Source organism: Micropterus salmoides, unplaced genomic scaffold (assembly GCF_014851395.1).
Source record: "Micropterus salmoides isolate LMB-PRFRI ecotype aquatic unplaced genomic scaffold, ASM1485139v1 Ms_hic_scaffold_12, whole genome shotgun sequence".
In the NCBI taxonomy this organism is placed as follows: Eukaryota; Metazoa; Chordata; class Actinopteri; order Centrarchiformes; family Centrarchidae; genus Micropterus; species Micropterus salmoides.
Genome location: NW_024040263.1, coordinates 21,761,147 through 21,822,094, shown reverse-complemented (window position 1 = coordinate 21,822,094; position 60,948 = coordinate 21,761,147). Strand labels below are relative to the sequence as shown.

Sequence of the window (60,948 nt, the reverse complement as noted above, 5' to 3'; positions counted from 1 at the left end):
CAAATTAAGCAGAGAAGACAATTCTTTATATGCCTCACTTTTATTTGTAATGTATTATTATTATTATTATTATTATTATTATTATTATATTATTATTATTATTATTATTATAACTGAAACAAAACAAGCTATACATGTAAATAAAGCCAATGTTTATCCAGGAATATTTGATTGTGTTTCAAAGTCTCGTGATAACAGTGGTTAGGCGTGCGTATGACGCAGTTTGGTGGCAACGGAGGGAGGGGAGCAGAGCAGCAGTGTAGGAATAGAGGAGGAAGCAGCGAGGATGGCGGAGTCACACCTCTGAAGGTAAAACAGTTATATTATCACATTAACAGTGGACGTTTCACCCCACACAACACAGTTACGCATCACTCCACATATAAAACACTCGTCAGTCTCTTGTTGTGGCGTGTATAGCGTTAACATGTCATTTTGCGGTGGTGAGTACGAACGCACTCTTTTGTTCAGCTTCGGAATGGCCGCTGTTTTTCAGTGTTTTCCTTTTTTCCTCTCGACTAATATTCAATACGGGGACGGCGCTTGGATGCTGTGTTACAGTTAGTCCGCACCTTGTGTGCCTTCAGTGGCCGCTCTGCTGGGATATCCGCTGCCCTCCCCCCGGCTGTTCTCTCTGGGTGTCTGCTGCACGACTGCGCTCAGCTGGCTGCTGCAGAGGTTTCCCCTCGGTCGGACTCACGGAGGAATGGGTCGGTCCGACAGCCGCTCTGCTCGGGCCTACACACACACACACACACACACACAGTTAACGTTACCTCTGCTTCACATAAAGCTAGCAGCTGAATGTGAGTATATGTCAGGAGAAACGTCGACACCATTCGCGCCGTCTAATACACGCACCAGCAGACCCTCATTTTATTATTTAATCTGTGATGTTACTATTCCTCCTTTCACTCAAGAGGATCGCTCGCTAAAACAGTGCTAGCTGGTGGGCTAACTTGCTCGCTAGCTGATGATAGCAAGTTAGCAGCAGCCTGGCATAACTGACGTTTGCTATAGACGTTTAGCTTAGCTGCTTTTATTTCCTGCCTTGTTGTCAGACGTTTTGTAGGCTTTTCCAGTGTATTTTTTCTCCTTTTTGAAGATCTGTCGCTAGAGATGTGTATTGTAGCTGTGTTGTAAGGCTGGCTTTAGCTAACATTAGGGATTTTCAGCCTCCGTGAGTTGGCTAACGACAATTAGTTAGCTTGTTGATGTTAGGTTAACAGTCCAAATGTAACGCATTTTTACTGTCCGCGCCAAGGGATGACTGTCACACCAACGATCACACAGAGGCACACACCCTGGTATGATATCCCTAGGTGTTAATATTATGTAAATTCATCAACGTTAATCCCGAACGGCGACTTGACTTCCCGACCTGGTACCGTTTTGTCGGTAATCTGTTTTAAAGGATTTGTCATTGGAACACGTAACGTTAGCCATCTAGCTAGCCGTGTCCTATGGAATAGCTGATAGCTGCCACCTCACCCCTGTTTTGCTCCCACCTCCCCATTACATATAACGTTAACTACTCAAACTGTCAGGCTATTTATTGGACTTGGGTGGTAGCATAACGTTACTGTCAACACAGGAGAAGGGTTTTTAGATATTTCCTGACTCCGTAGTGCGTTTTGCCATATCGTAGCACTTCAGTTTGCTTTACACGCGTGATTTATTGTATGCTCTGATTAGCTGACATTGATGCATTTCTTTATTTGATCAAAGTGCATAAACAAGAACTGTTGACAGTTTTGCTAAGGCCTAAATGCACTGGCATTATCAGATGGGCCCAAGATATCCTTAATGGAAACTTCATTAGTCTATATGAGGGTTGCAAGTGCCATGAAGTCCAAGTGTGTTTATGGTGGTATTGGGTTAGTGTTGATGGAAATGCATTAGCTTTTCAACGAAGCTGTAGTTGAACCTCACTTCATCTACTTAATGAGTAGTCCTAACTTCATGGAAGTCACAAAGTGCTTACAAGTTTTTTCACAGATGGATCACTTTCCTGCTGAATTTACATCCAGTGATTTTGGCAAACTAGCCACCACCTGTATAGGCCAGTGTAAAGGCTGTAACAACAGATACAGAGCATCCATTAATATTGCAGTTTTCTGATCACAACACATTTAATTGTATGGCCACCAAGTGATTCTGTCGTTTTGGATACTGCTAAGGGTTGTAGCTGTTTTTCATTATTTTCTCGTCTTCTTTTCCATCTTTTGAAGTCAGAGTTTTAGTCATCTGAATGCTGTGCTGTTTTGCAGAAACCTCTGCATACATTTGAAAGATGCAACTAAGAGTATGTTTGGTTTGGTCAATATTTTTGTTTCATGACATTCATTACATGAATGACAGTATTGATATGATCAGTTGGATGTTAAACTTTTATTCTTGTCCCATTCAGTTTTTACACTGATAACGTTTACATGCAGTTTGTTATAAACAGAATGATGTACCAGGGCAGGGACATAGTGAGTACAAGTTACAACCATAAAAGGAAGTTGCTTGCACAGTTTAGTTTAGATGGCCCCAGCAATTGGTCTGGCCTGGCTGTTCTCATTATATGTTAATCATTATTTTGCACACAGGTATGCCCACCAATGTTAGATGTTCACCCCTTTGTTTATGACAGGCTGAAAGAGCAGTGGATACCTTTCTTTTTTATTTATTTATTTACAGAACACACTGTCAAGCATTCTGTCATGCAAGGGGTGCTGCTATTGACCCAACGTTTCTTTTACCCAAAAGGTCATATGACCTGTTGTTGTGGGGGCTTCGTGCTTTGAAGGCCGCTTCTAAAGATTACTCTCAGCAGTCCTAACCTTTTCACTTAGCTCTGATCCTGAGCCAAACCAGTCTCTCTTTTTGCCACGGCTTAGCTTGTAGTGCAGGAAAGCTTTACACAGCCACAGAGGTACAGCAGTTACAGAGACTAAACAGAGACAGGCCGCCAGAGACATTCTGGCTCAGTTTGTTATGTAAAAATCCAAAGGGTTGTCTGTAATGTCTGGATGTCTTTGAGACGTAAATATTCAATGTGATTGTTGCATTACAGACTTCATAGGGGATGTCTAAATAGCTGAATGCATGTTTAGGTGGGGCTGTAGGCTTACAGTAATGTCAATACCCATGGGGCGATGTTTGTTTAGTAGGAGTAAGTTTGTGTGAGGTATTGCTTAGTACTTTCAGCAGATTTCTGTGGTATGACACAACACACTCAATAATACCACATTTCAAATGGTACTGACAACCCACCAAACCTGTTGAAGTGTCTCATGTATAAGGTAGTTTTTAGTATTATGCATAATATCTATGGATAGAGGATTGTCAGTGTGGAGTTGGACAAGCCCTCTTGTAGGCTGTTTTTCTTTTCGGCATGAAAAAGTTTTCAACGACAGCAGTTCTTTAAAGGGTGTGGTTCACCTGCAAAATGTGAAATTGCTTGCTGCGGCAGGTTGTCAGTCTGAAGAATTTCAAACTGCTGATTGGAGTTGGATTTCACTCACTAATCGTAAAAAATGTGTGCTATCATTTTTTTTTAACAGAGTGAAGCAGGGAAGTTTTGAATGCTGCCCGCCTGAGCAAACACCGGATCGGAAATTACTTGGCTTAACGTAGCCAGTACTGTTCATCAAACAATGTTTAGATTCCGATTCCGATCCTGTGGACGAGCTTGTTAAGTCCCTTGTTATGATGATGGTAGATGGTCATGCTCATTGTCACTAGGTCACGTTATTCATATAATATTTCTGGCAGTGTCAAATCTATGCATTATAGATGCCACCTAAATAACAAAGACACAGGTGAATGTTTCCAAGACGATATGCATTCGATCTAGCAAAAAAAAATCAAATATTAACTAATCACCATCAAGTGCCCAAAACAAGGAGGAGGCTGGCACACTGTAAAAATATTTGTGCGGTTAACTGTTTACTACAAACACATTAAATGACATCATTGTCACAAAAAATCTCATCAATCTGAAGTTCGCGAATTTAAAGAAATCACAAATTACTTCCATTTGCTTAGTTGGTCAGATTGGTCCGAGTATGATGGCATTGGAGACCAAAATCAAAACATCTAGTTTATATAGGATTCAATATTTTCATACATTTCATTTTATTTTATTTTTCTTGTTTATTTAAGGGAATCGGTATGGATGGCTTATTCCTTTACTATCAAATTCCTCATCACTTTCAGTGGAAGTGGAAGCATATTCTGATCTGTGTTTGCCACTAGAAGTCTTATGTTTACTGTAAATTGTGGTGAGCAGTGTAGGAAACACAACATATTTTGGATGCAGGACATCCAGATGAAAATTAGTTTCGTTCCTTGTGTTCTTTTCGGCTCATCAGATCATTTTATTTCTTTCTGTAATTTGTGTCTAATACTATAGAAACAAGTGACAAATACAAAGACCAGAAACCTTTTCAGTAAGGCCACTCAACTGTTAAAATTCAAAATGATTACAATGTTTGGAAAGTGTCAAATGAAATTGTAAATGTGAACAAAACTAATTCTTCTTTTTCCCAACAGCAACACTTCAATGGATTAAAAACCTTGATGACCTTTGCAGCCTGAAAGAACTTGTATCCAAAGGTCCTGGGATTGTATGCAGTTCAGACACTTGAGCATGTGGCCCGTGGGTGCCACAATCCAGCTACTTCAAAGGATTTTTTCTCCCATGGCATTTTAACAAATTATCAAAAGTATCCAAAAAAAACTTTGGATCACAAGTCCTTTATTTCAAGGACAATCATAAATGTGTCCTGCACAGGGATGTTTTCTTTAAAAGCCTCCTTGGTTGTCTGTGTCCCTTTTTTCCCGAATAAGTAACCCGACAAGAGACTCCCATGAGCAACTCCGGAGGAGGAGACACGTTTACGTCAACATGAGTAGTACTTTAGGCAAAGAAAAAGATTCGAAAGAAAAGGACCCCAAAGGTGGTCCAGCGGGGAAAGAAAGGGAAAAGGAGGCCAAGGCTCTAGCCAGCTTAGTCAAAGATGGTGGCAAAGAAACAAAGACCAAAGGGAAAGATGCCAAAGAAGGAAAGAAGGACACCAGCAGCTCAACACCAGGTGTTGCCTTCTCTGTTGACAATACAATAAAGCGGCCAAACCCGGCACCAGGTACACGCAAGAAGTCCAGCAATGCCGAGGTGATCAAAGAGCTCAACAAGTGCCGAGAGGAAAACTCAATGAGACTGGACTTATCTAAACGGTCCATTCACATGCTGCCCACCTCGATTAAGGAGTTGACGCAGCTGGCTGAACTCTACTTATACAGCAACAAGCTGCAGAGTCTGCCAGCGGAGGTAGGTTGCCTATCAGGCCTGGTCACTTTGGCCCTGAGCGAGAACTCCCTGACTAGTTTGCCTGACTCCCTGGACTCCCTTAAGAAGCTTCGAATGCTCGACCTCCGGCACAACAAGCTGAGAGAGATACCTGCTGTTGTCTACCGGCTGACGTCTCTGACCACGCTGTACCTGCGGTTCAACCGTATCACAACAGTGGAGAAGGAAATCCGAAACCTATCCAAGCTCACTATGCTCAGCATTCGTGAGAACAAGATTAAACAGCTGCCTGCAGAGATAGGTGAGCAAATCCTTTGTATAAAGACAGGACCCTTTCCTCAAATTTAGACAGGGAAAGAAGCCAACCTTTTTGCCTAGTGGCCACAGTAAATCATAAAATTGTGGAAAGTATTAGTAGTTTCTATTGGGGTTGTAGCATTTAGCTAAGGTTAAATTTCCATTCAGAGAGCAGGTCATCTTGTGTGCGTATTAGGGCTGAAACGATTCAAGTTTTCACCCCATTGATTTAAAAAAAAATCAATTAATAAATACTTAGTATAATCCATATAACTATACAGCCCAGTGTTTCGCACAGACATTTATTATTGTCGCACATTGCGCTTACGCTATGAACATGACGTGATTATAATGGATCTGTTTGCAAAGTGGAGAAAGAGAAAGAACATGGCAAGGGACAAAGCAGAAAGTGTCCAAAGTATGGGATTATTTCAAGCTAAAGAAAACAACAAACCTGTAATGTTACCATACGTCCATCGTAAAACGGAAATCATGTCGCCTTGGCAACAGCACGACGGCACCTGAACAAAAAGCAGCCGGTGTTCTGCCAGCTGACCACAGACAAGGTAACAGTAACTTTCAGAGGTGTGGACTCGAGTCACATGACGTGGACTCGAGTCAGACTCGAGTCACAAAAATGATGACTTTAGACTCGACTTGACAAAATCAAAGAAGACTTGCGACTCGACTTTGACTTGAACAGCAATGACTCATGACTTCACTTTGCCTTTTGACTCGAGCTGACTTGACACTCCCCATGCCCGAATATAAATTATGATATAAAAAACTGCGCAGCGCATCAACATAGCGCCATGCTCAATTAGACTGGAGCGTGTGGCTTCCTCCAGCAAGAGGGAACATTCACCGACCGTCCGAAATGCACCCGGCCATTCTGCGATCTCCTGTTCCTGGCCCTGTACGCCCCAGCGACCCATTCCCTCTCCAGTACCTACACTGGGTTGTGTAGTAGGCCTACTACCAGCCCGCTGTGAACGGTTCGTGATTGTTCCCTCTGGCTGGAGGAATTTTACGCATAGGCTAATCCATGCACAACAGCTGGGGCCCTGACGGAGCACCACGCAATTTTCTGAATTCCTCCACTAAGAAAGGTCAGGTCGAAACAGTTTTAGAGAGACTGCTGCAGCTGTTGCATGAAGCTGCTTCCACCAATTATAAAAAAAAGTTAATTAAGATAAAACGATAATGGGGCCGGGGCCGGGTGTTTTGTTTTATAAATCCAGCGCACCCCTTTCCTTTACAGCTGAGGCTCTCGTCCCTCCCTAAGTGGTGTGTTCAGTGTTGGTTTACCTGATCGGTTCTTGTAAAATATCCACTGTGTCTGCGTCTTCTAACGTCATAGCGATTTATAGTTTTCTCACTGCTGGTTTCTGTCACTGCATCTCCCGTCACCTGCTCTGCTCTCGTCCGTGTACACACACACACACACAATCACACACACACAATCACACACACACACACGACCCATCCGTCACCCAAAGCTGTCAACTTGGGGGGAAACTGTGCTGCTGTCATCCTCTTGCACACTAGATGCTGCTTAAAGTTAATAATGTTGGATTATTGTTTTTTATTTTATGGGCTATTTGGGATTTTTGAGTAATGCATATATTGTACCCTAGTTTTTAAAAAGAAAGTATGACATTTCAATATTTATTGTTTCCTAAGGCAAAGGTAATCCTGTTAAATAATTATGATCTCAATATTGACCAAAATAATTAGAACATGAACATTTATTTAATTCATGAAATTATAGAACATTTGTTGTGTGAAACTGCACCTCTGCCTTCTTTCTGTACAGGCTAATGCTTCATTCAATACATTGTTTTATTTTTAACTTGGAAAAAACTTTTGAAATTATTTTTAGATTTGGTGAAGAGCGCATTAAGACTTGTTTAGGACTCGAAAACTCAATGATTAAGACTTGGACTTGACTTGGACTTGTTGGTCCTTGACTTGAAATTCATGATCGGTCTGGTACTCGACTTGGGACTTGAGTGCTAAGACTATAGACTTGACTCGGTGACTATAGACTTGACTAGACGATGACTTGGTCCCACCTCTGGTAACTTTAGCATTTAACTGAAATCATGATTGATTGTTGAGTTGAAGGCTAGCCAAAGTAAGCCGCAGTACTCGGATGAAAATGTGCACACGTGTGTTTGTTTTTCTCCTTTTTGGGCCGTGGGTTGTAACCTCACAGTCATGAGTTAACTGGGTGTCGGGAAGCTGCACCTTTTTACTCACCTCCAGTTCTTTCTGTAACTCAGACAATCCCTGCTACCTGCATGTAGCAGGTAATCCATCCTTTCACCCATAGTCTTTGTCTTTATAACTGTCATGTTTATAATAACAAACAGCTGTTTTGTGTACAGGATCGCTCATAACTTGACAAAACGTTTGGAGACCAGCGTTGGGTGACACAGCTGCTGTCAGCTCCTGTAGTGTGTGCGTGACCCCCTGTCACCGATCAGTCACATAGTGTGAACGCCACACCGCCGCCACCAAGCAAAAGTACTTCTTATACGAAGCATCGATGAATCGTTAAAATAATCTATAGAAGCTTTGAATACTAAAATCATCGTTAGCTGCAGCCCTAGTGCGCATAATGTATCTTGTGTGTCTTAATTTTACTGTAAAATAGAGATCTGGCTATAAAACTTGGTAAATTGTCCTGGGCTTTGCACCAATGCCCTTCTGATTCTTTAAGGAGGGAATGAGATAAATGAGTGGGTGTCTTCAGTGGTTGGGTTACTTAATGCACTTTCATTTTGAGTTAGCTAAATATCAGAATTGTGTGTGCATCTTTCTGCAGGGGAGCTATGCAACCTCATAACTCTGGATGTTGCCCATAACCAGCTGGAACACCTACCGAAGGAGATTGGGAATTGCACACAGATAACCAACCTTGACTTGCAGCACAATGAGCTCCTGGACCTCCCAGAGACTATAGGTAATTTAAGCATTAGGACTCAAAAGCAAAGTTTATTATGTCTTTGTTAATATTCAATATATGCTTTTTGTTTTATTTTACCAGTTGGCGATTTCATACATTTTGTAAAGGTGCAAAAACAAGTTTAATTTAGATGTGTTTTTCTTTTGTTGTTTTAGGCAATCTGGCTAGCATAAATCGCTTAGGTCTGAGATACAACCGATTGTCAGCCATCCCCAGGTCACTAGCCAGATGTCGAGAACTGGAGGAGCTAAACCTTGAAAACAACAACATTTCAGTGTTGCCAGAGGTAAGTTTATTGCCAAGTATTTTTACACATACAAGGAATATGCTTTGGTGACTTGAAGCAATAAGACCGTATAAAATTGACTGGATAATTTCAGTTACGGTAACAGTAAATTCATAATTTAGCCTCAAGCCCTCTGTATCTATTAGCGTTGTAGTACTCGAGACCAGTCTTAAGACCACTTTTTGAAGGTCTTGGTCTCGTCTCGGACTCGACCACATTTGTACTCAGTCTTTTCTCGGTCTCAGACGTTGAGACGTTTTATTTCAACATCCTGACTTTGATTGGATGTAAAACGTATTGCTTTAAATGCAACCAATAACCCTAATTAAAAATGTGTTGTTACTGTTAATGACTGTCCCCCCTACCTGTGATGGTAAGCATGGAAGAGGAGTGTTGAAAAAAAAAACGCTTACGTTGATTTCAGTGTTTGTATGTGGGTGTTTTAGGGAAAGTGGATCTTTCAGATCAGTTTGAGAAGTACCTATGATCTCGTTCCACATTTTATTGTGTCATGTAATGTGGGGAACTGGTCTTGGTCTTGACTCTGTCTCGCCCTCCCTCGGTCTTCGTCTTAACTTGGTCTCGGTTTGGGCGGTTTTGACTACAACACTAGTAGCTATGCTCTAAAATGAATACATGTCATTCATTCATTAATACTGTGGTTGACCAGGGCCTACTGTCGAGTTTGGTCAACCTGACCAGTCTAACACTGGCAAGGAACTGCTTCCAGTCGTATCCTGTGGGTGGACCATCCCAGTTCTCCACCATCTACTCCCTCAACATGGAGCACAACCGCATCAACAAGATCCCCTTTGGTATCTTCTCCAGGGCCAAAGTTTTAAGCAAGCTTAACATGAAGGTATGTATGTATGTATGTTTTCTGTGTGAGATAAACTGTAAGAAAAATTCTAACCAATGTGGAAATGATCATATCTACCATCTTAATTTAGTCTCGTTCATTAATAGGCCTGTTTAACAGACATTTTGACTTGTCACAATAGGAAAAGCACAGGTGTTACTAAAAACAGAAGCAATGACAATGTTCTATTCAAGTGTCCTAACAAACCGTGACTGTGATGCCGAATGCACAATACTAGGAACCTGAAGCTGAAGCAGCTTAATGGAAATCACAGCTGGGTATATACACATAAAAAGAACAAGGTCCATAGATGCATCTTTCATTATTTTAAAGAAGCTAAGTATCTATTCTTGAAGGTGAGCTGAATGTCCTTCATAGTGAGAAGTAGTAGTGAAGGAAATCCTGAAATAAAATCTTGAATTTACAGGGAGCACACAGGTAGCTGCATATCCTGGTGTTTGTTAAATGCCAGTGTGTCACTTTAGTTCACGTATTTCCTCATATTTATGTCAACTGTTGTTCAGAACTAAGGCGGTCGGAACGACACTCCTGTTGATTGTTTGTATTGGCCTTAAGCCAGGCATGCACAGGCATTAAACATCCTTAACTTGTTACTTGGTGTATGGCCGTACTGCATTAAGGGTGGGAATCTCTAGGCACCTCATGATTCGATTCTGATTCATAGGGTTTCCCCAACCCCATACTGGATGCAGTTTGGATTTAAATCGTCACAAACATTTTATCTGGTCGACAGGTAACAGAGCTGGCATAGTGCTCTCGTCTACTTGGCCTATTCAACAGCACTGTCCTTGTGTTGGCCCTCTGAATGGTCGCTTATTTTGCTAATGAAGGTGTGATTTTTGTCTTCCTTAGGACAACCAGTTAACGTCTCTGCCACTGGACTTTGGCACATGGACTAGCATGGTCGAGCTTAACCTTGCCACCAATCAGCTGACAAAGATCCCAGAGGACGTCTGCGGTTTAGTCTCTCTGGAGGTGAGTAGCTCACCTGGTAGATCGTGCACCACGTGTCCTTACCACAGTGTAGGGGTGGGAATCTGTAGGCACCTCACAATTCCACTCGATTATAATTCAGAGGTCTGCGATGCGATTATAAAACGATTATAGATGCATCTTTTTTTCTATTTGATTTCTGGATAATTACTATGCCATTAATTTGAACATTAATATCTAAAAAAAAATCTCGTGCTTAGCTTAAAAGGACCAACTTGCTAATTTACTTAAACTGAAATATTATTTAACTAGTATATAAGGATGTACAGTATATGTACAGGACAGAGCTGTAAAGCACTTTGACTTGTACCTGATGTTCTCAACCACGGACAAGTAAGTAGTAATGACCTACAGCTAACATTAACGTTTACTTTGTTTCTGATTTAGCTGGCGTTACATAGCAGCCAAAACACGTGCTGTCTAGCAGAGATGTTAGCTAGTGCTAACAACCTTCGCTTTCCAGCTGTTGTGAAATGACACACTTTAATTAACTGTCGCACTGTGAACTACACTGGATGTTTACTGCCAGACTGACAACTTTCTGCTAATATTTCTGCTAATATTTCTAATAACCAACTTTCACCGTCACTTTCTGCCACACACTCTCTCATACGCTCGCCCACTCATTCGCCACACACACAGAGCATTTTGCAGAGAAACACAGAGAGAGATGTTATCTGCTATTACGTTAACAGTCACGCAGGAAATGTTACACTATGGAGCAAGAGTGAATGCACGAGTACAGGTTTCACTCGCTAACGTTAGTTTCGTTTTCGACCCACATGCAGCGCACTCGAAAACTGAATCACAGCGACTTTATGAAACGTACTGCTGATGGAGAAAGTCAGCAGAGACCCATACAGGGAGAGAGACACAAAGAGGCGGAGCAAGCCGGCATGTTTGCAGTGAGAGACCAGAGGTGCGGGCTAGGTGTGTGTAAGCGTGGGGAGAAGAGAAGAGGAGCAGATTAAAGTAGTAAATAAACACAAAACTAAGGTGGAAAACTACCTACAATAACTTACTGTCAATACAAATACGATATACACTACTACTGAGCCCACCCCCCCACCAGCCGCCGACACCGGCACAGTTGCACTGTTTTAGGTTAATTAATGGTAAAGGCTCCGCTACACCAAGTGTTTCTGTTGCACGGAACAAAACTGTTGCAACTTGCACAAAACAAAGTTACACGAGTGGTACACCAGCTGAAAGGGCCGTGCTTATCAGAGACATGGAGGCTACTACTATACACTGGCTAAACTATGGCAGAGGGACCAAACTGTGAAGCTTTATTTTCACCAAAGAAACTGCTGAACTCGGCAGTGTGGGAGAATTTCGGGTACACCAAGACTGACCAGGGCGTTATTTAGGAGGTGACTGATAACCTGTTCAAAAACTTGCAGTTAAAAGGTTGCTGCTAAAGGAGCGCTGCAGTACCCGCGGTATCACCACCCAGCTTTGCACGCCCAAGTAAAGGTAATGCATAATAACTGAGTTAAATAAACTTGTCACTTAACAATCGATGCCATAGCGGTGAGAGTCGAGCTTTCAGTGCAACGCAAACAAACAAAGCAGGTGTAACCTTTCCGACGCACTACAACAACAGGACCGCTGCCATATGAGGCCCATTATTGTCAATGGCTTGTGCGATGCTACGGCGGTTTGTTGCTGCGTCGAGTAACATGCACCTCACGGTGAGCTCGTGCGCACGCCGCTGTCAAAGTAGTTGAACTTTTGCGCTGAACCCAGCTTCCAAAATCTTCTTTTCTCAAAGGGCCTTTGTGGAAGAACGTAGTCCTCCTTCAGTCACTGAACATTTAACGTTACATCCTGTTGCCTCCTTCTGTCTGTGTTGAGAAAATATTGCCAGGTGTAAAACAATAACATAACAACAGGAGCTGATAGACCTACAGGACTATACCAATAAACTGCATTTCAGTTATTAATAACACTGCATGAGCGATGTGTCAATTTCTTTCCATCATTTTCACTCAAACTTATACGTATGAATGAGAGTTGATGACAAAACAGTTCAGTTTATTCCCCTCCTTAATAACAATTTCTCCTGGGGGAAAATAATAATATCTCATATTAATAATACTTACATATTATATAAATCTAATTGTTTATGTAATTAAATATTAAAAATCAGGACGTCAGACACAGAAGGGCATAGAGAATCCGGTCGATTTTCAAAATAAAACACCTTTTCCAGACACCCTATCGTACATCAACAATAAACACCATTAAAACAGTCGAGACAATTTAACTATGTAGCTACTTAACAATAGTAGAAGCACAAAAATCAAGGACAACTGAACAAGTAAGCAAAATCTGAACAAGTCAACAACGTGTAGGCTACACGCTCAGCTGCTGAAACACTTAAGTGTGAGTTGACGCTGGACAAAACTACGGCACATCTGCTGCCTCTGTCCGTTCGGCTGCTCCATTATCCCACACGTTTCCTCTATATTTCGAGAATGATGTGATGATTCTTTGTCAGGGGTGATTGCATGTGTAATCATGCCAGACTGTTACATTAAATCCGATTGTTATTGTGGAAAAAAAAACCATTATTGTCTTCACTCCTCACAGGTGTTAATATTGTCAAATAATCTTCTCAAGAAGTTGCCACATGGTATTGGGAATTTGAGAAAGCTACGGGAGCTCGACTTGGAGGAAAACAAGTTGGAATGTCTACCTAATGAAATTGCTTATCTTAAAGACTTACAGGTACGTTTTCCAGAAATGCAGTTCTCTTATTTATACCCGAGGCTCTTTGTTATTGTTGGTTTACAGAAGTTTGTCGTATCTGGTTTGTATCTGTGCAATGGGAAACGGCAATTATTAGAAATACAGGAACATGTTCCATAATGGTTTTATCCACCTTTTGTTCTCACTTCCTCAATCGTAGCAGCTGTTTTTACTTTTAAAGGCATTTGAAAGGCAGTCCGTGGCTTAGGAGGCTTGTAAGTGGATTTCAAAAATAGACTTTAGCAACTCCTGTGGTAGGATAATAAAAGACACTGCAGCAGATGGCGATGCATTCCTTTAAAGTTGCTGTAAATAAATGTGGATTTTAATAACGGTGTGCTTTAATAAGTCTACTAATTAGAACAAGGAACTAATGAGAACCAGAGCCAAATCCTTTGTTATAAACAAATTATTTCAGTTTTAAGGAACAGGTTAGTAGACATGCTTTTAGCCATAATATGTAGCTAATCATCCACAGTTAGTCTCTTTTAGGAACAGACAGTGATATTGGATATAACTGGGTGATAAATGGTTAGATTGTATTGACAACCAAGAAGGATATTTTTATTTCCACATTAATGTTTGGTAACTTAATCTAAGGAGCCATTTTGATTGGGAAATGCAATTCTCATTTCAGCAAACCCATAGGGCACATAATAAACTTCCTGCGCTCCTGTTCTCTCATTAGAAATTGGTGCTGACAAATAATCAGCTGAGTACGTTACCCAGAGGCATCGGCCACCTCACCAACCTGACTCACCTTGGTTTGGGGGAGAACCTGCTGCAGCACCTTCCAGAGGAGATTGGTATGTATTCCCCTCAAACCTCCAACTTCTGAAATCAGTAACATGCTCCGTTAATCTGTTCAGGGATGTTTATAAACATGTACGTAGTCTTATAGTTAAGAGCACAAGTTGACTAACCTCGAATATCTACTATCATTTATTTTTATTTGTGCTATCAACAATATTGGAAGAGCTGGTTCCCCTTTTTGAATATCTCCTTTTACAAATGAGTTCTGTGTAACGTTGTTTTCTTGATAAAAGCCAAACTTAACCGTAAGGATTTAAGAGCTTAACAGTCCACAGTACGTCCCACCTCTGACCCTTCCTCCGAGTGATTGGTCCAACATGGCTAGGCTGGTTACTGCTGAGGTTAAGCTTGAGGCCCCAGATTAAATCGGATGGAGAAAGGAACTAAAGGAGGTTGTATTTTTAGATTATTCAGAGGAACAACTATAGTATGACAGTGTAAAATGTATAAACATTATCACTCATAGTTTGTCATGTTAAAAAAAAAAAAAAAGAGGAAAGGAAGGAAGACCATACCCAGTTTCTTCATCATCGCTTCGGGGCCATTAGTGATTTCCTGTGAGCTGGTGTCTTGGTTTGGCTTTTTATTTTGTATCGGTGCAACAATACATGTGCTGGGATTTAAATTAAAGGGCCACTAGAGTGTTTTTAACCATATCATGTCTTTTCAGGAGTGGTACATATAATTGAGACAGCAGTACAATATCATTAGAGCTTAAAACATTAGTACATCGACAGAGAACTTATCAGCTGTTTTGAACATTCATTAACCAAAATACCAAACATTTCTTTGTCATGCATGATAGTAAATTGAATACCTTTTTGGTTTTTGAACTTATGATCCCATAAACCAAGAACCATGGGGACATCACCTTGGATTTTAGAAATTGTGCTAGGCATTCCTGCATCTTTTTGACATTTCATAGAATAAAAATTGCAGAATAATAAAAATAATTGTTACTTGCAACCCTGTGTAACACGATTCAGTAAGTAAAACAAAAATCACATTTCATGGACACGTATTGCTCGGAGGCTGTTGATTTCCGTTGCTGTTTCCCTGGATGATGGCATCAGCTACAGTGCGTACCTCAGCTAACAGTAAGTGATGTCTGTCCTCAGGTACACTGGAGAACTTGGAGGAACTGTACCTCAACGACAACCCCAACCTGCACAGCCTCCCGTTCGAGCTGGCCCTCTGCAGCAAGCTGTCCATCATGAGCATCGAGAACTGTCCCCTCAGCCACCTGCCGCCCCAGATTGTCGCGGGAGGCCCCTCCTTCATCATCCAGTTCCTCAAGATGCAGGGACCATACCGTGCCATGGTCTGAGCCAAGAGCAGCTCTATTCCAGTCCAACTTGACTCCAAATCCTCCACTTGCTCTGCACTTTCTCGCTTGCCTGCCCCCCCCCCCACGTGTATCATACACTGTAAAGAAAACAGACTCGCCACAATCAGTGTCATGGGGCAAATACAAGGAAGAGGAAGAAACAACGGAACTCCAGAGTTTATCACAACCATTTTGGACCCCAGCCACCCCCGCTCATTTTTCATTCTGAATCATACAAGAGGAAAATGTTTCCATCTCTTTGCCAAAACTGAAGATATATAAAATTATATATATTGAGTAACTGTGAGCTAAGTGGCAAGTCTTTTAACCATATAAACCGTGCTCCCATTGCCAATATATTTACAGTAATTACAAGCATCTATTACGTGAGCAAGGATACAATTGTATGCAAAAACAAACAAAAACAGTCTTTGGAACTTCACACTGCTGCTGCCGTAACTTTGTCATTTTCTTTTGATACTCCCTTTTTTTTTTTATATATATACATCACCTTCACTCAAGATAACTTATGTTAATTGCTTCTTGACCACAGAGAACAAAGGTCTAATGATGGTGTGTTTATAATTTATTTCATTATAATTTTTATTAACCTTTTTTAATGTTTTGTTTGTTTTTTAAACTGTGCCTATGTTTAGAGTGATCCAGCGGTTCATTTCTAAACGCAATTGTCCGTGAGAATACAAAGAGATAAATTATTTCAATAATCCTTCTTTTATTACTGCCTTTTTCTTCTTTTTTTTTTTTTTTACTTTTGTTTTTTCCCTTTTTTTTTTTACTGTTCCTTTTGCTGTTGGATTAATCTGTTAAAGCAAGTGGTATCAGTAAAAGTCAGGTGATTTGAGATCTTTTTAACAAATAGCAGCAGTAGTTAAACATTAAGCTGGAAATGTATAACATATGAGAAATGCCAATCATACATGCTTGGTGGGGGGGGCAAGTTAGGACTTTTCTCCAAAACGGGTGGTGCTGTGACCCCCGCCTGTGACAAAAAGGTAAAAAGTCAAACATGCATAGGTGATGGGATAAATGATGGGAGATCTTGGGAGGCTTTATAAATGTATACAAGTCCTGGTTGTTGCCTTGAGTGCAATTTTTAGTTTTGTTTACTTATTGGAGGTTATCTTCAGTGTTGGGCTGCATCGCTGTAGTTCAACTGATCATTGACCAACATATCAAGCGTTTTTAAAAACACAGTCTCTGGAGCAAGTGGTAAGTGCAGGGACAAGAGTTTGATAATAAAACATTGACAGGTAACGCTTCCTTTTTTTGTTAATATCCTTACATTATCTGTAGTTTTTTTTTGTTTGTTTGTTTGTTTTACAAGGTCTCGTACGAATCTTACTTACGTGGTGGAAAATGTTCCCTTTATTAGATTTATAATGTAACTTTATTTAGAAAATATCGTCTTTTGTCCCACACTGTCCCAGCTATGCTGCTGCTCTTATGCACTTTTTTAAAACACATTCGGAATCCTCTATATTAAGAAAAAAACAACACACAGTAGCCTCTCATTGGTTATTTCCAATGGGGGCATTTTGTCTCATAAGTATCAAGTATTTTATCTGTTTCACAAACGGTTTATTGTGTAAATTTCTATCTGTTAAATATAAATGTTGAGTTTATTAGGCTCAGAATATACTAGTAACTTTCTTTGGGGAAGTTTTATCCTGTCAATCTCAAAAGGAACTTGCTCTGTTAAACTGTAAAAGGCTCTGAGTGGCTATAAGATGTTTTAAGATTCCCACATCCTGCTTTCTCAATTGCAAGCGTAAAATGGCTTATTGCAGTTCAGATCAGGATTGTTTATTTTATATCAATTTACATTGAGTGTTTTCTTTTTTCTAAATGATGAAATGTGTTAGCATTATTTCAAGTGACTATATATTAAAAATCCCAACTAAAGGTAATCACACCAAACTTTTTTTTTAATTTTTACTTTTGAAAATGTGTTGCATCCCAGCCCTATATTCAATCATGATTCTGTTTCTTATTGAAATGTGTGGGTCTGCTTTTTTGCAGCAGCTTGGTGTGTTTTAAGTGGGCTGTGGTTCGGGCTTCTACACAGGGAGGCCTGAGTGATGAGCACCACTGTTCACCTCGGGGTGGGGCCGGGTCGGGGTAACGATTTACCACTGCTTCTAATTTACCAGCACAACCTGCTGCTGCTTTCTGAGGACTGAAACAAATGCTGTTCATGACAGGGGGGGGGCAGAGAGGGCAGGAGCCGGGATGCGATTCACTCCCAACACTGATACAGACTTCACTCGAAAACCTGACGAGGGACAAATCCACTGACCTTTTTGATTTGGCGTCAGGCCCGGTGGTTTTCTCACAGATCAAATCGTTTGGACACAACGATGAGACAACATAACAAGGTGCATATTTGAGCTTAACGCAGTTACAGTACAAGACTGTCGGAAAAGACAAAAAAAAATGTAAAAAGGGCTTTCTGTGTTCACGCTCAACACACCGGAGGCATTGCATTCCTGGTTTTATATAAAAGCTTTGGAAGTTTCTTTTTTTTGTGTGTGTATTTACTTTTAGCTGTAACAATTGTGTGAAAAATGCCTTCAACGAGTACTCAAATGTGAGATGTGCATTAGGTATGCAGCGAGAGTGCTGTGACCCATTTTTACATTCAGTCTCTGTTTTTACTTTTTTCATGTGCCATTTTGCAACGTTGAGAATGCCAGTGTATGAAGACAAAGAGGATGATGGGAGGCGGGGCAGGAACTGAACTGGGCTGATGGACCGGAGAGCATTTATCAGATCCTGGAATGTAGTTTTAATGTGCTGTGGAGGAGATGGAGATCACCGACTGGGCCTGTCAGTTAAAGGTGTGACTCATTGGATTAAAATGACGACGATGTATTGCGTACTGGTGCATTCAAAATAATTGGAGTATAGCTGGCATTTATTTTTCTATTGTCTATGATTTTAGGCCATGGAGAGCATCGCAGAATCAAGAGTCATTTCGCTTGTTTTTCTTTTCTGGATCACACAATTTGTCTTTTTTCTTGCCTGGTTATTTTGTACAGGAAACAAGCATGTTGAACACATATTTGACATGATTTCTGGGTCAGAATCAGGCGTTTTTGCATAGAGGACTTTGATTTAGTGGCTATTTGGTGTATCTGCAAATGCTCCCTTTTTGTATATTGCAAAGGGTATCGAAGCATTGTGTGGCAATGCTTATCCTACTTAATCTACATTGACAAGCAGCCTTAATGGTCTTTTTTTATGTGTTTGTTTGGCTATTCCTTGTGTCTATGGCCACTGACTGTACTTGATGAAAAGCAACTGGTCGTTACAGTGTAAATTTGGGTCTAGTTTATTTGTCTTATTTTTCCTTTTACTCTGTACAGTAATCTGACGTTACGGTAGTCTCAGTATTACAAAATTTGTAATGTGATGAGAGTTTTACAAAAAGACAAGAGTGCAATGGAAGATAATGCCATTATGCTACCAAGTGGATGTGCATTAGCTTGCATCTCACTTGTCTTTGGCATTAAATGGGAATTCCACCAAAACGGACTTGACTTGCATTTTTATTCTGCAGAGGCGGAGCTTTTCCAGCTGAAACTACCAAGATGTTTGTGTTTTTGAAAATTTATGTGGGATCTACTTTTATTAGGCTGAGATTGTTGAAAATTGAATAGACTTTTTTTTTTTAAACCACATCTATTTCAAGATTCTGCAGTTTCACACAGGAAGGAAAAATACTTTGTTTTCAGAAAAGGCACAAACACGACTTGCACTTTGTAGATAGTTCAGGTTGATGTTGAAGGATTAAACAGTCAAATTTGGTGGAACGGCCCTTTTAATGAAAACCTGAAACCCTGACCCCCCACCCCGCTCTAGTTTCTCCAAACATTTACTTGACTGCCTTATGCGCACCAAGCAAAACCTTTATGACCGTTTGATTTAATCAACAAAGACAGATAATCACTTTTCTTTTCTTTCGTTAATGTCAGTAAAGGGATTTGTGTCCACGGATTGAACCGATGTAGAAAGCAAAGGTTTTGGGTCAGTTGTCTGACTGAATGAGCAGATGCAGACATGACTACCTCTATGTGAGTCTTCATTGCTAACCACAGTGACCAAGATCCAGTCTGAGGTGTTTCCACCTGTGTACATATAAAGCCGCGTGTTTGCAGGAGGAACTTGGATTTGGACCAGCAATTTAGCACCAATTAGTTATAGTAAGCATCTTTCTGTTGTTTTACTTTTGGTTATATGCCTTTACTAAGTATTATTTGGCAAGTGGAAAAGAGGAAAAATACATTGATCTGTGTGCTTTGTTGTAAATGACGAACTTAATGAATGCCGGCCCCGTTATAAGACAGTTATCCTGAAGCCAACAAGTTGCAAAGTGCTACTTTGCAAATGAGTGAAAATGACCATGTTTGGTGATGTTCTGTATGTACATACATCTTTTTAACTGTAATAAACCGATAAATATTTACAAATTTATGATGTTTTTTATGTGTATATTTCAGGGTTGCTGAAACACTAAACAGGTTTTGTGTTGTTGGAATTTGTCAGGTGATTTGCGTTGCCTCTCATCTTTTCATGCCTCCTAAAAAACTTTTCTTGTCCACACTTCCATTAAGATGGACAAAACAGCTTGGAAACACTGATAGTTGATTTCTAAAGGGATTTAACGAATAATTTCTTAATGTAAACCGAACACACAGGAGCTATTCACGCTTTCAGAGTACAGCTTTAATCAATGTTTGTCTTTTGTAAAATATTCTGACATTCACAGACAAAATATGTATAAAAATATGTCAAAGATTTTTTATTAAAAAATACTAAAAAAAGAAACATAGAAGGGGGAAATGAAGCCTCCAAATGTAACAATGAATAAGTATAAAAACTAAATCAGGGCGCAGTGACAAAATAACCACAACATTACAGAAGCTAAATGTCAAAACATACCTCAAAAATATTGTGTTGTTTAAAATCAATAAATATATGTGAATTTATCAACTTGATGTATGAGTGGGGCATGCAGCTGTGAATCTAGCAGCAGAGTGACATCTTTCGAACTTGTTTAGAAAGGCCACTGACCAGTGTCAGAGCTGAACCTGTTCGTCTCTACAGTTGCTTATGGAAATATTGTGATTTATTATTTTCCTGTTCAGTTACAAAAATATACAGAGAATAAACTTGCAAACACAGAATCACATGTAGAAGTCAGCATACTGGCCCTCTCCTGTTTGAATTTCTCACATTTAAATATAGACAACTTTTGTCATATAACCACAGCCACGTGTTCTTTTGTCATACCGCCTATGCTATATTACAGAATATGTAATGAAAATGAAAACTGGTACAAAGGGCCAGTAGACCACACATATTCTTTCCTGTCTGGCTGTTATTTCAGTGGCCTGAGCTGCGAGTCTCTGCTCCAGTGCAACACCTCCCCCTGCCGATGAGTTAAAGTCTTCACTTCTTCATCAGTGAATGTTGAAGCTGCCTGGATTCTTCTAATACTGAGACCTCTGCCCGCCATGGAGTTTGATGATGACTATTATAACCATACCATTTGAGAGTCAGTTCTGTCATCATATTGTCTATTTTAACCGAAGTGTGTGCAGCGATCAATATCCCCATCTGTTCGTCCTCGCTCTTGCGAGGCTCTTGCCTGTAAAAATAAAAGTAGGTGACTTAAAATAGAAAAACCTGAGCGCACTGACCTCCGATTTCTCATCATCCTAAGTTGTTATATCTCTGTATACCACTAGCCCCTCTGTGTCGTCATCCTGAGAGAGGAGAGGCTCTTGCAGGAGACGACAGGTGTCACTGTATCACCAGACAGGCGTCTCGTGCATCGTCATTTTTTTTGCCAGCCTGCCAAGACGGGATTATTAGGCCGATATGAGATCTGTGTGTGTGAGATTGCTGCCTCACAGGTGGGCACTTTGAATATTGATTCAATCCCAGTTAAAAGCCTTTCACACGTTTCTCAGATACTTCTGCATGTCAGATATCTCAGTGGGTAATCATAACAGGGCTAATGAATAGGCTATTATTGAATATTTTATGCAAAGTGTACATTTATGCCAATTACAGATTTTGAAAGTCCATATCTTCTCAGTGGGGGAGAACAGGGTCAGTAGACACACCTCCTGTTTCTGCAGGAACAGGTGTGAGTGAGCCCAGTCATGGTGGTGTCCTGCTCACAGGACCACTGAAAAGCTACCTTTTCAAGACAAGCGTGTCCTCTTGTATTGTTTTCCCACAAATTTGAATCTTGAAAAAACTTTATTTCTGGGTATGTAATTTCCTAAAGATTTCTCAGGAAGCTTCCTGGAAAGACAAACTATAGGAAGAACATAAAATTTCTTTATCCTTATATTGAAATCATCATGGCTTGTAAACTTTTAAGAGGGTATTATTGACAATAAAGGTTCAGTGTGTAAGTTTTAGCAGCATCTAGTGGTGAGTGTTGCGAATTGCAACCAGCAGCTCACAGCGCATTCATGTGCTCCTCAGATGGTCCCATTTCCCGAGTTGTGAAGTTGTTCTTACGACTTCAGTGTGTATCTTCTTCTTCTTCTTCTTCTTCTTCTTCTTCGTACGTATTTAACATGGTGACAAAATGCACTCTGTAGAGCCATTTGTCCTTTCGATCTACTGCAGAAACATGGCGGCACAACATGTCGACATCCATGTAAGGGGACCCGCAGTGTATGTAGTGTAGTGTAATGTAGATAGAAATTCATCCTAAGGTAATAAAAATATAACAGTTATACCCCACTGAAAACATAGTTATGGATATTATATTACATTTCTGTCAATAGATCTTCCTAAATATTACACAGTGAACCTTTAACATACACACAAAAATATAATTTTGCCTTTTTTTTTTTTTCATTGTTTTATTTCGTGTACTGTACAGTAAAAACACATAGCCTACTCTAACTTGACTGGCACCTACCAAACCGTCAGCCTGGTATCACAAGGTGATAGGCTTGTGATCACTTCTCCTCTGATGTGGCAGACTTTCAGAGCTTTTGGAAGTCGTGGCACCTCTCTCTTTCTTTTCCTTCCGGCTACAAGAGCTGAAGGCTGAGGTTTTCCAGGAAAGTGCATCACCTGTGAGATCTTCTGGCTTCCCAATTTGGACATTTGGCCAGCAAAAATGACTTGTACGTTTGAAGCAGCAAGGTTCGAGATAGTTAAGAAACTTTCCCTCATCAGTCTTAACTTCTATCTAAGGTCTATCAAATCACAGGATTTAGATGGCACAAAATGGAGTTACATCTTTACAAAACTATAGGGCACTTTGATCCAGTGGACACAACATCACATAATTTATTGAATGCAAGCACGTCCAGCACATACTGATGACGTGGAGGGTACTCTACGTCCTCCCACAGTTCCTTGGAGATTTCTCTTCCTGGAGCGATCTACCAGAGAGGCGGAACACATTGAATGCATTGCATTGTGTGACTGAGAGTCAGAGCTTTTGTGGTGAGAAGGGGCTCCAGTTCCAGGAAGACTCTGGGAGGTTTAAAAAATAATCTGGTGGATGAAATCACAAGAAATGTATTTTTTTGTTGATTTGCTGAATGGATGCAAAATGACTATCAGTGTAGTCTGTCCATAAAAGAGAGGGGGGATTAGTGTTAATTTGAACATCATTATGTTCTGTACATTTTGCAAAGTGAGTTTTTTGGGATTGTAATTTCAAAGTGATGTTGGCTAAAGCAGTTAAAACATTGCTTTTTATCCTAACACAGATGTTAGTTGTAATGAAACAGAACCTGGTTGTGAGTTAAAACTGTAGTAGCCTTAATGTTCATCATTTCACATCATCTAAATAACACTTAAGAGTAAATATTAAGCTATTTTTTATATTTTTTGTTATACATTCTCTGTTTTATAATAACTATTAAAAATGAATGTAGTCAACCTCAATCCAGTTATCAACTTGTTAAAAAGACTGTGAATAAACTTGCTTTTAAGAGGTAACTTGTGGGTCCACCATCACCTTCCACACCTTATTTGTATGGAGAAAGTAAACAGGATGGAGCTGGTTTATCACGGACATGATGAGCATCTGAAAAATAAATATGATCTAGTTAAACAGCGCTGGGCAAACTAATGCGAGGATCAGGTAAGGTTAAATATTTGCCTTGCGACAATTGACTCCCATTGTCACTCTGAATTCACATCATGTTATGCTGTTTATACACAGAGAAGACACAAATTCCTTTATAAAGGGTATTTATAATTATCAAAATTATCACTTCTTAATGTTCATGACCCTCTGTACATTGAGGGGGAATAGCAGCCTGGACCTGCCTGTATCACTGCTCCCCTGCCATATCTGCCAATGCCAAAGTAGCTTGTTAGCCATCTCAGGTCTGATCCTGACAAAAATGTGGGGACTCCCTCATGTGTTGGACAGGAAGTGTAAAAGGTGGCTAAATAAATTAAGTTTGCACAAAGTAATAAAACTCTGTTGATATCCAGGTTGTGTGGCTCTGGCTGCTGCTGCTTAGCAACTGAGCCTAGCTGCTGCACTGCAAAAAATGTCTTTCCCAACTGGTCCTGTAGTTTACTCTTTATTGTATTGTCTCTTTTCTTAACTCTGCAAACAGGTGCTTCATAGTTTTAGTAGTGTCTAAAAAAAGAAAAGAAAAAGAAAACTTGTTCCAGCACATGTTGTTTTCAACAGCACATAACAATAAAATTGAAGATGAGAATAATTTAACCAAGTTTAAATCCTGTTAAGCCTAGCCTGATAAAACGAACAACAAAGGGAAGCACCTTACTATTGACTTCCAAGATACAGATGCACATCCAACCTTACACTCTTTCAATTCAATTTTATTTATATAGCGCCAAATCACAACAACCGTTATCTCTGAGCGCTTTTCATAAAAGAGCAGGTCTAGACCGTACTCTATGATGATATTTACAGAAACCCAACAGTTCCAACCAAGAGCAAGCACTCGGCGACAGAGACAAGGAAAAACTTCCTTTTAAGAGGCAGAAACCTCAAGCAGAACCATGGGCTCAGGGTGGGCGGCCATCTGCCTTGACCAGTTGCTCAGTGCATCATGGGAAATCCCCCGGCAGTCTAGGCCTATATCAGCATTACTAAGGGATGGTTCAGGACTCACCTGAGCCAGCCCTAACTATAAGCTTTATCAAAGAGGAAAGATTAAAGCCAACTCTTAAATGTGGAGATGGTGTCTGCCTCCTGAACCCAAACTGGAACCTGGTTCCACAGGTGAGGAGCTTGATAGCTGAACGCTCTGGCTCCCATTCTAATTTTGGAGACTCTAGGAACCACAAGTAACCCTGCATTCTGGGAGTGCAGTGCTCTGGTGGGGTAGTAAGGTACAATGAGCTCTTTAAGATATGGTACCTGACCATTAAGAGCTTTCAAATCTAAAATGAAAACTGTTTGGCTGTGCCTTGATTGATTCATTTCTTTACTGACCTTTTACTTCTCTCATTGAATTTGGATCAACTTCTGATCACACTGTGAATTTGTGTTTGTATTTAAGCTTTTTTAAATTTTATATTACTTAATTTTCCTTTTTTTAAATTATGTTTTCAAAGTGCATTTCTTCACCTCATGGAAAGCACTTTGAAAGGTGCTATACAAATAAACTTGCTTTGCCTTGCCTTGATAATATAATTAGCTCTCCTTTTATTATTTATTCACTGATAGGCTAAAGCTATTACTGCAGAAGTATGTACAGGTACAAAAGAAAAAAAAAAAACAAACACAGTGAAATAAAAATAACAACTATAAACTCAGATGTGACTACTCTAACAGTGTCAAAATAATTCTTATTGCAAGGCAATTTATTTTTTCATTCAACTATTTTTCTCATCATGATAATGTTGTGTGTCAATGTTAGGCCTATACATGTTAAACACTGAGACCAGTGGTCCTTCTTGACATGTAGGCCTAAATGTAATAGCCTACAACAAGTAGTTTAATTTAAACTGTTTTAGTCCACATTATATGCTGCTTGTGTACCCGTTATTATTGTCCTCTATGTAAATGTCCGTCCACATGGCCTTTGATAACTATTTTCTCCCCTTGTCCTGCTGTAATTCCTTCACTAGGGTACAAACTTCCAGATGTTTGTCTGCGGTGTCCCACATGTCTGTCGATGTTGACACTCCTGTGGATGCCCAGTGACCCGGTAAACGGGACATTTTTTGCAGCGTGCGTGCTATAAAGAGAGGGAGTGGCGCTGAGGAGAGGAGACTCCACACGCAGACAGCAGCACGGCAGCGCCCGGGATAACATGATTAGCGCTCTATTAGGTCCGCTACCGAGCACAACTAGATGCAGCGCGGGGATCATTGTGTGGGGAGAGAGGAGACACAGAGGGAAGACTTCGCGCTTCATCCGCCACATGGATCTTCTGTGCTTCCTATTGATCTGTTTAAAGAAGTTACCCACTGACAGTTTTTTAACGCCCGTGCGTCTCTGGAACAGAGAGGTTGTGTCACCGCTTTTTGCCTCAGGTAAGATTATTTCGCACTTTAAGGCTTTTTCTCTCTGTGTTGTTAAGGGGAAAGAGCTGACAATGATTGAACTATAATTATAACAGTAACAATATAAAATAGGTGTCATAATTGATTGAAAAGTGTAAAGAGCATTGAAGGTATCTGATTTTTCCTGCCTCATATTTTCAGATGAACTGACAGCCTTATGAATAAGAAGGGCTCATCCTTGAGGAGCCCTACATGATGAAAGAGAAAAATCTGGGAAAGCCTCAGAGGAGTGATTCAGCTGCTTCCTTTCTCAGCCCTTCTGTGAGCTACTAGCTCTGTCCTTTCTGGTGATGATATTTGTTAACCTCAGGTGAACTTGCGTAGGAAGTGGGCCAATCTGCTCCGATGGGGTTTGACAACGAGACCAACCAAACTCTTCCAGACGTGGCCCCATACAGCCTCCAGATCTCCCTGCCGCTCACTGTGCTGGTGGGGATCTTGATCCTGCTGACAGTGTTTGGCAATGTGCTGGTGGTCATAGCTGTGTTTACGAGCCGGGCCCTGAAGGCTCCGCAAAACTTATTCTTGGTGTCTCTGGCGTCAGCGGACATTTTGGTGGCTACCCTCGTGATGCCTTTCTCCTTGGCCAATGAGCTCATGGGATACTGGTACTTTGGCGAGGTGTGGTGTGAGATCTATCTGGCACTTGATGTTCTTTTCTGCACCGCCTCCATAGCCCACCTCTGCGCCATCAGCTTGGACCGCTACTGGTCCATCACGCAGGCCATCGAGTACAACCTGAAGAGGACACCACGACGCATCAAGTGCATCATCATCATTGTGTGGGTCATTGCGGCAGTGATCTCTTTCCCACCTCTAATCACCATGGAGAAAGAAAACAGTGAGAAGGACCCCGTCTGTAAGATCAATAACGATAAGTGGTACGTGATCTCCTCATGCATCGGCTCCTTCTTCCTCCCCTGCGTCATCATGGTCCTGGTCTACGTGCGGATCTACCAGATTGCCAAAAAGAGGACGCGGGCGCCACCAGGAAACAGGAAGCAGAAGGAGATGCCGAAGACAGCCACCATTGCTGCTGCCAACCAGAAGGAGAACGGTATGGGTGCAGGCGACGCTGAGGACCGCCTCTGCCACGAGAAGCTGAATGGAGAGCGGGATATCGAGCTGAAGGAGGGAGAAGGGGGGGCAGATGAGGAGAAGGAAGAGGCCAACGGGGTGGACCTTGAGGAGTCGTCCTCCTCTGACCACAAAGTGAACAATCCCTGCTCGATCAAAAAAAAAGCAGCCAAGAAGAAAACCAAACTGAGCCAAATCAAACCGGGGGACAATGACGTCCAAAAGCGGGCACCGAGCACAAAGGGCAGCCGCTGGAAGGGCCGACAGAACCGGGAGAAACGCTTCACCTTCGTCCTGGCCGTGGTCATCGGAGTGTTTGTCATCTGCTGGTTTCCCTTTTTCTTTACATACATGCTAATGACATTATGCGAGTCCTGCCCAGTGCCCGACACCTTGTTCAAGTTCTTCTTCTGGTTTGGCTATTGCAACAGCGCGCTGAACCCCATCATTTACACTATCTTCAACAATGACTTTAGGAGGTCATTCAAAAAGATACTGTGCAGGAGGGACACCAGAAGATATGTATGATGGACTCTTTACATGCATATCTCTTTTTTCTTACTTTATTGTACATAAATTGTTAAGTACATTTACCATTGTGCATGGGTCACTGGCTTGTGAACGCTCTAGGTGTAACTGCTTAAAAAGGCTTTCCCGGGATGAGCTTTATGTGCAGCGTCTTCTCAAATCATCCACCACCCACAGCTTCAACACCGACCACGATCACACAGAGACGTCTCAACACGACAGTGAAACCATGCCTTTATTGCAAAATGTTATTTTTATTTTTATAAAGGAAACCAACATTGTGAAGTCATGATGTGTGTTGTACTTTATGACAATATGTTATGTTATGTGTTAATATTTGTCTCTATTTTTATTGTTATAGATACAGTATATATGCTGTTTTGTATGATATGATGATGACAATGGTTTGAGTGACAATGATGATAACGGCGATGACAAATTGTGGGGAAAATCCTGGCCATTTAAAGAATAAAACACGTTTCCTGAACTGGTCTCAAGGCTCCACAGCAAGTTAAAGCACCAAGTTGGTGAAGTTATCTCATTTTGTATGTATCACTGTGTTGACACACACGTTCCCACACCCCTGCACACAATAGAGGCTAGAAAACAAAAGAAAAGGCAGAAAGACAGCAGAAGGGTCAGTTATAGAAAACATTTCTGTCTGAATTTGCTCTCAGAACGTATTGGTAAGAGAGAGTTGCCAAAATGGAAAGCTGTTTTACCTGTGATCCCTGTAAGGGTGTGAAAACAGGAGGACAAACATACAAGTCCTCTTGTGCAGTGAATTGGAGACCAGAGTCTCCCTTCAGCTGCACTACCAACAGAAAAGTGCAAATTCACTCTTCACTTCAATTCTGTTGAATCTGACCTTTGCAAGAGATTAACAAGGAGCTCAACTCTTAATGAGCCTGAATGGGATATGTGCAAATGTTCTTTGGTCCACGGATTAATCCTGTTTGTGATTAGACGGAGGTCTTACGCCTGAGATGTCAGAGTCCCAAAATTAAATTACATTTTTAAAATCTTTTTTTCTTCCAACTGTGTGTTTGCTTAGGCTTCATATTTGTCCATGTCAGTCTGTGAATCAGCTGTGGATGATGAATACAGTTGTAGGCACGGGAAGCAGAGACGTAACGGTTCATTTGCAGTTTTGTGTTACCACAGCGTCATTAAAGCATCATTAAGTAAAGACATGGAGCCTGTCAAACCACAACCTGATTGACTGGTCTCTCTCTCTTTACTCCAATCCCTCTATCAAGTCGAAGAGAATGAGTGAATAAAACAAAAGAGCGACTATCATGTGTGCAGTGAATACCGACAGTACAGCTTTTCCCAGCGGAGGGCGTGCAAGTAAATGCATTCCTTTTGACAGTCAGGAAGGCACTTGAGCGGCACTATCCTCAGAAAGCTAATGGTTCTTCTGGGAGTTTGTCTGACAGTATATCCAGCACCTCGTCTAGCAGAGCCTGGGGTGTGATCGCTATTCAGCTGGTGGAGTGTTTCCCGGCATGTTTACAAAATGACGTTTGTGAGAATGTGCATGCGCATTTGCAGCATGCGTAAACACATGGGGTGTGCTCCCACTGGAGAGACAAAGTCTGCAGTCGTGCTGATGCTCCACGTTCAGTTTTGAGGAAGATTTTGTGGGATGCTGTAAAATAGAGATTACTTGGAGAAAATCCAAACATTAGGAGCTGGCTTGAATAGAGAGAATGATGACGTTCAGTCGTGAAGCATCCGCATTCAAAAAGAATGACCATGTCAGAAAACTAAGCGAGGTGAATTCATTTTGGAGTAAAGGCCTTTAAATCTATTCTTACAGCTACACTGGAAGAGTTATTGGTAGCTGTGATCGTGCTTCCTTTCCATAGTGACAACATCTCTTCCTAGTGCAACTCCAGTGTAAGAGATCAACCAAGATCAACGGTTCTTGTTCTGTGCAAAAATACTTATTTAAAGCAAGACTATTTGACTTTTAAAATAAATAATAACACATTCTTCCTCATACAAATCAAAAGTTAAATAACATTTTAGTTTCTTTGAATGCATTTTTGCACAGAACAAGGACTTTGGATTTTGTATCCCATCTCTTGTGATCTCGTCCAGGCCAGTATAGACAGGAGGGACAATTACAACCACTAATAACTCTTCCCATGTACGCATGGACAGGCTTGAAGAAAATTTGAAGGTGTCCTTTAACATTGTACAGCAGCGCAAGGGGGTTTGTCAGGGGTTTGCTGACAGCCTTTTGGAAGTAGCCAGCTGTTGAAGTCAGCAGAGCCTTCCTCTCCACACAGACACACACACACACACACACTCTGGGGAATCGGGGCATAGATCATCAGGTTAGAGTGCACATCCGTCTCCAAAAGGCTAAGCATGCTGGCTAAGTGCAACTACAATTCAAAGAGACAGGGACAAATGTCAGAAGCTACAAAAATCACAGGACCAACAGTCATTTGACTTGGCTGCCTCGCATTTGAGTTGACAGTCTGCGTTTGTTCTGTGCATGTGTTTGCATGTGTGGTATTTTATATGTAGATATGGGAGGATGGCCATCTCGATGCATTGCTCACGTGTACTGTAGGTGGTTGGGGTGAAAAGATCATGATGACAATGAATGTTGACAGAAGCACCCACATGCTACAACCTGTACAACTTGTTTTTTGGGGGGTTTTTTCCATGTGACATCCGCCTGTTTGAGGTTGCTGCAATATACATGATTATTCACAGTGTCCCTGATGACTCATTGTTGTTTGCCCCTACTTTTATCTGGTCATCTTAAATGCGGCAGTTTCACAAGAGGTCTGTACTTGTCATCCAAATGATGCTTTACACCACCAAGAACATATTTTTGAAGTAGGATCATATTTTCTAACAGTCGACCAGTTGGCTGTTAGCTCCTCTTTGAGGGAGGACTCTTAAAAAGAGTTTCAGAGGTATCATTTGAAATAGAGTCCCAGGCTTATTAAGGCGGGCTGATTAGCTGTCAGACCCCCGGGTCTGATTGGAGACACAAAACAACGCTGGGCAGTGGATATTTCCCAGGAAAATAATTTGACTAGACAAATCTATTTTCCAGGAGCTCATTATGATCAAGAGCAATCAGCTCCCAACGTCCCAGAGACCACACAGGATTATGCGACATGATTATTAGGCCTGCGAGGTAATTCACTCTGGCTGAACAAAGGAGACGGTGCAGGGTTTGACGCTATATATATTATGCCCTGCATAAAGAAACATTTGGGAGTTGGAGCAATTTTGTACCTGAAATTTCTCTTTTTGCAATCTAGTTTGGGAATTCGCAATAAAGGCATGAAAATCGAATGAAAGAAATATATTTTTTCACAGACATTTAAACAATTGTGTGAAAGTAATACATTAAAATACATGATTCAAGCACAAAAAACACAAAACAGAAATTATTATAACAGTAATCACATATACATCATGCTGACCGTTTACAGCTGTAAGCATATAAAGAGCTTTTCATACAATGTGAATAAAATGTGTGTCTCTATTTTCATGCTGAAAAAGCTCATTTGTATAACACCCTACAAGAATGTAGAATTGCATCTCATGATTATTTTCTGTCATTTATTTTTGATTACTTGATCAGTCAGTTGGTCTGTACAATGTCATAATTAAAATTTCTCAAAGCAGAAGATGTCCAGCCTGTAGTCAACTGACAGTCTAATCATGTGTGTTTTTGTGCACAGCGATTGCGAGCCAGGGGCGTTACACATGGTAGATCTGCTTTAATCTTGACAACCTACAGAGCTGCCGTCTCTATTCATTCACTTACACTGTAAATTTACAGCTAAAGTTTTAGCGAGTTTAGCGTGAATGCCCTGCTGCCAGCAACTGCATACAAGTCGTACCTCGCGGGGCTATTGCAAGTAGCCGGCTATTTAAAAACGATAAAATATTCTTTGTGTGGTTCATCAATGGTGATAAATTATTCGAAAGTCCCGTGGGTGCGGACAACTCGGCACAATACCAGTGAAGTTGGGCCTCCGTCTCTTCTGCCACTACACATATCCACGTTACGCCTACACATGATGACCCAATGTTAGAGTTACAATTTTGTATTTACGCACATTGAAATGTATATTGTAATATGCTGTATAGGCTATTAACTTATTGGGAGAAAACTAGTAGTTCTATGTAAAATCTGACGTTGAGCACCCCCATATAGCCATAATATATTTATTTATTGCTTGTTAACACAAATTGCTAATCAGCCAATCACATGGCAACATCTCAATGCATTTAGGCATGTAGATATGATCAAGACAACTTGCTGAAGTTCAAACTGAGCATCAGAATGGGGAAGAAAGGGGATTTAAATTACTTTGAACATGGCATGGTTAGTGCATGGTGCCAGACAGGCAGGTCTGAGTATTTCAGAAGCTGTTGATCTACTGGGATTTTCACGCACGACCATCTCTAGGGTTTACAGAGAATTGTCCAAAAAAGAGAAAATATCCAGTGAGTGGCAGTTGTTTGGACGAAAATGCCTTGTTGATGTCAGAGGAGAATGGGAGATGACAGAAAGGCAACACTAACTCAAATAACCACCGAGGTATGCAGAATACCATCTCTGAACGCACAACACGTTGAACCTTGAAGCAGATGGGTTAGCAGCAGAAGACCACACTGGGTGCCACTCCTGTCAGCTAAGAACAGAAAACTGAGGCTACAATTTGCACAGGCTCCCCAAAACTGGACAAGATTGGAAAAACGTTGCCTGGTCTGATGAGTCTTGATTTCAGCTCCTACCCAGTACTAGCAAGGTACAGTAGGGGGTTGGGACTGTTCCAACCACACAGAAGAGTATGCTAGCCAGTAAAGTGACAGCAATTGAGAAATTAACACGATATGGAGATACAAACACAAATTCGTCTTTCAGACGCAAAAATTGAAAGAAGCAGAAAAAGTAAAGCTTTCAAAAAATTGTTTCTTAAAAAGAAAGACGGGATAGCAATATGCTCGAGTTGAGATCAAGAAGAGTCACCTGCTGCTAGCAATAGCATTGCGCAATCCAGAATTGACAATAAAACAACTAAACTACTAAACAAGATGTTGGTTTGGACAGCAACTGCAATGCTGCAAGCTTTGGGGAAGTCTGCACTGTTTTACTGTTTTTTTTAACAACTCCAGTGACTGTGGAAATTTTTTACGTGTGTAACTATGAGCTATCACTGTTAGGATCCTGTTTTCATACGTGTGAAAGTGGCTGTCAACTGTTACAGTTTATCATGTGTGAAGGTGCGCTGTCAGCTGTTTCTGTGCACTACCTTTCACTGTTACGGGTTGTTTTTTTCACTTCTGTAATCCGCTGCTGACATTATGTTACTCTGATTGTGATGGGAAGGCCTGCTGTGACCATCTTGCATTGAGGCTGTAATGCAAATGTAATGCTTGCAACTGTAATGTTCGTAATTTAAGTGGACATGAGCAGTGGAGACAGAAATGTTAACGGAAAGCTATTATGACACACGCGCGAATGTAGGCTGCCTCATGCCACCACTGCACAAGTCAGTGGCCCACTTGTGCCTCCCTAGTTAAAAATATGTGGGAAAGCCACTAGCAAGGTGTACCTAATAAAGTGGCCGGTGAGTGTATATGTATGTATATTTACAGTATATAGGCCTATGTATATATATACATATATATATATATTGGTGTAGGCTAGACAATACATTTAAATGTACATATGCATACATGCAAACATTCATGTACACACACATTCATGCATGTATACATCCTCAATGTCATATGAAAACCAGATATCTCCAAAATGTAAGCTTTTTTAAAAATGTCTGTATTTTCAGCTTTGCGACAATATATTTTTCAGATAATACAGGGGGATTTTAATTGGTTTACTTGGCTTAAGAAGTAAGTGAATTTTCTCCACCTGTAAAGGAACACTTTAATCCTTCAGTTTCTCTAAAAAGAAATCAACTAAATCACTAAATTTGAAGGTATTAATGATAAATTAAACACAAATACTTTGTATTTAAATGTCAAATTAACAGAATAAACAACCAACAGCAAACAACTAAATTATGAAAACAACTGAATAATTGATTAATTGAGTGATCTATGTAACAACAGTATGAATGTGTACCATATGAAAATAGACAATTATCCTGATGGACACACAACACAATCAATCATGAGTCAACCAGCTGACACCTCCCACTGGTGTTTGGGCACTGCAATGAATAAAAGAGTATTATCAGAGACTGCTTAACAGAGGTGGAAGATTAAATCAACAACCAACTCATTTCTAGCCCCTAGCACTCTATGTGGCTCTGTAATTATCCCGGATAAAAGCGACAAAGCATTGAGTTCTCTCTCTCTTGTTCAGGCTCTTTGTGCTGGAACTTCAAGCCTCTCCACAAATGATGGACAGCAGAGAAGATTATCTGTTCAGTGACACGGGAACATCGAAGTCAGTGTGAGGCAGAGAGGGCAGTTGAAGTGGGTTGCTGTAATGTCTGTAATGACTGTCTAGTGTGTACTGATGGAAAGGCCGGTGGGCGTTTGAAGATATACCTGAGCACTCCGCTGTTCCATCACTGCAGCCCCTAATGGTGGTGACTTAATGAGCTTGTTGCGTTTGTCATGACAAGTATTTGTGTGTGTGAGACCGTGAGTGTTTTTTCTTTTTCAAGACTAAACAGGGAACACAAGACCAGGAATAAACACAAAAGATATTAACTAATATACAGGACTAGGAACTAACCGAACAAGACTACACAGAGAAACACAGAACCAAAAACAGACTTAAATAGGAATGACATGAACACAAAAACCACATTCCTAACAGTACCCCCCTCTCAAAGAACGTCCCCTGATGTTCTCAACACAAAAAATACCCAAAAAAACTCAACCCAGGGGGGCAGAGTTCAGGAGGCCGTCCCTGAGGATGACCCAACAGGCCGGGAAGATCAGGGGGGCCCAGTCGGGGGAACCCCAGGCAGGTGGCCTGAGAACTGGGCCGGGGGGCCAGACAGGGAATCCTCAGGCGGGCGGCCTGAAGGCAGAGCAAAGGGGAACCAGAAGGCCTCAGGTGGGTGACCCATAGGCAGGGCAGGGGGAGAACAGGGACCAAATAGTTCAGGCGGTTGTCCCGGAGGACTACCCAGGAGGCCCGGCAGATCAGGGGAGAAACACAGTTCGGGAGGCCGTCCCGGAGGACGACCCAACAGGAAATCAGGGGAAAAACAGAGTTCCGGGGGTCGACCAAGCCAGCCGGCCGGGTCAAGAGGGCAACACAGTTCAGGAGGACGTCCAAAAGAACAAGGGCTCACCTGAGGCCAGACAGGTGACCGATGAAGGCGAGATCTCTCCAGAGGATGCACTGAAGGTCGGCGGCGGAGGCGAGACCTCTCCGAACACCGTGCTGGAGGCCGACGGCGAGGAGGGAACCTCTCCGAACGCCGGTGGTGATGGTGAGACCTCTCCGGAGGCCGGTGGTGATGGTGAGACCTCTCCGGAGGCCGGTGTAGGGGGCTAGGGACCTCAAGAGGCAGAGCTGAGGACCACGGACTGAGTTGCTGGGCTGAGGACCACGGGCGAGACAGCTGGGCTGAGGACCATGGACCGGACACGAGGAACAGGAGTCGGCTGGACCACCGGCGGAGCTGGTGTTGGTCGGGCCACCGACGAGGAACCAGGAGTCGATCGGACCACCGGCGAAGCCGGTGCCGGTCGGACCACCGACGGAGCACTAGGAACAGGAATCGGCTGGACCACCAACGGAGCTGGTGTTCTTGCTCCTCGACGGCGGGATCCACGTCGCCCTCCAGCTGGCCTTACTGGAGGTGGATCAGACGTGAAATCCATGGGGGGACTAGCGGGCCGGGGAACAGGCTGGCGGCTAGCAGCGCTAGCCCTTAGCTTCCCCAGGGCTAACAGGCTGAGATGCTGACGAATGACTGGCCTGAAGTGGAGCTGTTGTGTGGACAAAGCTGAGCAACCAGTCTGGGACAGAGTCTCTGAGCTCTGGCTTCTCGGAAACCCTTTTCCGAACCAAAGCACAAACAGCCTCCTTATGTTGGCCATGGCTGGCCCTCCTCCACATGATATGCAGCATGCACAGTTCCTAAAGTTCGTCGGACATGGTGTCCGCTGGGTCCATATCTGGTCCGGTCATTCTGTTACGGTGGGTGTGGGTTGGTGAGGCAGGGTTGAGCAGGTTGGAGGACCCAAACGCAGGACACAGAGCGGAGCAGGTATAGTTCAGTGGTTTAATTAAACAAACAAAAGGCGAGCACACTTACATACTGAGTGGCTGAGTCCATAAAAAGCCATAATGAGAAACTAAACCAAAATCCAACACAGGTAATCCAAAACACCAAGAACAGAAAATAGAAAGACGAAATACTTGACGAGACTGGGAGACGGGAGCTGGGAGCCGGGAGCCACGACTGACAGGGAGTAACACCAACAATGACCGGACAAGGGCTGAACAGAAAGACCACACATATATACCAGGGATAGCGAGCAGGGCGGGAGCAACACAGGTAACAGACATGAGGCTAACGAGGGAGGCAAAGAGACAGCAGGAAAACATAGAGGCAGGCAGGCAGAGACAACAGTGGGTAACTGAGAGAACACTTAGACAAGCAGACATGGGGCAGAGTGAATAACCAAGAATGCGACAGAGCTAAATAGAACCAGTAAATGAACAAGGGAATACACAAGACTAAACAGGGAACACAAGACCAGGAGTAAACACAAAAGATATTAACTAACGTACAGGACTAGGAACTAACCGAACAAGACTACACAGAGAAACACAGAACCAAAAACAGACTTAAACAGGAATGACATGATAACATATCCAGTGTCCAAATAATATCTAACTTACATAGATCAACCATAAAGGGGCACAGCGACCGGGGGCCGTCTTACCCCACTTTAGGAGGGGCATCTTTCCCCAAACATACTAACTAGCATTTTACTACTTTAACCAAAAACTATAAAAACCTTTCTCTCTAAACGATTGCATAACTTATCTTAAGGCTCCCCTTAATGTAAATATACATATATATAAATTGAACACAAAAAATGTATACCTTATTTTAAATGACTAAAAAATTAGATCAACTTAGGTCAAAATGGCTTTGATCAAATAATTAAAAAAATTTTGATTAAACAGGAAATTTTTGTTCAGTGAGACTAGGGGCAGCCACACATACATACATTTAAATATATATATATTGATGAAAACGTATAAGTCTGGGGGTGCAAAGAACTACAACTGTCACTAGATTCATTCAGACTCTGACTAGTGTGTGTACGCAGTGGCATCACCTTTTTCCAACGGAGCCCCGCCCACTTCAAACCACAGAAAACCACATACACAGAAATCCCTAATGTGGAAAGGTGGCATGTTTATGTAAGAGACCTTCATTCACACTAAGAAAACGATTGACAAGAAGCTGTCAGGGCCTTTAAGACGTGGCCTGAAAAGTGATTTAAAAAACTTACAACTGTAAAAAGAAAACATGTTGTGAGCAAATAAGTTGCCATAGCAACAATGGGATGTGTTTTGTTCAGTTTTGTTCTTTTGTCATTCATTTTGGGTCTCCTGTTATTTGTGAAGTGTTCGAACTGAGGCTCGTCATCGATACGATATGGTGGTGTCCGTCTCTGCAGCTAAAAAGTGTGCTCAGGTCAAATTTACAATATATGCCAGCTTTTATCCCTCGATTTGGATATGGAAAAAATACTCAAAAGGAATGGCAGTAGTAGAATTACAACAAGAAGAAACAGAATGGCAATATTAGGTCAATAAAGTATACTATACTGACATGCAAAAGACTACAGAGAAAGTGTATTTTTTAAGCCCGTGTGTTCAATTTCAGTACATTTGTAGTTGCTGTGTAACCTAGTTTCTGTGGTTTCTTCCACTCCTGTCCTTGTTTTTACTTTCATCTAACAGCCTCACTGTTTTCTGATCTGCTCTCTTGCAGATGTATCTGAGCTGTAATTTTAACTTGAGTGGCAATCTCCTGTAAAATGTTGCATTCAAAAAGAATGTACTTATACGAACAATTAAACTTGTCGTTTCATGTCAGGCATATGTGGAATACCCTCATTCTCACAATGACTCAGGAGCTCACTATAAATAAAGCACATGCACAATAGTAGTCACATCAGCGCCTGGTAAATATGAATAATTCAGAAGGATGGTATATTATGTGCTTTCAGTGGAACCAAGGACTGGAAGCCTGCAAATCATAGAGAAAGAAATGCATTATAGATAATTATCAGTACCATGTAAAATTGTAAGGGGTGTGCCCGTGAGCCTGAATCCAAACGGTGTAGATAATGATCTAATATGTGCCTTATCATGACATAGATCCCATTTGTTTCATGGGAGACGGATGGATGAAAATGTTAGTGGTAATGTAATAACGAGAGAAAGGAGACAATTGGAAAGGAAGAAGAAAACAGAAAAAGTAGCAAGTAAACAGATTTAACATTTTAGAAACAAACAGCTAATTGACACTAGAGCCAAAGGTTCACGAGCAGCGGGTGAGTTATGTGTCTGAGACAGAGACTGAGAACGGGTGAAAGAGAAACTCAGAGAGAAAGAGAGTGAAGTGAGTACACAAGCCACTTTAGGGGACCACAAAATCCATCTAATCAATATGCTAAAGCCTTCTGCTCTATTTGCATGACAAGATCTTGAAACCTCAACAAGCTGTACTGCTAATTCCTGCATATATTACATGCTACCCAAACTGCATTCTGGCTGCCATCTTCTCATGTGGCAGTCCCCTTTTTGTCAAAGCTGATGTGATTCTTCCTCTTCCCATCACAGAGAATAATCCTATTTCCCTGAGACAAAAGGCTCATCTTTCATATCAATGCCAATGGTAAATTAGCACGAGGCCCAGGCATGGACAGTGCACATGATAGCCCATATTTATGTCCGAATTGGGTTATGTGGCTAGCAAACACAAATGGAAGAAAACCGCAGATATTCTCTTTGGAACGTTCCCAGCATATCAAAAGGCAGTGGACAAGCAGCAAAAACATTTAACAGTGGAGCGGCTGAGAGAATATGGGTTTGAAACCCCTGGGACATTGTGCACAATTGAAAAAGTCATTACAAAAACAGCTGCATGTTGTTATGTGTAGAGCGCGAGGAAATCTCACTTTGACTGAGTGCCTACATTCATTTCCTTCAACTCAAAATCCTCAAGCTGCGTTAAAATTAAACAACGTCCCGCAGCATGGCCTTTCCCAAAGAGAACTTACCCACAAATTGGGTTTAATGCTCCCCTGAGAGACAGTGTATTTGTATATATTTGAGTTGTGAAACATGAAGCATAATTGCTCAAGAGAGATCAGGTGGCAGACAAATATTCCTTTGTTGGATCAAGAGAAAAGTGGAGTTGGACTTTGCCACCATGTCTGCATTGTTCCTTTAAATGAAGTGATAACACCGGCTTGTTACCGGCACATTAGACTGCATTATATAATGTAAATAATAGGCTATTATTTGTGAAAGAGAGCATAAGGAATCGTTCCAAAATCCAATATTCACTCTAAGTACTGCTGCTAAAAAAAGGAGGGCCGCCTATTGCACCAGCTTCTTCTATATTCACTAGTGCTGGGCAACGATTAAAGATTTCAATCATGCGATTAATTGCAGAAAATTATGCAATTAATCATTGTTCATTGTATCATTGTTATGCACAAAATTGAATAATGAATTCTAAAGTATTGTATTGCGCACTTTAAATTTAAATGTACTGCTATATACACAAAAGTGCAATAACATGTGGTTTCTTTCCAATAAGGTGCTTTTTACCAGCAGTATTCCCTTCACACAGTAGCAATAAAACATTTCTTGTAAATCTCAACTTAAACTTTAATGTAATCAAATCAAATATAAAACCAAAGCAATTTGCCACTGCCAGGGCATTACCTTTTAAAGCTTGTTAAAACAACTTAGAGCCACGATCATAACAGGCACCTTCTTAGCAACAGGTTAACATATATAAATCTGTTGTCTTGTATTTTCTGAACAGGTATCAGCAGAAACATTTTTCTTTTATCAGGGAGCAGCATATATAGTCTATGTTCAGTAGCAAGTGTCCCTGTTAAGATCTTTTCACTTTAAGTATTTTGGGCACCTCATAATTCATTTTCAATGAGAGGCAGTTGTGTAGGAAGGCAGGCGGGGGCATTCTGACAGGCATAGTGACTAGCGGCTGCCGCTTTTTTTTTGTTCACAACGCACAGCACAAATCATTGGAAGAGAGACTGATCCTCGCTGTTTCGCTGAGTTTCCAGACTCTATTACTGTTTACTAAATAGGACATCAACAGGAGGGAATTCGCATGGCGAAGAGTATCCCCACAAAACTAGATGAAGACCTATCAGGTAAAGTTCTGTCTTTTTAATTTAAGTTAAATAGGCTACAGCTGTGTAGCGCAAAGAAGCCGTTGACATGGCTACTATCCATAGAGCGCCTGCCGTTTACTCGCAGAGCGCTGTCTTATATCTCCTGGACGCTGCATCCAACGTAGTCTGCAAAGCCTCCCTCCGCTGCTTGTTTGGGTGGGGGGTTTGCATGCTGATCAACATCCCACCACTCCTGTGACCCATAGTTTGACTATATGTGTTTTCAGAGCCAGTGAGCTAACAAATAATAGCTAACAAGAAAAACTGCGTTAACCTGAGGTAAAATAATTGTCGGCGTTAATTAATTAATGTGCAATAATAACATGTTAACTTGCCAGCCCTAATACACAAAACCATTCACACAGCTCAATCTGAGAGATGAAGCCTCTCTGCTTGCTGATCTCTGTTGTGGTCAGGTTGGGTTCAGCAGAACCGCTTCTCAGACTACCACACATTTTTGATCTTGGTAGTAAGAGAAAGAGAAGATTCTGCTTTCCAGATCTGCTGCTAAAAGGCTTCACTCACTGTATTTCCCCTTTAACCTCTCCTCCATCTGCCTGTTCCCTTCCCATCCCATGTGGTTATATTTTGCTAAAACTCCAAAATACCCAGCACACACACATATGTGTGCAGACTCCATGTCAAACTTCTGCTTTCATCCTTACATTCTTTAATTTCTCAAGCCTTTCAGCAGGGAGTTGGAAGTGTGCTTAAAAAGAGATGCAAAATGTGAAAAATGAGACTGAGAGAAACGACTACACATGGGCGGCACAAAGGTAGATGGCAGTGGGGAGAGGGACTGGCTGTGAATACTGATGGGATAATCGTTTGTGTTTCAGTTGTGCATGAAAAAGCTAGAAAGCGGAGGAAAAAATAAAAAAGAAAGTGCGAGCCGAGCTTCAGGGAGGACGACATCTGGCTCACTCTTTCCTCATCACGTTTTTTGGGTTATTGTTTGTTTCTGGGGGAATTACTCGGGCCGTGGGGGAATTATCTGAGAGAAATACAGACATCAATCTCCCATAACATGCAGGAGAAATAGAAACACATCAAAGTAGTGCTCTCAGCATTTGGTTGGGCATTAGTCAAGAATTACGTGATGTGATGCTCAAATGCATGTCCTCCTACCACAAATGCATGGGAAACAGTTCACGACCTTTGTTCCCATTTCATAAAACATGACACAGTGTCGCTAGGCTCGTCTTGAGAAGTCCATCAAGCCCAGCGGGCGGATGTTTACTTACTAGCTATCAGTCATCGTTGTTCATCATTAACATTCTGACAGCTAGAAAAATCTATTTCTCATGCCTTGATAAAACTGTCGCTGAACACATTTCTATCAATATCTCTGTTGTCAAAATCGATTTTGACTGAGCAGGTGGCATGCTGCTGTGTAACAGTCCTCAACACTTAGCGCCCCGCTGAGTTATGATCGGAGCTGGCTCCTCCAGACTGTGTGTGTGTGCATGCATGTATTATTATTACTCATGTTGTGAGGACATAATTCTCTTTAGACAGTCACGCTGTGGGAACTCACCTTCCTTTTAGGGGACAAAACACAAGTCCCCATAATGTAAATCATTACATTTTAGAATGAAGACTTGGTTCACGGTTGGGGGTAGGGTTAGGGGAAGTCTCCAGGAAATGAATGTAAGTCAATGTAATGTCCTCTGAAATGATGGAAAGACAGATGTGTGTGTGTGTGTGTGTGTGTGTGTGTGTGTGTGTGTGTGTGTGTGTGTGTGTGGTGCCTCCTGCCCTCTCCAAATGGAGTCTGTCCAGGGTTCCACAGTAGTCAGTTCTCACAGGATTTCAACCCTCCTGAGGGAATTAAAACGATAAACAGCCAAGCTTATTCTGGAGCTGCACGCCCCCACTCCTCCTCCCAGCCTCTCCTCTTTCCTTACCTCTTCTTTTTCTCCCTTCCTTGCCTTGATACCTCTCCTGTCCTCTACTCTCCACTGTTCTTTTCCTCATTATTTTCCTTTCCTATTCTCCTCATCTTTTATTCTCCTCTCATCTAATTTCTTTCCCTTTCTCATCTCTTCACTACCTCTCCTGTCCTACTCAATGTTTCCTTTCCTTTGCGTTACCTTTGCCTTGTTTCTCCTCTCCTTTCCAATTTCCTTTCCTCATCTCTTCTTGTCCTCTCTCCACCGTTTCTGTATTGTTCTCTGTTTCCTTTTCTTCCCTCTTCTCCTCTCTGCTGTTTCCTTTCCTTTTTTTTTCTTCACATTTTTACTTTTCCCCTCTCCTCGCATTCCCACGTCTCTTCTTCCTTTCTTCATCTCATCTCCTTCACGGTTTTCTTTTCCTTTCCCTCCTGTTTCTTTTCATATTTTATCTTGTTTCCCTTCAGTTCCATGTCTCCTCTCCTTTACTTTCTACTTCTTCTTTTCTCCTTTTCTCTCTTCTTTCTCCTCTCCTTTCCTCCTTCCATTTCCTACCTTTCCATTCCTTTCCTTTCCTCCCCTATCATTACTCATTCGCTTTATCCTCTCCTCCTCCCCCTCCTCCTTTTCCTCCTCTTGCATCTGGTGACCTCTCCTCCCCAGCGACCATTTGACAAAGTGGGAACTTGTTGCAGAAATATGAAAACAACAAGCCAGACACAAGGCAGAGGGATGCGACTGTTGCTGGGAGATAAGAGACAAACTGCCTGTGATTTCTGGAGTCCCTCCCCATCACACATGCATACACACCCCTCGACCCCTGTTTCCTGTACATACGGCAGCAGGCATGTAATAGCTTCTATGTTTTGATGGACAGGAATTATAATATTACCAGAGGGGGATTCAATTGCAGGGACCATGTGCGTAATTTCAGGGACCTCCCTCCCAAAGGTGCTGCATCCATACTCCCATTACACTGTTATTTTGCAAGGGGATGATGAACTTATCATTCTGATGTGACACTGGGGAGAGGCAATACAAACAGGAACATTCACAAACAGTACAATTAATATTGGGCCGTTTCACCATACTAAACCTGCCGTGGTGGAAAAACAATCTATGTCTACTATGTGGACCCAGAAGGTTACAAACCACAGCCTAAAAGATAAAGGACGAGCAAAAAAATGATAATTTTGTTGTTGTTGTCAGACACTCTGGCTATTAGTTGTAAACAAAAAGCAAATAAACATGGGTGGACAAGGCAGCTTTAGGCAGTGTGGAGGTATCTTCTTTCGACACGGCCCGTGGCGATATTTGATTGGAGAGAGATTACAGTGTTTACTCAGAGGAAGGTCTGTCCATCATAAAACAAAGGTAATTGACTGAGTGAATGAAGGACAGGAGCTGAGGCCCATCACTGACAGTAACAGAAAGCCTGTGTGTGTACGTGATTGAATGCATGTGTTGTTATGATCACAGTGTTTTTCCTTTCTGTGTGTCTGCCTGAGTATGTCTGTGTGTGTGTGTGTGTGTGTGTGTGTGTTTGCTTGTTTGTGTAGTTTTCATTGGTCCACTCTTCTCTTTTGTCTTTTTGTCCTGTGGGTTTTTTCTGCACCTAAATCTTCTAAATTGCCTGGTTTTAGAGACACTTTTTTTATACAAAATCCATTTTATAATTGTTTTTTTTCACTCACCTTTAGCCAGCTTTCTTCAAATGGTTTTTTGCCTAATTTTTTTAGTGCTGTTATATTTCCATGACTCAGTGTAGTAACCTGTTAGATATGCTTCATTTGTGTGGTGCTTTAGAAAGATTACTGAATGCACTACATCTGCTTGATTAACATTTACATTAAAAATTTTGAGGTATTTGTACTATTTTGTACAACTTTATACCTCTTCACTACATTTCAGGGGGAACTGTTGTACTATTTTACTGCACTTACCTGATTTCTATGGTTACAGCAGTTTTAATTACAGTATGCTACGCTTTTGTAATGTGATGCACTGCAGTGGATTAAACTACAGCCTGTGGCGGCCTTAAGCATCTGGGGGCCTGTTTCAAGAGCAAATGTACCCAACCCTATGATGGGGTTGGTTGGCACAAATGCAAAACATGACTTTAATCACAAATCATCAACTTTAGAAAACATTTGTGTACATGAAAGTAAAGAGTAAAAAGTGTGCCAACCATCCCAACTCTCTTTTAGCTTTGGTTTGTTCTGCATCAGCTTCTAAGGGACATATCTGGTTCTTAAGCTGCTAAAGGCTCCTCTCCTCAAAACAATGAGCTATTGTTTGTAGCACTGAAAGGAACTGCAGTTAAGGGAAATTACTTGCTAGTTTTAAGCCAATTAAAGGATATCAATATTTCATTCGCCACTCTGGATTTGGGGTTCAGATAATGGAAGATTGTTAGCGTCTTAACTTTCGCTATTCATGAGAACACATCTTATTTGCATCTTGTTTTTCTTGCAAATATTGCAGCTTGATTATAAGATAACAACTCTGAGCCTTTTTCCACTTTCATAGGATATGAACAGGTCTAAAGGACAGTTGTCAATCTAACCTAAAACAACTCGTAACAACAAATGTACTTCAAATGACGTTTCACTTCTACTTAAGTTATTACTTACACTTCCACAATGTTTCCCTCATATCTTACTGTATTTTGAACAGTTTGTGCTTTCTGTTGGTTTACAGCTGGTTTTCCACTGGACCTCCATGATGCCACAAACTGTGGTTGCAAAGGTTTTTGAGATGCAAGTGTAAAGCAACTCTGGAACAGAAGACTGTAAGATGAACAGACCTCAGCATTAAACAAAATAATGTCCTCTAGAACGACACATACACTCATAGAAAATTGATATTAAAATTGCAGATTTGTGACAATACTATCCTCTTTGCCAGTTGTCAGCAATAGGCGGCCTGCAGGCCAGAACGTGTCCGCCAGCAATAATATCTGGCCTGCGGCCAGATTGCTTTGATAGCAGAAAAATAAAAAAATAAAAAAATTGATAGCGGCTGGTGCTGAAATAGATCTCAGTCATGACAGATACAGACACTCAGACAATAACTTCCTCTTAAGTGATTGTGCCTCTAAAATACAAGCGTGAGAAAGTTTTTTGCAGCAATGTTTTATGTCGAGTTTAATGAGGGCTCTTACTTTGAAGAGTTCTGAAGGACATTCAAAAGAGACTCTAGCTTTCTTGACACACCTCTGAAAAAGCTGTCCATAAACGTGTGATTGGATTCCCCTGAATTTCCTCTGGGAAATTAAAATAAGCATTCATAGGTTTATGAATGCGGATCAAACGCCTGGACGCGCACACACACTGCAGCACATGCTTTATTGTGAGCATGTGCAAAAGTTTCCTTATAATCAATTTGTTTAACAAGGGAGAAAAAATATCTGCCGTATGTTGGGAACGATCATACAACCCTCCCATCGGGACTCCCGCTCCTACCAACTAAACTAAAAGTTAAGGATTTGAAATCATTTGACTATGTTCTGGCCTGCCATGTAATGGCTTAAAAAAAATTTGGCCGATGCCAGACTTATTTGCTGACCCCTGCTCCACGCTGTCATAATTGTCTTTGATATGATAAAACCTTGTGCCATGGTTTAGAACCCAAACACTAGGAAAACTGAGTTGTAATGGTGTAATCGTTACAGTGTTTTCAGGCCATAAACACACGACTGCTACGTGCGCCCCAAACCCCAGGGTCTGTTCTCTATTTAGACATTATCATTAAATACTGTCTGCTCTGTGCTGTGAATCCACATGACATCAGTCCCTACCTAGCCGCCCTCTTTAGTTTTTCTCCCAAAGATGAGTAAACACCTAATTTGCAGAAATGGTTTCATCATATTACACTTTGGCCTCTGCAATATCCACTTGTGCAATATCCGCTTGTGTTTCATTCAACCTTTCAGTTTAGTGTTTGCTCCTAGCATTAGCAGCCGTCCCTTCTGTTCAATCTCCCTATAGTGCACAGAGGTGGAACTAATAAAACACCTTGTTAGGTAAAAAAGCATCAGCTGCATGAATCACTCCCAGGCTTTACTCCTAAATGGAAATGTCATGACGCACAGAATTTGAGAGAGAGAGACAATCTTCCCACAGCTTTGCACAGACTGTTGTGGGTTTTTTTACTGAGACATCTATCAGTTTGTGGTGTTTCTAAGTAGTGTGACTTAGTGTGAAGTTGTAATTCTGGAGGAAAAACACGGTGTTCTTTACTCTACACTGCTCTGTTAAACCTTTGCTTTATTGCTTAAACTAATATTTGTAAAGGCGTATGAAGAAGACAGCTAAACATTACTCTTGTATTTAGTGTTTGTTGTAGAAGCATTTCCCTGCAGTGACTCAGCAACACATTTAAAGTCAGTGTTGCCGTGTTTGAACAATTTGATGATGGCTGGAAGAGGAGATTAACACAATTAATTACCCCGTTGATTGTATGCATTGTATCGTAGCACTTTTCAGCCTTTGTTTAAGCTTGCAAAGAACACCTCATTATCTAGAGGAGCAGCGCCTGGGCAGACACATTCATATCTGAGAGCGGCCCAATGTAACCAGTCTCTCACACTGTTGTTTAGTGGGTCATCGGTGATTCACTTCTTCCATACACAGTACCATGTAAAAGTCTTAGGCCAGTGTGGAAAAATGCTGTAAAGTAAGAATGCTTTCAAAAACAGATACGTTAATTGATTAAATTTATCAATTACCAAATGCAACGTGAGTGAACAGAAGAAAAATCTAAATCAAATCAACATCTGGTGTGACCACCCTTTGTTTTCAAAACAGCATCAATTCTTCTAGGTACATTTGCACTAGGGATGAAACGATTACTGGTTTAACGGTAAACCATGGTAAAATTCCTGAAGGTTATTAATACCGTTCACATTTTAATTACCATGATAACCGGGTACAGTTAACCGCGCTGTTATAATCTCACGGCAAACACTGTCCAGCATCTCCCAGAAGCAGGCTCGCATGCGCAGAATGCAACGTAGGATTGTTTGGGTCAATGACAACACGGCGGAAGACAACGCTGCAGTGATTTTTCAGTCACTCTGAAGTCCAGTAGTATTTTAGTTTTTATGAGAGTGCTGAGGGAAACTTGATTGAAGAAAATAACCTCATAGTGAACGCAGGGTAAGTAAACTTTTAGCTTTGGTTTGTCTCTCTGTCTTGCTAAGAGCATGTAAACTGAAGCTGTCAGTGTTGCTGCTCTTGTAAAAATGCTATACGTTGTTCTTTTGCTGTGTGCGTCGTGTGAGTCTATTCGTCCACTGCACATGATAACACATTACGCAGTTTAGTCAACCAACCAACATATCTAGAAACGCTACAGACTCCCCTGTATTTATGTCAGTTTTTGGGCTCATTGCAGTTCTATCTCACACAGGCTCCGCCCTCTACTGGACTCTATGGGTACTACCTCTCGTCCTATCACACGCACGTACTCGCCCACTGAAATTTTGCATACTGTAAGTAGCCGACCAATTGGACGTCGCTACTGTACGTGCGTACCGTATAAGTAGCTGTGTCCTCACTGCTCAGCATCCTTTTTTCTTCAGACAGACGGCGAACCGCCCACTGACCTTCACCTCCACGGATGGAGTCGCTGCTCCTTGAAGCTCGCCTTTGCCCGTCGTGCCCCGGTCTGATCGCCGGGGTAGACACTCATCGCTTCTGGGACCACGCCAGAGATGGCATCCGCCAACCGCCGCCGTGTGTTGACTGCCGAGCCATTCCTCTCATCCGGCGACAGCACCGCTGGGAGCATTTCCGGCAGTGTGAGCTCTCCCTCATCTGCGAGGAGAGTGAGGAAGACGCCGGCCCGGATCCCCTCCCTGCTGAGGAGGATGCTCCAGCCCCGATCTACCGCCTCAGTCGGCTTCACGTTCCCTACCGTTCTCTACCGCTCTCTACCGCGGCCATCTCGGGCGTGTCTAAAGAGCAAATTAATTCTTCTTCAGTCTGTCACGACTTCCCCGCGGTTATGGCTATAGCTGCGGGGCGCGTCGGGCTAGCACTGCCCCCCACATCCCGCCTAAGCCGGTGCAATGCTCAGCCCGCCTTCTGTCTCCCCGGCTCTCCCAGATATCTGGCAGTGCGCGGAGACATCACGGGCAACCCGCAACGGGCGCCCTCCTCCACTGCGGCTCTATTTATTTATTTATCGCTCTCCATGGGAAGGACCGGGGGGAGCTGTTGGGTGCCCCAATCTCATCTGACGGCCTCTTTGGCTCCATATCCTCCGTTACTCAGCACTTCAGAAGGCTGGAGGAGGAGAAGGCGCAGCTCCGTCGCCACCTGCCGCTTGCTCACGGCAAGGGCGGCGAGCCTCACCGTCGTAATGCCACTTTCAGACGACGTGCTCGCTGCCAAGCCAGATCACCACTGTCTTCATCACCGGCTACTCAGGGCGGATCCACGGATGCACCGCGCCCTCCCCGAGACACCGTGCCGCCCAGGGATCCTACACAGGCGAGGGGATCTACATCGCAGCCAGAGGAGCAGCCTAGGCCTATAGGCTGGGGGAAGAAGCAGCTGCTGAAATGACTGGCTGAGGAGGGAGAGCAACCGGCCAATGTTGCCGAGCCCCTCCCCTCCGTCTCATGTCCAAGCCACTGTGTTTATCCATTGTGTGCTGCTTGTGTGGGGTGTGAATGTACCAAATGTTTTGATTAAAACAAGCTACATTCCTCAAAGAGCTAATTCCTCCCCACCAACCCCTTCCCAGAAAAGTGTTGTGCTGGACACGCCACTTCAACACGGCGTGTTCACCGACGCTAAGCTAATGGCTTGCCCCGTGGTACACACCGCTCTCCCGGCTAAGGCCAAACGAGACGGTGGTGCGGCCCGGGCATCCACAGTGCTCGCTACACCGCCTGAGCTGCGACACACTCTGCTTCCGCGGCATGACGGCCAAGAAACGAGCCGCTCTTGCCGTAGAAGCGGCACAATGCAGCTATCTGATCCTAGCCTACATTCCCAGCGCGCTTACGTGAACCCGCTCGGGCGTGCTGCTAGCTCACCGGCAGTGTTTTCATGCCACACTGACATACACACTACGCTGCTGACAACTGCTCCAACGAGAGGTTGCAGCGCATCACGGAGTAACCGTGGTAGCAGCAGCCTAGCCCGCTATTGCCGGAGAGATGCTGCCACTAGCCACGTCTCTCCCGTCATAGCGAGGCAGAGAAGATCGCTCGTTGCCTCTGCGAGTGGCTCGCTGCGCCGATTGGCCGCAGAGGAGACACTATCTCTCCCACAGTGGCCAACAGCTGTGGAGAGGAGAGCTCCCCGGCTCGTCACTGCTCCTCACGACAGATCTGCCGATAGTGAACGCATCACTGTAGACACTGCGACAACACTGTCGCAGGCAATGATGTCAACGGAACGACTGGCCGTGGTGCGTTCAGGACACCATAGTCCGCTTGGTTTTTTCGGGACTTTTGGCCCTTTCGATTGCGAAACTCCCATTTATGGAGGGTTTGGTGGCGGTGAGGGCCGAGGAAGCTTTCCAGCGTTTCATCCACAACGCTGCTCAGCTAACAGCCCTGACTCATTTCTACACGGAATGGAGACGCTGCTGCAAGTCTACAAACTGGATGGAGGGCACATTGAGGCGGGGTTACTCCCTACAATTTTGCCGTATCCCACCGTCTTTCCAGGGCATCAAGGAAGCCAACCTGTCCTCTCAGGAGGAGGTGGACTTCCTGGCTACAGAGATTCAACAGCTCCTGCAGAAACAGGCTATTTCTGTCGTTCCAACCCACGACATGTACAAGGGTCTTTACTCCACGTACTTCCTGGTCCCCAAGAAGACTGGAGGCTTCAGACCCATCCTGGATCTCTGCTACCTGAACCAGCATATTGCATGGAAACCGTTCTGCATGCTGACACTCAGGAAACTGCTAGAGCTAGTGCAGCCCGACGATTGGTTGACGACCATAGATCTGAAAGACGCCTACTTTCATGTCGAGGTGGCCCGGAAACAAAGGAAGTTTCTGCGTTTTGCCTTCCAGGGGGTGGCGTACGAATACACCAGACTCCCCTTTGGCTACTCACTGGCCCCACGCACATTCAGCAAGTGCGTAGACACCGCACTGCTACCATTGGGCGATCAGGGCATGAGGGTCTTTTTCTACTTAGACAACCTCATTGTCATGGCCAGGTCAAAACAATGGGCAATTTTCCACACAGCTCAGTTGATTTTGCATCTGAACAACCTGTGCTTTGCAATCAACTGGGAGAGGAGCTCCCCCTATCCCTGCCAGAAGGTGGAGTATTTGGGTTTTGCTCAACTCAGCCAGCCTGAGAGCTCATCTGTCGGAACTCAGACAGACGACCCTTCTTCAAGCGGTCCGCAAGCTCCAGCTGGGAACTGCTGTGATGGCGCTGTCAGTAATGCAGCTGCTGGGGCTCATGGCAACAGCCCATCCAGTGGTTACCCTGGGCCTGCTACACATGCTGCGGCTACAACGCTGGTTTACCAGCCTGCATCTAAACCTCAAGAGGCATAAGCGATGCATGGTGACGCCCCCCCAGTCAGTACAGAGGGACCTGCAGTTCTGGGGGTCCCCTCATCGCCTGAGGGCGGGGGTACCGCTCGGCCAGATATCCTCATACATGTCAGTGTTCACGGATACGTCTCTGACCGGATGGGGAGGGACCTGCCTGGGGAGAGCAGTGGGTGGTGTGTGGCCTCCTGGGGAGAACCGACACATCAACCAACTGGAGCCTTAGGCGGTGTTTCTGGTCCTCCAGCACCACAAAGCCCTAGTCCACGGCAGGCACGTGCTGGTGAGGACAGGCAACCGCACGACAGTCGCCTACATCAACAGACAGGGCGAAGTCCGATCCGCAGCTCTGTTGACGTTAGCAGAGGACCTATGGACGTGGGCTGCAGCACACTTGCTGTCTCTGAAGGCCCTTCACGTCCCAGGCTCGGAGAACAGGGGGGCCGACCTCATGTCGAGGGGCGGTCCCCCACAGAGCGAGTGGAGACTGCACCCCGATATAATACAGCAGATCTGGTCTCGCTTTGGGACGGCGCAGGTGTCGCAGGTGACGGTGCGATCGGTAAAGCTCTATCCAAGAAGCGCCTAGTCCAATGGATTTGTGACTTTCACAGGCCTACGTGCAGGCGGGGAAAGACCCACCCTCGGTGGTCTGGGCTCACTTCACACGGGGTGTGGCTGTGTCTACGGCCCTCTTCAATGGGGTGAGCGTTGAGGAGATTTGCACAATGGCATCGTGGTCTTCACCATGTCCATTTGTGTGTTTTTACCTCTTGGATGTGTCGGGCTCCTTCTCAGGATCTGCGCTCGCAGGTGCGACTCAGGATCTGTGAAGAAGGAGACTGTTGTCTACCATAGACTACCGGTTGTCAGGGAAAACATTTTTACACTGACTGTGATATCCCTGTAAGGGGTCAGAACAGTTCAGGTGTTGGATCTGGCTGGATCAGATCCCTCTTGGTCATGCCAAACCCCTAGCGGTCTAGTGACCTTTCTGAGGGGTGGCCCACTGCCCCATCGCTTAGGATGGAGGCAGCTTAGGGCCTGTGGCTGGTGACCTGTGGCCAATTGTGTCGGTGAGGTGAGCTGTGGCTTGTTGCGGCTGGGCGGACAGTCATTGGGCTCCACCCACTGTACCCATAGAGTCCAGTAGAGGGCGGAGCCTGTGTGAGATAGAACGAAGCTTACGATATGGTAACCCTAGTTCTATTAGCACAGGCAGCGCCCTCTACGATGGAGCCCTGCCGCTCCACCGCCGTCTGCTGAAGGGTTGGTTGGATGCTGAGCAGTGAGGACACCGCTATTTATACAGTACGCATGTACAGTAGCGACGTCCAATTGGTCGGCTACTTACAGTATGCAAAATTTCAGTGAGCGAGTACGTGCATGTGATAGGAGAAGAGGTAGTACCCATCGAGTCCAGTAGAGGGCTCCGCCTATGCTAATAGAACTAGGGTTACCATATCGTAACCTTCGTTACTGTCACTGACTTATTTGTTTTCATGTAATTGATCCACGGGATCATTGTATTACCTATATAATATAAAATATAAAATCTTGATAATGCACACTTAGATGATTTTCATATGTTTACAAAAGGTATTTGCTGTTATTTTATTTTTTATGCAAACAAAATGGCAACTGTATTTGTAGTTTTCAATATAAAACTTGTTGAATTGGTTTCGGTGTGTATATCAGCACATTTTAATATTTTGGGAACATTTTTACAATACCGTTATAATACTGATAACTGTGATCATTTTGGTCACTATAATCGTGATATGAAATTTTCATACCGTTACATCCCTAACTTGCACATAGTTTTTGAAGGAACTCTGCAGGTAGGTTGGTCCAGACATCTTGGAGAACTACAGTCCTTCTGTAGATTTAGGCAGCCTCAGTTGCTTCTCTCTCTTCATGTAATCCTAGACAGACTCGATTATGTTGAGGGCTCTGTGGGGGCCAGACCATCACTTCAGGGACTTCTTGTTCTTTTTCACGCAAAAGATAGATCTTAATGACTTTCGCTGTATGTTTGGGGTCGTTAAAAGTATTAGTATATACAGTAGTTAAAAAGTATTTCTGATTTCTGGTTGTCGCAGAATAAATCTGGGCCAATCAGATGCCTCCCTGATGGTACTGTATGATGAGTATCTGCCTGTACTTGTTAGCATTAAGGAGACCATAAATTTTGACCAAAACCCCAACTCCATTTGCAGAAATGTAGCCCCAAGCTGTTTCACTGTTGCCTGCAGACACTCATTATTGTACCGCTTCCCAGCCCTTCGGCAAACAAACTGTCTTCTGCTAGTATGATGTGTCTTTTATCTGCTACAAGAAGTTTTCTTGGCTGTCCACTGCGTCCAAAAGAGCTTGGCCAGCACATCCGGAAACCCCTGTCTGCCTTGAAATTTCTTCCTTGCAGAGACCTTACTGATGCAGAATAACTGTTGCTGTGCAATTGGTGTATGGGGTGGTGATAGTGCAGTGGATAAGACACATTTGGTGTGAGAGACCCGGGTTCAATTCCCACTGTGACACATCCACCAATGTGTCGCTTAGCAAGACACTTAATCCCTAAGTTGCTTTGAATTAAAGCGTCAGCTAAATGTTTACATTTATCTGATGCTTTTATCTAAAGCGACTTACAATTGCTATTAATGTCAGAGGTCTGGCGCAACTAGGGGCTAAGTCTTGCTCAGGGACACATTAGTGTGTTGAACCCGGGTCTCCCACACCAAAGCCGTGTGTCTTATCCACTGTTCTATCACCACCCCTATTAATGTGTATTTTACTTTTGAGAGTAAACTGTCTTCAGCAACCTCACTTTTTTAGCTAAGTTTGGCTGTTCCTTACCCAGTTTTACTCCGACACAGCTGTTTCTGTTTCAGTTAATGATTGTGTTTTAACCTACATATTGAGTTGGTGATCAATAGCACCTGTTTGGTATAATTGTGTAATCAAACACCTCATGATATGCCTACAAAACCCCTGACTTTGTGCAAGTGTAGCTATATATATATATATATATATATATTATATCCACCGCAACTTGTAACGTCATTTCAAGTTTTTAACCGAGTCTGTGCAAGTGAACACTCGCACCGACCACGCTACACCCCCCATGCCATCGTCCGTCCCGATGTTTCAATGTAGTTTTGTAGACATCGTCCCAACCCTACTGAACAGACTGTTTCTGCTGCTCCCTGATAAAAGATACCTGATGCTGATACCTGTTCAGAAAAAAAACAAGAAAACTGGACTGATCGTAACTTGTTTTAACAAGCTAGATAAAAGATAATGCCCTGGCAGTGGCAAATAGCTTTGGTTTAATATTTGATTTGATTACATTAATGTTTAAGTTGAGATTTACAAGAAATATTTTATTGCTGCTGTGTAAAGGGAAGGCTGCTGGTAAAAAGCACCTTATTTGTTTAAAGTGTTTGCAAACCACATGTTATTACACTTGTGTATATAGCAGTACATTTAAATTAAAATTACGCGTATACACTACTTTAGAATTCATTATTCAATTTTACGTGTAACAATGCGATTAATCGCGATTAATCTCAAGAAAATCATGCGATTAATCGCGCTAAAAATTTTAATCATTGCCCAGAACTAATATATATATATATATATATGCTTCAGGACAAGGTCTCCTGAACATGCCTGACTCCACCCATAGGTGGATCACAGACTTCCTTACGGACAGGAAGCAGCATGTTAAGCTGGGAAAACTGACTCCACGACCATCAGCACCGGATCCCCTCAGGGCTGCGTTCTTTCACCAGTCCCAGTTGGTGTCAGCCCCTTGAGATGAAAGATCAAGAGCTTCTTTCAGGATTCTTCATTTCACACAATACTCGGGTGTGGCCTTTAAACATATCTATAGATAAATGGGTTTTAGGCAAATGATTTGTGAAGCTATGAGGAGGGACAAGGAGATATGGATTCAGACCAGTAAAGAAATCACAACTTTAATCAAAGAGGAAAATTTAGAATGCATTAGGTACTACTCAATAATCAATGTTGTCAAGTTCCTTGCAGTGAATCAGATACCTTTTAGAGGTGGCCATGATTATTTTTGTCCTTACAATATCAACGCTGACCCCCACATATTGATTGGTTAAACTAGTATTTATTTTTTCGTATTGTTTCGTATTTTTGTATATTCGCTCAGCCTCTCATCACCCTTGCTCCCTCTCTCTCTGTCTCACAAACACAGCAGCCACTTTCATACAGAGATTTCGCAATAAATGCGGAAAGAATATCCGCCAGCATATGGAGCAGATGTGTGTGTTGAAGCAGCAGGTTTACTGTGGTCCATGTCTGAACCCAGCTTTAGGTTTATTGTCAAGATGGTACACAAAATTTTATCGTATCACAACCCCCTAACATGATGAAGATATGGATCTGTTAAAGGTTCAGTGTGTAATATTTCTGAGGATCTATTGACAGAAATGCAATATAAGATCCATAACTATGTTTTCACTGTTCATTTTTGGAGATATTAGATATTAGATTCGTCCTAAACCTACTGATGAAAAACTTCTAGCAGTTGAGCAGCTGACTCTTACTGTAAAAAGTTTGAAATATTTAGTACAGCAGTTACGAGAGAAACACAGTTACCTTGCTTAGCGTGTTGAAATCCATGCCTGATCGATCCTCCTCTGGTGAAGCTCAATACAGTGCACGTAGCTGATTCAGCCCCATCCATTCATATAAATGAAACAAACCTGTCACCTTCCCAAGTCCAGTCCCTGAATTCACTGTTCAGAAATACTCAGTAGTATTCAGTAAACACTAAAAGAGACAGAGGTCGCACAGGAATAATCAAGCATCGTATACGCACTGGTGATGCCACGCCAATTAAACAGAGAGCCTACAGAGCGTGGTTGCATTTCCTGATTTCACATCACCATTTTCCCTCTACACAGATGCTTCATGTTCTGCTATAGATCCTGTACTAGCTTAGACACAGGGGCATCAGGTAAAAGTGGTTGCATATGCTAGCCACGTTCTCACAAAAGAAAAGGTGGTCAACCTATGATAGAGAACTCTGGGCTATCGTCTGGGCGGTACAACATTTTTGCCACTATCTTTACAAGCAGCCCTATGTTATTATCATAGACCACAAACCTCTCTTGGGTCTCAAGAAAATACCCATTGATGGCAATGGGTCGTTGCGCACGATGGGCTCTTGAACTTGATCCTTTTGAGTGGACTGTAATTCACAAAGATGGCCACCGCCACCTCAATGACTCCTGCCAGTTCACACCCTAATGAGAGACATTCAAGCCCTGTAAGTCCATCTTGTCTTGTCAGTTCTGTACATCACCACAGCTCCTGTAGTACTAATCCAAAACCAGTTTCCTGTAACCAGACCACTCCACAGCATCCTGGTCCAGACTTAAAGTGTGGGCCACAGTCTGTCTCCTCTCCGAACTCCCCGAAGAGGAACTTAAAAAGGCACAACACCACACTGTCAGAGGTTATCAACTGGAAAGCTAAAGGTCAGAAGCCTCCATACTGGTGCATGAAAAAATGCACACCTAGTGGAAAACCATTTTCTCAAGAGTATCACAGACTTACCTTTCATAATGGGTTACTCTGTCGTAAAGTGTTCGACCCACACACTAAGTCAGCACTTTATCCGGTTGTTGTTCCTCATGCTCTTAAAGACACTGTCCTACAGCTGTTGCATGTAAATCCAGTAACTGGTCATCTGTCGGCAGACAAAGTCCTGAGACAGGCTCAGCAACTATGTTACTGGTGATATTAAAATGTGGTGCGAGGAATATACCCCGTGCGATGCAAGACGGAGTCCCACACCTCATCAGAGAGCTCCACTGAGAACTATTGTTGCTACTGAGCCATTCCAAAAAGTTGCAGCGGACATACTTGAGCTCCCCATCACAAGTCGTGGCAATAGGTATGTGCTTGTTGTTGAAGATTATATTTGTATTAACCTCTATGCCATTCCAGACCAGTGCTCCACAACAGTTGAAAATGTCTGTTTGAAAACTACATCTGTGAGCATGGGACTCCAGAAATGCTGCACACAGATCATGGACGGCAGTTTGAGTCTGACCTAGTGAAAAACTTGTGTCAGCTACTGGGTATCCAGCCCATATCATCCTCAGTGTGATGGCATGGTTGAAATGTTCAACAGAAGACTTATTGATCAGTTGGCAAGTTACTTCTTCAACAGTCAGGTGAATGGGACAACTGTCTCAACCAACTTTGGCCTACAATAGCAGCCCTCACTCTACAACAGTCTCCACTCCATTCTTCCTCACACAGGGGTATGAAGCTAGGATGCCTGCCAACATACTATTGCCTAATGTTACGACCCCGGCTGTCAGGCCACAACAAAGAAGGGGTATGCAACTCAGGTTTAACAGAAATTAACATAAATTTATTTAAAACAACAGAAAACAAAAAGACAGTGTGGTAGAGCTGTGTGGAAGGCACAAGCACCAACACTGGCGTCTGGGCGGGCAGGCCTAAATAGGTTGGGCTCACTGGCCAGGTGCTCCCAATCTCCTTAATTGCCTGCAGGGAGAAACACACAGACAGCACACAGTACAGAGGCCCAACACCAAGACCTCTCGGGGTAATAAAATAAAAGGGATAAAATAAAGTCAAATAAGATCGGAAAAGAGTATACTGACTCAGCCGACCTGATTTCCTCAGGCAGGCTGTTCCAGAGCCTCGGGGCCCTGACAGCAAACGCTTTGTCCCCTTTAGTTTTCAGTCGAGACTCTGGAACAGACAACAGACCTCTGCCCGAGGATCTCAAGGTACGTGCTGGTGCGTATGGGACTAAAAGGTCAGAAATATAACAAGGCGAGAGGCCATGAAGAGCTTTAAAAGTGATCAAAAAATTTTAAAGTCAATTCTAAAACACACTGGGAGCCAGTGTAATGACGCTAAAATAGGAGTAATGTGGTCATATTTCTTTGTTCATGTTAAAAGCCTGGCAGCTGAGTTCTGGACAGTCTGGAGTCGATCAGTAGATTTTTGGGTTAAACAAGTGAAAAGGCTGTTGCAATAATCCAGGCGTGATGAGATGAAGGCGTGTAAAATGGTCTCGGTGTACTTAAAAGTTAACATAGATCAAATTTTGCTATATTTCTAAGTTGATAAAAACATGATTGAACAAGCTTTGTGGTGTGCTGCTTAAAATTTAAATTACTATCAAACCAGACACCAAGGTTCTTTGCAACAGGCTTAATGTGATTTACTAGGGAACCAGCAGATGACAGTATTTGCCATCTGCTGGGACCTGATGACCAGGATTTCTGTTTTGTCTGAGTTCAGCTGGAGGAAATTATTTGACATCCTTTTAACTTCACAAAGGCAGTTGTTAAGTGAACTCAGCATTCCAGGGTCTGTGGATCTGACAGGCAAGTATATTTGTGTGTCATCAGCATAAATATGAAAAGAAATGCCATGTTTATGGATAATATGTCCAAGGGGAAGCAGATACAAGGAAAACAAAATGGGTCTTAAGACCGACCCCTGAGGCACACCATATTTAACTGGACAGAACGAAGAGACATAGTTGTTTACAGACACGCAAAACTTCCTATTTGACAGGTAGGATGAAAACCATTCTAGGGCCATACCAGAGATCCCCACACAGCGCCTCAGTCTGTCTAACATGATGTTGTGATCAATGGTGTCAAAAGCAGCGCTAAGGTCCAGGAGTACCAGGACTGAGCACATGCCATCATCAGCAGACATTAAAAGGTCATTGGTGACTTTAAGCAGGGCAGTCTCAGTGCTGTGGTACTTCCTGAAACCAGACTGAAACCTTTCAAATAATTTGTTACTTTCCAGTACAGTGACCAATTGTTTGGACACAATTCTTTCTAGAATCTTTGCAATAAAAGGCAGTTTTGAAATTGGTCTAAAATTTTGTGGGAGGGAGGGATCTAAACCAGGTTTCTTTAAAAGTGGGTTTACGCAGCCATTTTAAAATAATCAGGGATACAACTAGTAGATAGGGAGCTGTTAAAAACAGAGATCAAATGGGGCCCAACAGAATCCATTACTTTCAGTAAAACCTTTGTAGGTATTACATCAAGTGGGCTGGAGGACACTCATTTGTGGTACTGTTTTTAAAAGCTCAGACAAGTCGATGGGATAAACTGGTTAAAACTCTCTTGTTGCTGGTGAGGGACCTCTGAGTAAGAGGCTGTGGGGGTAATAGAGGCTCAGATTGACACCACCTTATTGGTAAAATAAGATAAAAACAATTCACAGTCATGATTACTTCCAGCTGAGGCACAAGGAGCAGATGGGTTTACCAGCTGATACCACGACCACTGAACCTCGGTTGACTAAAACAATCATATTGAGGCGGACACCGTTCAGCTAGCTGGCTATAGTCATTCATTTGCAACCAGGATTCATTTAAAAACATAAAATCTAGATTTGCAGACAAGATACAATCATTTAAGATAAAAGTCTTACTTGACAGAGATCTCACATTGAAGAGAGCCATTTTAAATGAGTTTGTTCTAGGTGCTGGAGTTGGTGCAGTTGTCCTAATCCTTAAAAGATTACTATTATTTCTGTGTGGGATGTGCACATTTCAGTTTACTGGTCTATGCGTGATGATGACAGGAATAGAAGTCTTTGGAACAGCACTGGGAGCAGATGGCTTTACATGCCGGCAGGTGGAGACAGTTGTTTGTGGCAGTGAGGCAGAGTTCTGTTCAGTGACCGGTGGAGTGTCCAGGTGTGCTGCATGAATGATTAGTCATTCAAGTAAGACATGTGTGGAGGACCGCACCACATGCTGTGTGAGCAGCTAACATTTCTGAGCCCCGTTTGTTTGGGTGAAGCCCGTCTGTCTTAAAAAGAGACATTCTTTGCCAGAAAATATTAAAGTTATCGCCACAGGTGCATCCGCTGGATGGACCGGACTGTCGTCAGACAGGGCAGTATAGCGGTCGAAGAGGCCGATGTGCGGAGGAGAGGCAGCCCTGTCCGAACCTCTCTTGCAGCCACGGACCACCACTTCAGCCCAGTTTGACTGATGCTTTGGAGTCGAGCAAGAGGAAAGCCTCGGAAGAGTAGCTGGGTCCCATAGCACGGTGTCCTGGATGTTAGCGGTTGCGCTAAGAGAAACAATCTGTTTGGCTTGTACTGAAGCCACTCCAGGTTCTCGTTCTGACTATGTTGCACAGTTGACCCAGACACTTCAGTCATCCTCATGACTGCGTCACTCGTGTGATTAAATGACCCCACTACAGCAAAAAAAAATCTTGCTTCACACTGGAAAGGCCCCTTTGAAGTATTGGAGTGCCTCGGATCAGATGTGGATTCTCCTGGAGTGACATACAGGATTCATTACCTCCTGGATCAGTCTGACAAGTCTCAGATGGACCATTACAACCGCCTCAGATCTTACAATGCTCCTGTGCCAGATCGTGGACAGAAGACACCTGTTTGTGACTCATCTTTGCAACCTCATCTGCCTTGCTTGACTGCATTGTCGGGTGTTTGCCCTTTAAGTCTGCAAGGTTTGCAGAATCCAAGAGCAATAGTATTCCAGGCTGCAGCAGTGCTCCCTCACCGACCCCTCAGATCTGCCAGCCACAGACCCACTTCCACTCTCCCCTGTCCATTACTCCTGGGATTATTCCCCCCTCGGGCAAGGCTTCGGTTCTTCAGCGCGCCCAAGACGATGTCAAGTTAGACCTCCCACATACCTTATGGACTATGTTCTAAAGTGAGACTGTTGTTATGTTCTTTTAATAGCAGTCGCTTGCTTCTCCGTACTTAATGTGATCTTTTCGGGGAGGGGGAAGAAATGTAAGAGTTAATGTAAGAGAAGTTAAGTCAATTCATATTTTTGAGGTAATTTACTAAAAATATTTACAGTGTTTCCTCCGTTAACTATTTACATTTTGTATTACACAGTTGGTATTTACATATTTACATGTTTAAATCATTATATTTGAATCTGTAAATCAGCTACGATATTAAGCAGAATCAACCTCTGTGTTTTCTTTGCATTTACTTCAGTCTAACTCCTGCTAGGTTCTGATTGGTTAGTTCAGTCATGTGAGAGGCGGAATAAGGAAGTGCTGTTGTGGTTATCATAGACCCCAGTTTTGGACCAATAAAATACTACTACAGGGCTACTTCTTGTTGGCACCAGCGTAACCGTGGTTTAATGACGTAGAACAACGGCAAAAACACCATAATTCTGGTAGTTGCATAGCTGCGCCAACATAAAGTTTCATGGCTCAGTGTGTTTATCTGACTCGGATCGTCA

General features: G+C 42.6%; 2 protein-coding genes across 3 annotated transcripts; both read left to right on the top strand.

Annotated features, from left to right (window-relative positions):
- Positions 1–209: 209 nt before the first annotated feature.
- Positions 210–20,114, top strand: shoc2 (SHOC2 leucine rich repeat scaffold protein). 2 transcript variants are annotated; one of them, XM_038713955.1, is made up of 9 exons: positions 210–309; positions 4,543–5,600; positions 8,427–8,564; positions 8,723–8,853; positions 9,524–9,712; positions 10,586–10,708; positions 13,322–13,459; positions 14,169–14,286; positions 15,412–20,114. In XM_038713955.1, exons 2-9 carry the CDS (start codon positions 4,898–4,900, stop codon positions 15,618–15,620), a joined length of 1,749 nt encoding a protein of 582 aa, XP_038569883.1. In that variant the 5' UTR covers positions 210–309; positions 4,543–4,897; the 3' UTR covers positions 15,621–20,114. The 2 variants fall into 2 exon arrangements, with proteins under 2 accessions (XP_038569883.1, XP_038569884.1); XM_038713956.1 differs by lacking the exon at positions 210–309 and adding an exon at positions 577–710.
- A 5,776-nt stretch (positions 20,115–25,890) lies between these two features.
- LOC119899409 (alpha-2A adrenergic receptor-like) lies at positions 25,891–28,272 on the top strand. The gene is made up of 2 exons (XM_038713954.1): positions 25,891–26,150; positions 26,322–28,272. Exon 2 carries the CDS (start codon positions 26,526–26,528, stop codon positions 27,783–27,785), a length of 1,260 nt encoding a protein of 419 aa, XP_038569882.1. The 5' UTR covers positions 25,891–26,150; positions 26,322–26,525; the 3' UTR covers positions 27,786–28,272.
- The last annotated feature ends 32,676 nt before the right edge of the window (positions 28,273–60,948 follow it).

What these genes read in the sequence shown, in the direction of transcription:
- LOC119899409 (XM_038713954.1), top strand. Translation starts at nt 26,526, where the DNA reads ATGGGGTTTGACAACGAGACCAACCAAACTCTTCCAGACGTGGCCCCA.
- shoc2 (XM_038713955.1), top strand. Translation starts at nt 4,898, where the DNA reads ATGAGTAGTACTTTAGGCAAAGAAAAAGATTCGAAAGAAAAGGACCCC. An exon ending in CTTATCTTAAAGACTTACAG is followed by an intron (nt 13,460 to 14,168) that starts GTACGTTTTCCA and finishes TTCTCTCATTAG; the next exon opens with AAATTGGTGCTGACAAATAA. An exon ending in GCACCTTCCAGAGGAGATTG is followed by an intron (nt 14,287 to 15,411) that starts GTATGTATTCCC and finishes GTCTGTCCTCAG; the next exon opens with GTACACTGGAGAACTTGGAG.